Source organism: Oculina patagonica, chromosome 2, assembly GCF_052425735.1.
Source record: "Oculina patagonica isolate OP01 chromosome 2, crgOcupat, whole genome shotgun sequence".
NCBI classification, from domain to species: Eukaryota; Metazoa; Cnidaria; class Anthozoa; order Scleractinia; family Oculinidae; genus Oculina; species Oculina patagonica.
The window spans coordinates 2708513-2779690 of record NC_135759.1 but is presented as its reverse complement, the minus strand read 5'-3'; the positions used below and the strand labels follow the sequence as shown (position 1 = coordinate 2779690).

At 37.8% G+C, this 71178-nt stretch overlaps 5 protein-coding genes across 9 annotated transcripts in view; 1 reads left to right on the top strand and 4 right to left on the bottom strand.

The window, feature by feature from the left end:
• The window catches only part of LOC144642572 (uncharacterized), a 24872-nt gene extending 4695 nt beyond the window's left edge, over positions 1–20177 (bottom strand). Inside the window, 19 exon segments of the mRNA XM_078501553.1 lie at positions 1–764; positions 4667–5178; positions 6015–6762; positions 7238–7377; positions 7469–7520; positions 8046–8150; positions 8337–8451; positions 8863–8961; positions 9352–9428; positions 9817–9855; positions 11257–11315; positions 11496–11581; positions 12302–12425; positions 12617–12716; positions 13153–13250; positions 14346–14433; positions 14516–14599; positions 19218–19321; positions 19950–20177. The exon segment at positions 1–764 is cut by the window's left edge and continues 1841 nt beyond it. Coding sequence (XP_078357679.1) covers positions 1–764; positions 4667–5178; positions 6015–6762; positions 7238–7377; positions 7469–7520; positions 8046–8150; positions 8337–8451; positions 8863–8961; positions 9352–9428; positions 9817–9855; positions 11257–11315; positions 11496–11581; positions 12302–12425; positions 12617–12716; positions 13153–13250; positions 14346–14433; positions 14516–14599; positions 19218–19321; positions 19950–20010 — 3455 coding nt within the window. The 5' untranslated portion in view covers positions 20011–20177.
• Positions 20178–27027: 6850 nt separating this feature from the next.
• LOC144641702 (beta-3 adrenergic receptor-like) lies at positions 27028–30832 on the bottom strand. The gene is made up of 2 exons (XM_078500736.1): positions 30117–30832; positions 27028–27569 (listed from the first exon to the last, which is right to left on the bottom strand). Exons 1-2 carry the CDS (start codon positions 30793–30795, stop codon positions 27232–27234), a joined length of 1017 nt encoding a protein of 338 aa, XP_078356862.1. The 5' UTR covers positions 30796–30832; the 3' UTR covers positions 27028–27231.
• A 6000-nt stretch (positions 30833–36832) lies between these two features.
• LOC144642617 (ras-related and estrogen-regulated growth inhibitor-like) lies at positions 36833–55458 on the top strand. Of its 5 annotated transcripts, XM_078501632.1 has the most exons (6): positions 39950–40045; positions 45279–45455; positions 50472–50611; positions 52498–52554; positions 53257–53330; positions 54209–55458. In XM_078501632.1, exons 3-6 carry the CDS (start codon positions 50527–50529, stop codon positions 54644–54646), a joined length of 654 nt encoding a protein of 217 aa, XP_078357758.1. In that variant the 5' UTR covers positions 39950–40045; positions 45279–45455; positions 50472–50526; the 3' UTR covers positions 54647–55458. The 5 variants fall into 5 exon arrangements, with proteins under 5 accessions (XP_078357760.1, XP_078357759.1, XP_078357758.1 ...); XM_078501634.1 differs by lacking the exons at positions 39950–40045; positions 45279–45455 and adding an exon at positions 36833–36916; XM_078501633.1 differs by lacking the exon at positions 45279–45455 and having other exon boundaries at positions 39946–40045.
• A 3968-nt stretch (positions 55459–59426) lies between these two features.
• Positions 59427–61349, bottom strand: LOC144640667 (adenosine receptor A2b-like). Its single transcript, XM_078499762.1, has 2 exons — positions 60557–61349; positions 59427–59810 (listed from the first exon to the last, which is right to left on the bottom strand). Exons 1-2 carry the CDS (start codon positions 61347–61349, stop codon positions 59431–59433), a joined length of 1173 nt encoding a protein of 390 aa, XP_078355888.1. The 3' UTR covers positions 59427–59430.
• A 5312-nt stretch (positions 61350–66661) lies between these two features.
• Positions 66662–69888, bottom strand: LOC144640659 (uncharacterized). Its single transcript, XM_078499755.1, has 4 exons — positions 69840–69888; positions 68501–68743; positions 67139–67503; positions 66662–66825 (listed from the first exon to the last, which is right to left on the bottom strand). Exons 1-4 carry the CDS (start codon positions 69886–69888, stop codon positions 66667–66669), a joined length of 816 nt encoding a protein of 271 aa, XP_078355881.1. The 3' UTR covers positions 66662–66666.
• Between the last annotated feature and the right edge of the window lie 1290 nt (positions 69889–71178).

Here is a 71178-nt window from a genome sequence, read left to right as displayed (position 1 = left end):
CTCAAAGAATCTAATTCGCTCTTTAGGCTTTCGTTTTCTTGTTGAACTGTGGATAGTTTATGCAATTTTTCTTTGACAATAGCTCCCAAATCGTCTTTGGTTAGTGATCCATCTTGTTTCGGCTTGTTGATGATGTCAATCTTACCATCTGTGACATCAAGTGTCTTGCTAGAGTCAACTTTGTACCGCTGTAGCCCCTTGGCCAGCTCTAGTTTGTCCATCTCAAGCTTAGCGATGACTGTGTTCTGATCATAAAACATTTTCTCTAAGACTCGTTGATCACTCATATGACTTTCTACTTCACCATTCGAAAACACAGTTTCGTCCGCAAATACATCTTCGCCTGAATTTGTTTCCTCTCCGTTCGCCTCTTTAAGCTTAGAATTTGTCAACTCGCTTTCAAAGCTTCGCTTTTCTTCGTCAATCCTTCCTCGAATGTTATCCAGCTCTGATTTCATTTTAGCGTTTTCAAGAACTACAAGGGACCACTCCTCTCCAAGGCGCTGGTTGATGACGGCTCTCAAAGAGGAAATGTCATCTAAGTCGTTTGTTTGCATCGCATAAGCAGCTTTTTCCAGAGAAGAAGGATACTCATCCTGCAAAGAAGACAGAAGACCTTGAAGGATTTCACGGTCTGGAAATTTCACTGAATGATTATCCATAGGCGCATTAGCAGATTCATCTCGCTCTATCATTTCTGTTTGTGTACTCTTGGCGTGCTGCTGGGCTCGCAGATTTTTCTCCTTTTCTTGTTGAAGTTCTTGCTGCAATAAGAAGAAAGGGAAACATACGACCTCAAACATTAATTCATAAAGTGCTTTGTAAGTAGCTTGATTCAGCCTCTTTGTGATCTTGAGAACCGAGAAAACCGCGCACGCGCGTTAACTAGGAGACAGCAAAAGGAAACAACTGGAGGTAAGATGAAAGGGAGAGCGACAAAGTGAGGTCAGGTTTTTTTTTTTTTTCCCCCCCTTTTTTTTCCCCCCCCCTTTTAAATTTTAGCTTATTTAAAAAAAAAAAAAAAATTTTTTTTTATTATTTTTTTAAACATTTAATTTTTCAAAGAGACTAAAAAAAAATCTGTTCCCCGAAGGGAATCGAACCAACGACCTTTCGCACGCCGGTTGCACGCTTTAACAAACGAGCTACAGCGTGACTCTTTGTAACCTACCCTTTTTTTTAAAAAAAACCCAAAAAAAATAAACCTACTTTCAAACTTTTCTTATTTTTTCATATTTCTGTCGTTTGACCGCGGTCGACCTACAGATGTGCTCTCCCAGAGCCTCTCCCCACCCAGGAGCAAAAATCGGTACTGGCCAATTGTTTGGGAAACTAGGGAAAAATGTCGGGCAGTAATGCGTGATACCACTCAGAGGGATGCAGAGCGACAATACTTCTGGCCCTTTACTCAAGTTTCTGTAAGAAGCCTGAGTGAAATAACGCCACTGGACTCTGCAACGTCGTTCCCAGGGCCCTGGAAACGAGGTCGCGGACTCTGAAATACTAAAGTATAAAATGTAGTATATTTTGGGGTCGTCTCCTTCATTTCCTTCCTTTCAATAATTCTTAAAGATGTTAACAGACTTACTAGTTTCGGGACTATCTATAAAACAGATGCAGAACTCACACAACAATTTATTTACAGGCTTTCAAAATAATGAAGTAATATGATTTAATTAAAACAGTTATCAAAAACTGCTAAACGCTCTTTACATTTTTTTAACATCTTTATTTACTTCGCGTCGAGGAGCGCGATTTATTGTTTAATAACTCTGGTAAAAATTTCTTTTTCAAATGACTTCCTAATCAAATAACGTATAATTACTGATCCGCCTAACTAAATGAAACAAGAAAATGAAGGTACGAAAATACGTAAGCAATGTTTATACTTTAGCGAATCAGATGATTATAACTGAGTAGCTGCATAAATTATTCGACTACTCTAAATTTATTGCCTTATATGCTCATAAGTTTAAATTATTATTCGTCAAAAAATAAAAGAGAAATTTTAACCTCGTAACCGAATAAACAGCGACAAATTTGATTTACAGGGCGAAAAATAAAGTACATTCTGTATGCCATGCAGGGTAACAAAAGTTACAAAACGACGTCTTTACTAAATTGTTCACTAGAATTTTTTGTTTATTTTATTTTTGAATTTTTTTATTATTATTTTATATAATTTCCTGCTTTATATTATTTCCTTTCAATACGTAACGGTTTTGTTGAGTTGGGCGTCTTTTTGTATTAAAATGTTGCATAAATAAACACACAAAACACATCAAGTTGCGCAGCTGCGCATGGTCCTGGGTACAAGTCTTTGTGGAGGCGTAGTCGGTGTCTAGTTCTGTGTCTTGTGCTATGTCAAACGTTTCTAAGGTTAGCTCCTGGAAGGTTCTAAAACAACACAGCGTGCTGCTTTGTCTTTGCCATTGAAATTTCAGTTACTTCTCTGCCACTTGCACTAGTCATCAGCGTCTTCTTTTTAATCACAAGAGTCTAAAGTGTACAAGCTTCTGGCAAAAAAGTTAATAAACTAAGCAGAAGAGCTCCGACTGTTGCCGCATATTCAAGCATAAGCAAGGACCAGGTTGTCACACGTCAGCCTGACGTCAGCAGGACACATGGCATATTGCTAAGAAACATCTCCGGGTTCTGGCGAAGACTGGAGGCGAAAATAGGTGAAATGGATCATCTCTTCCAGACCGAAGTCTCTCCATCCTAGTGATAAAAAGCAACGCTTTTTACCACAAAAAAGCTCGTGTAGTGCGTGCAAGGCTGGACTTTGGAGTGTGTGACTTTTCAGTGCAATTAGAAGTGTGCGAACGTAAATTTTTCAACCGAAGACGAGAAGCATGTCTGGGGTCGGGTCTCAAATGTAGGTCCGTAATGCATAATAACCAATAAATCCTCCGATCAGCCTGGATTTTTCTCTTGTATCTGCTTGCGTGTCCTTAGTGTCATCCTTTCCCACAGCCTCCTGGGCGAGCCCTGATAAATTGACAACACTTGGTTGGTTTTAAAGCTTTCCATCATAATCGCTTACTCTCGTGCGACTCTTCGTGTTTCACTTTTGAAGTTCATACACAAAAAGTAAGTTACCAACGAAAGTAGAAGCAGATTATACAGTTGATTAAGAGTCACCTGAGCGTAGGATACATAGTGGCTTTGTCGAGTCGTGTGTTCGTTCTCTGTCCTCATTCTTCCTTCAATCGATAGTCTGATAGTCGTCTTTTGTTATGTTGTGAAACTCCAGTGTTAGCAAGTCATGTTATGTAAGTGTACACAAGGCCGAGTATACAGCACCAGTTGAACGAGTCGTCTTGTGACAAAGTACAGGCAGTCGATGCTTTTGTCGGCTGTTAGTGTCGCTGCTATTTCATTTAGTTTGTCGAATGATGAATGTAACTTTTTCTGTCTCTATATATTGTGTCATGTTAGCATCAGTATAGGAGGTTAGTATATTGCTCCGTTTATTTGCTAAACTGTATTTTATCCAGGAACTTTTTGAAAGCCAAATTTCAAATCAAAGGCCATTGCGAGTAAAAGCGCATTAAACCCATATTTCGTTGTCTTTTCGTTGCTTAATTTTTTACGTAATTGTGTTCGTCTTTAGTTTTCTATTAAGATATCTATCTTTCCCTTTTTTAAAGTTATTTAATGATACATATGAGCTTCTTCGTCTAAATACAGACGAAAGTAACCGTATATATATCGACTGAAATAAAAATAATTGAAATCTGAACTCGGTGTTGTGTAGCAGAATTGTCAAATATTATAAGATTCTTCATTAAACCTTTGCAAATTTATCACACATCTTCACTATTTAGGGACTGGTCAATAAGTACCAGGGGGGGTGGGCCGGAGCAATTGGAAAAGTGGTGGCTCGAAATTAGTGACCCACCCCGTCCTCTGGCTCATACTGACCCACCCCTGATAGGGGGTTGAAAATACTGACCCACCCCCTTTGCTAAAAAATCAAGGGACAATCATTTCTTTATCATCTGTTAGGGGTTGAAGGTTTTTTATTTGACTTCGCTTTGAAGTGTTTCTATGACATTTTCCCTGATGGGCACTGCTTTCCATGCGTCTTTTTCCATTTCTTAACACACAAAAAGGACGAATTTATCACTTCTTTTAATAGTCTTTTTTAAGTTTTCAATATTTTGTGTAATCAGTATGTAATTATAATATTTTTAAGGTTCAATTTTTATAAGAATTAATAAAGAAACTACAACCACTGTCCATCATTATATTTGCAAAGTGTTTCATGGTATTAAGGCCTAAACAAATCTTCAGGTTGGAGAGAAGGTCGGTCAGGGGCATATTTGGACCTTTTGAAATCGCTAGAAATTCATTTAATCTGTTCACATGGAGAATTATCAATTTTATATACTGTATAACTTTTCTTGGAACTATAACAGTTTAAAGTTAGTGAATAAATAAGATGACCTACGTGTAGTTTAAATACGTACCCACCCCTTTTCGAGGGCTCAAAAACTGATGACCCACCCCCTTTCTCTCCGGCCCACCCCCCCCCCCCCCCCTGTACTTATTGACCAGTCCCTTACTTGACATTCTGAAAAAATTTTAATAAGGCGAAGCAATAATGCGCGCCTTGCAAATTAAACATTTACCACTGACCATATAAAGTCACACCACTGACCTTAACAGTTGTTAGCTCGGATTTTAAGTTTTCCTTGTCTTGCTCCGTCGCCTCCAACTCCTCTTGCAGTTTAGCGTTGCTTTCCACCAACGCTGCAACATTTTCCTGCAGTTTTTCGGGTAGGGTGCTGTCAGCTAGCTCTCCGCCCTCCTTCTCAATATTTCGCTCACTATATTCCATGTTGTGAAGCTGAAAGACTGAAGACAGATCATATTCCAGTCTTTCCTTACTTTTCTTTACGTCGCACAACGTGGTTGAAGTCTCGTTCAGTTTCCCGTTTAACTTCTCGGCTTCTTGCTGCAAACTTTGAATTTGTTTTCGCAGTGTTTCATTTTCGTCTTCTAAGACATTCTTCTGTTTTTGGATGTCATGGTAACGCCTGGTAATGTTGTTGTTTTCCAGAACCAACAGCGCGCTCTGCAGCGCCTTGTCTATGATCACGTGACTGTGGCAGTGGTCGAGAAGGGTGAGTGCGTCAGCTGAATGTGACAGCTCTGGATTCTTTTCAGAATCTAAAGACAGAATGACAATTAAAATAATACGTTGGCAACAACGAGGAAACTGCTGAACACTTTAAGACTGTAATTCAACTCTCGTTATGTTAGAGTGACTACAAATAACACATGGCTATGTTTAACGTATTCTTTGGCATTAAAATGTAAAGGATTTTACGTTTACTCCAGCCTCGTCCCCAGTCGTCCCCGGCGAATTTGGATTTGACGTCACCCGTCAAGCTTGTCGGGAAAGTTCGCCTAGGACGCCTCGCGCTATCGCGCTCGGTTTCAGTCCTCCTCCGCTCACTCGCATAGCGCGGTATGGCCTGGGGACGAGGCTGCGTTTACTCGTATCATCTTCGTAATGCCGTCCAAAAAACAGGTCCGCAATTCGTGCTTGTGTCTACTGCGGTTAGTTATTAGTTAGTTGTTATGCTAGAATTTCATCAGTGGTTTCTTGTTTAGGTGACTTTAATTTTAATATTGCATTGCCCTTATAGATTAGTGTCGGCTCCTTTTGTTTTATACAACGGTAAAGGAACAGTCCACTTCTCGAAGCACATGTCTACGTACAGGGCGCAGATTTTTTTTTTTTTTATAAAATTAAAAAAAAAAAAAAAAAAAAAAAAAAAAACAAAAAACAAAAAAATTTAAAACCAAAATAACTACCCAAAATTTTATTAATAATACACATTACGTTAGTGATCATAGAAAATCATCATCCAGGGGATATTGTCTTGATGCGCCAAGAGATTCTCATAACTGACATTAGAACACATATGGCAACTTAGTTAGGAGAATTTATATTATAAGCTTGGAACGTAAGTGAAAAGCTAAGAATTTTACACACTAACCTAGAACTGAGTTTCTTTGCTCCATAAATTCTTGTATCCTTTGGTAAATGCCTTGTCTGGAGTCTGTGGTTTTGTCTTCGTTTTCAAGATCTAGTTCAAATGCTTTCTTTAGGAAACTCAATGCCTCGCCATCAATACAGTTCTTGAGCGAAAGCAGCTTGTCCCTTAGATTGAAATTCCCATCATTGTCACGCAACTTTTCTTCATTCGATGGAGTCAGGTCTTCGTTGCGTGACTCCAATGGAGTTTCGTTACAACGTGACGACGCAACCACCTTATCATCGTCCGTTTTGTTTGTCAAATACAACGAAACGACTTCCGCGTCACGCAACAGTGTTCTTTCGTCCAATAACTCTTCCGATCCAATCAAACTCATTAGACTTCCACAATTCTCCAACAATTTTTCACCTCTGGAATTCATCACATTCAGATAGCTTTTGAACATTTCCAAAAGCAGATCCGAATTTTCCAGAACCTTGCCTCTAGTTGCAGTCCATTGAGCATAGCAATCTTTGAGCTTAAGTTCGTTTTCAGGGAGAGTTAAGCTATCATCGAGAGGAATGTCCTTGAGTGCGTAAAAAAGCTGCATGGAGATGATATCCATTAGCAGTGTGCTTCGTGCTCTAAACATGTCTTCTTGAAGTTTGCATTTCGCCACAGTCATCTCGCCTTGTAGATTGGCTGTGTGCGTCATTTCCTCTTCCAATCGGGAGTTGAGATTTTGGATATCGCTTTGTAAACTTGATTGCTGCAAAAAAAAAAAAAAAGAAAAGCACAAGATGTTTTAACAGTCACAAACTCATGGGAAAACCCAGCAGCAACTGAATAATCTTCGATGATGTCTCCTGGTAAAAGCTCATTCACCTACGTACGAATTTTTGAAAAGTATACCATGGTATTCTGATCAAAACCTGCATAGAAGGTCCTCCCGGAAGTGCCAAAGCAAAACAGACGAATGGGAACACTGAGATGAGCGGAGATGGCATATAACGTCGAGTAAAATGTCGAAAGAAAAAAGGTGTTAGCAAATCTTAGGAACATTTTATTGTAAAATAATTACAATGAAATGAGAAAAATTCTTGTCCTTTCGCGTCCAAAAATTTCGAAGCGGTATAGCAAGATGAATCTTGGATCGTTTTTATTTTACTGTGCTTTCTCATGTTCCTCCGACGTTTCCTAAATGGTATCTCTTATGCCTAGCGTAAATTAATGAACTGATCTACCTCGTTTTCGTAGAGACCCTTCACTGATGCTACAACCTTGTCTGTCTCGGCCATGGCATTTTTTACTGTTGTCTCTGCCTCGTGTTTAAGTCGCTCGATCCTAGTCTCATAAGACTGCTTCAACTCTTCCAAATCTTTCTCTGTGGAAAAAAAAAAAGAAATTTGAGTCTTCTGTTAAATCGTTTCCTCTGACTGGAATATATTCGCATAACCAACTAAATGAAAAAGTACCTCTCATATCCACGATCTTGGTTAAGTCTTCGCTGAGCCTCTTGTAATCAACCTGGAACATGGAAAGTAAAATGAATGATGTTAAATAATGTTTGGGAATGTTCTAGATCGGTGGTAAAGAAGGAAAGCAAAAGAAGCGAAACAGGGCTGTTGATGGGTGCAGTCTGATTTTACAAGGACAAGAAAACAATTAGAGATTAACAGTGGAGGTCTCGGGTTACCATGAGAAAATAAAGATACTTATATTCTAATTCGCTCCCCGCTCAACCGAATATAAAACATTTATCATGTTTTATATTCGGTTGAGCGAATATCTACCCTCCCTTTCCCTAAGCGGCCCCTCCCTCTATCTACAAAAAAAAAAAAAAACAAAAAAAAAATCTACCTGGGACCTCTCTCGGGTAGATAGAGGGAGGGGCCGCTTAGGGAAAGAGACCGTTCCTTTTGTCTATCTCATTCCCAGTCTAGCTTTATCTGATACCCGAGCAAAGGACCTTTACATATTAGAAACATACTAGAGAACAAAACTTAAAACGCAAATTAAACAAACCAAAGGTGTTTTTCAGTTGACTCTCACCTCCACATTGACGTAGGCTGTGTTTGTGATCTTCATTGCTCGCGATCCGAAAAACAACGCGCTTTTCGTCTCACTCACATCACCCATAGTGGGAGATACACACACCTAAAACAATCAAGAATTAAAGTTTGTTAAATCTTGGCATATTCACAGTGCGCCGACTGGGTAACTCCAGTCAAAATTACGATACACACAGGCAATCGATAAAACCAAAATTGTACAGGAACCAAAAAGAATTCGCAATGAACGCATAAGGTAATGATATTAGGTAATCGAATCTTGAATACGTACCACCAAGCTAGTTTTGCAATTTCCACCCAAACTCTCTTGAAGCAGTCTTGTGAGAGTAGAATTCCGAAACGGGACATGAGTCTTCTTCCCTTCGGCTAAAGCTTGGATAACATTCCTAGGGGCAAATAAAAAGGGTGTTATAATACGTATTAGAGTGTCAGAAATGTTGAAAACGAGCGAAGGTTTAATCTCAAAAGGGAATAACGGAGACGGAGTGCACAGCGTCTTCGATTTTTTTTTTTAACAAATTCTCTTTCAAGTCAGCGCCTTTGTGTAAGTAGTGTAATGTAATGCAATGCAATGTAACTTCTTGTTTTGCCTTGCAATTTAAAAAAAAATCTTTCAAGTCACCCGAGAAGTATCCGTTTCTTACAATCAGCACCCTGAAAGTTGTCACGTGAACTCGACGTCATCAACATACGTCACGATGCTTAGCAACGATTGTGATAAAAATAGCGGGCTCATTTTTAAACTAAAACTAGGGCGGGAGAAGGCGCCATGTTGGGCTAGATTAGGAGATTCTTACCCAAGCTCTAGAAGTGATGAGTTAATATGCTGTGCTTCACTAAGTCGTTCTCCTTCTGCATGAGTTTTCTTGAGTCTCTCACTGCCAGCCAAGTCGCACCTGTAATTCGAAAACAAAATATTATTGTTTTGTAAAGTTGTACACAATTCATAACACGGTTAAGGTCTATGTAATTAATGTCCATGTATGAGTACCAAATTAAATGTGCAGCTTTAGCTTTCCCACTTTACAACATAGTCGTGTAACACCTAGCTTCAATGTCACATGTTAAGACCAAGCAAAAGTAAAATTCATACAGTTAACAAGTTTTTCGAAAACAACAATTGTATATGTTCCTGGTACACTTTAATTTAAAAATTGTACTGACATTTTTACAGGCTAAAATTCCAGGGCTTCTCTCAACTCATCAAAGGGCAAAAAAATAATTATATGTAACTGACCGCCTGATTTTATTTTTGGAAAAGAGAATCTATGAATATTGATACTTACAAGTATATTCGTCCTCGAATAAGCACATCATCGTTAAATGCAACCATTTTGGTAAACGAGTCGTCGTCGTCTCCATTCTTAAAAAACAAAAAATCAAATCGACAATAAAAAAGTTAAGCTGACGGCAAAATATGGAATTAAGTTTGAAAAGAGACCATTTTTTTGGTTCAGTTTATCCTTAGCTATCTTTAAATCGTGCAAATATTCATATTTCCGTTGCAATGGACTAGCATCGCCAGCATCTCCGTGCCGGTGCTAATGCTGGTGCTAATTAAATAATAAGCTTGTTTTACTGTAATAACTAAGCTTAAAACACAATCAGTGTAGAAAGGCGAAGGACAATTAAAGACAAAATTCATACCTCTTCTAATTAAATAATAAGCTTGTTTTACTGTATTGTAATAACTAAGCTTAAAACACAATCAGTGTAGAAAGGCGCAGGAAAATTAAAGACAAAATTCATACCTCTTCGGTCACCTCGGCTTCTGAATTTTCTCCTGAATCCTAATTAAATTATTAAAGAAACGTAAAGAAACGTGCGTGAACTTTATTAATAAAAAAAGTCTTGCGATTGGTACCAGGCATTTTTGAAGGTTTCTTTCCCCGGTTTGAAAGATGCAACGAATAGAAATATTGAAAAGGAAAACTTATAAATGCAATCAAACCTGATAGTTTTCATAACTAATGTCTGATGGCAGTATTCGAGCTAGTACCGGATTTGGAAGAAAACACAAACATAACAAGAACAGAAAAAGGAATTGGTAGCCGTTTTGACGATAATGATGACGACGTTTATGACGATGATCATATGACATCTGAATGCGATACATCACTTCTGTTAAAGGGGCAGTGTTACCGTGATTTAGTGCTACTTGAAAATCCAGTGAACTTGGTGTTGGTACTACCGTATTTATTCAATTAAGCGCCCTGGGCGCTTATTAAATTTTTGGACCTTGAGAGTGGGCGCTTATTCGAGGTGGGCGCTTATTCGAGGCTGGGCGCTTATTAAATTTTCACTATTTCTCGCAAGTAGTAAGTTTATTTTACAACAAAACAATGAATAATAATAAAACGTGAAAATATGCCAAAGCAGAATTTTAACTGTTCATTGAAAGTTTCTGTAAAATACTAAGAAAACTCGGTCTTCGGGGAAGTTTCTTAGTAGTACTTAGTCAACTTCAATCTCAATTTCAATATTAATCAAAGTACTCCTCTTGTGCACTTCAGTATTTTTTGAAGGGGTATAGGGGGTGGGCGCTTATAAGAGGCTGGGCGCTTATTAACTTTTCCTGCCTATAGGGTGGGCGCTTATTCGAGGTGGGCGCTTATTAGAGGCTGGGCGCTTATTAACTTTTCCTGCCTATAGGGTGGGCGCTTATTCGAGGTGGGCGCTTATTAGAGGCTGGGCGCTTATTAACTTTTCCTGCCTATAGGGTGGGCGCTTATTCGAGGTGGGCGCTTATTAGAGGCTGGGCGCTTATTAACTTTTCCTGCCTATAGGGTGGGCGCTTATTCGAGGTGGGCGCTTTTTAGAGGCTGGGCGCTTATTAACTTTTCCTGCCTATAGGGTGGGCGCTTATTCGAGGTTGGGCACTTGATCGAATAAATACGGTAATTGGAAATCCAATTACCGCGTCCTGGCAATTCTTGTAAAACGTACTATACTAGTCGTGAAAATTGTAAAAATGTGGTGTGGCTATGGATGGGTAGGATGAAAGTGTCCTTAAGTTTGAAAAACTTGGGCCGACGTTTTCACTAAAGTTTGGCAGTATTTCCTTGGAAGAAATCACATAAAAAACAATTGATTACTGTTTACTGTCAGTGTACCCTCACAGTTGTAGCAAAGTTTACACAAAAACATGGAACACTCCTCATTGTACTGTCCCTTAGGAATTAATTACAAACCTCGCTGGTTTTGCTGCTGCCTGCTACCAGTCCTTCCTTAGGATCGCGTTCACTTGCAGCTACAACAAAGTTAATAGACAAACTTAATCGACTATAAATCTGATTAAAGTCGCGTTCAAAGAATGTCACTCATATTCGCCTTAACTTTATGTATTCTGGCTAGGCAACAATATTTTCCTTGTCACTTATATTCCATATTTTATATTCTTTGTTAACTGATAAACAGAGGCAAGACTTACCATGGCCATTTTTGCTGGCCCCTTCTGTCATTATCTTGTTCTTGTTCAGAGTTCTTTCAATTGTCAACTGGCAAACCGAGTGAGACCTAAGTACAAACACAGTCTACTCATAAAAAAAAAAAAAAAAAAAAAAAATTTTTTGTGGCCAAAAAAAAAAAAAAAAAAAAAAAGGAAAAAGCAAACAAAAAAAGAGGAGGCTCGACCGGTGACCTCCGGATACAACACCACGCCCCTAACCACTCGCCACGCTTGCCTACTCATAAATTAAAATTCACTGATCATGAGTTGTATTCAGTATGTTCAGATTTCCTCGCGGGTTTATCGTTTATCATCTGGAAGTTTTTGCCTTGTGAACACGGCGATGATTAGGCTTAAATTTGGAAGGAATCTGGCGTCAGCAATATCAGTTACTATTATATGGCCAGCCGTTAGCTAGCTATCCGGCTAGACATTCTACTACGTTTAACAAAAAAAGCTGTGCATTTGGCGAGGATCGGAGGGGTTATATGCATTACGTGTTCTTTATGTCTTGCCCCATTCACACCAGCTAAATACGTTTCCTCAGTAAAGCCGTTTAACTTCGTTAAGTTTACAGAAAATCGATCGCCATTAGTTTCAAAAATTGAAATTTAATGAATTAGCGGTGGATCGGACAAAACGTGAACGCCTGAATTCTACACAGCACCCAGAAGTCAATAAAAATATTATTTTGATCCTAAACATCTGTTTAAAAAAATTACTCTGCTTTCGAAGCAAGACTGCAATTTAAATTGAGTCTTATCTAATTATAAAAGTGGATCTCAAACCTGCTCGAATTCCTGTTCATTTTAGTTTCAGCAAAAACGAGCCTTTTCTTTCCCACAGTCAGAAGATTCAATACTTCTGCAGGGCTCCGAACCACGAACTCAGAAAGATTCTCCACATAAACACCTAAGGATTGTAAACCACAACAAATTGTATTAACAAGCAATAAGCTTATAATTTGATGCGCTAATGCCTATGATCTCATTTAAAACATAATTGAAATCATTTCCGACTCAGCTTTATAAAAAAAACATAATCGCAAAATAATCTGAATTAGAAGGGAAGATCATTTTTTTTGAATATGCACAAATACGAACCTTTTATAGGATGTTCTCTCAAGCTCAGTTCAACCTTATTCGTAGAGTTCAACAGGTCGTAAATTTTCTCTTGGTAAATTTGTAAGTATGACATGGTCACCTGCCGAGGAAAATTGATACTGTAAGTTGGACGAAGTCTGACACGCTTAAGTTTAAAATGTTTCCTGGGAAAGTTAACAGAAAATTCGAAAACTGTTGAATTTCCAAAAGCAATCCATTCAATGAAAAATTCTGGAAGCAAGGTTGAATGGTATAGAAATATTTTTTTTTTAAGGAATTCAAACAGGAGTTTTTGGTCGAATAGAAAGCTCCTTTTACCATCACAGTATTCTTTCCACCTGCGAATTGACAAAAGTACTGCCCGTTGTTCAAAGCATGGATAGCGCTATCCACCGGATAAATCACTATCCATTGGATAGAGTAGTTTGTTTTGTCAACACTTATCCGCTGGATAGCAATTTATACCCATCCAAAGGGGGAGGGAGTCAGGTCACCAGGAATGGTCAACTTGATCTGTTTCAATATTATTACCTTACCTTGTAATCATGGTAGTCATCCTGTGTGATTCTCTTGAAGCATCTTTCAATCACGCCGGCTGTTATACCATCCGGTGCCATCAGTGTATGGGTCTTTCCTGAAATGATTGACAGGCGCATGACGTCACACTTAACCTCAGAGCAAACGTTTGACAGAAGGGTCTTAGGAATTCTTTGCATGAGAGTCAGGGCACTTTAAAACAGTCTCAAACAACTAGTATATCTCGATTAAAGCTTCTTATACCATTGCCGTGCAGAAAATTGACAGCTTGCTTTCGTTAATTCGCTATGCAATAAAAAACCTTTAAAAATAATGCCCTTGGTCCGTTATGTGTGCAGATAGATAGCTGCATAGCCCGACACACATAGGCGTACGGGCACCTTCGGTCCTGGGGGGGGGGGGGAGGGGGGGGCGGTGACCTTTTTGCCCGAAAAAAAATGGCATGGGTTGAAAGCCGAATACAGAGGCATGTCAGTAAAATGAAAAATAAAACATGCATTGAAATAGTTGTGTACAAACTTCGTCTGCTTGCTTAAGTTCTTAAATTAATTTCGTGGCGTTATCCGAAGGTGTCAATGCAATGAATCCTTTTTCGGATATCTTTTATTTATTCACTCAACTTCAAGGTCTTGCACTAAATCTACCGTGCGCAAGCGCTCAAGATATGGAAAAGCTGATTGCAACTGATTAAAACTGAGGAGTCACGCAGAATTTGCGAGAAAAAGCGAACATGATTATAGCAATTTGCGTGAGGAAATGAACGCAGATGAATGAGAAATTTGGACTTTTGAACAGCAAAGTTAGGTATTCCTGTTGATGTAATTCGTTTTGAACGTAATGCTGACTAGACTTTTCGGCTTATTTTCTATTTTTTCTTTAGGCTTGTTGCCCGAATTCTAAGCATTTTGCCCGAAAAAATTTGGCACTGGGGGGGGGGGGGCTGCAGCCCCCTTCGCCCCCCCCCCCTCCCCCGCCTCGTACGCCTATGCCGACACACTTTACATGTCTATATGATAAGTTCACGTGCAATAATTTTCTCTGCCTATTACTGCTTGTACAGTTCACAAGCCGCCAAGATTCAGTTGCGGTGCTGTTCAAGACGATTTTATCCACGTTCACAATATCTCGGTGGGTTTACTCTTTTAATCAAACAGATTCCTGTTCTTAACAAAAATATAAGAAGCTGGCGCACCTGATCCTGTCTGTCCGTAGGCCATCAGGGTCCCATTGAAGCCATTTAGAGCGGCATTTACCAGTGGCCTGCTTATTGTACTGCATACCTGAAAAGAGAAATGAAAATACGCTTAGATTGAAGTACCGCTAGAAAAAATTAATTTTAAAACCTTTTTTTAAAAGTGGTACCTCTGGATTTGTGGACTCTTTCGGGAAGACGTGGTCAAAATTAAACGTTTTCTCCCAGCTGTGTTTAGGATCCGAAACATGGATCTGAAAATAAGAGCAAAATGTCAACACCTACAAGCTCAACAACTACAACGATGATTTACTTCATCATGTGTCACGTCCCCTTTCTCGAAAGACACCTCTCGTTTCTCGAATCCCGCACCTCGTTTCTCACGGCAAACCCAATCGAAAATGCTTGATCTTCTTACGACAATTTTACAGATAGAAAAAAATGAACGTGTAACAGGGTGTGTTGGGGACCGGGGAGAGTTCCTAAAAATGAAGGGGATGCTTGTGAGAAGAACCCTACCCTAAATGGTACCAGAATCCCGTTTTATGGGCGTGGCTCAAATTCATTTTGACCCTAAGACATCCCTCGATAACTCCAACGGCGGTCATTTCAGATTTTAGTGTCCTAAAGCTGTACCAGTTTGCAAATATTTCCCCTAAGAGGTGCAACAAAAACCCTGTCATTTTTATAGGGGGACGTCCGCTTCCATGGTTGGGGGATGGTAGATGTCAGAATCTCCCTTCCCCACCAATAGAGTCTGTCACACTAAATCCCTGGGAATCCACATTGACCAACATTTCTCATGGACCAAACATATCAATGAGATTGCTAGGGTTGTTTCCTCTGGTATGAGTGCTCTTAAAAGGCTGCGACCATTCATTTGCGAAGAGACAGCTATTTTGCTATGTAGAGCTCTCATTGAACCGTATTTCAACTATTGCTGTCCTGTGTGGGATGGTCTCAGCAATGAACTAACTGATAAATTACAAAAGGTACAGAATCGCGCCATTAGGATCATTACGAAGTCGGATTTCTATTCTAGTGCTACCGCCCTCCGATCAAAGCTAGGATGGGATACCCTCTATACCAGAAGAAAAAAGCATAAATCGAAACTAATGTTTAAAACTATCACTAACCAAGCCCCAGAGTACTTACAAGACCTACTTAAACCATTCAGCACAGAATATAACCTTAGAGACAAGGCAAATAAGTTAGCTCTGCCTAAGCCCCGTACTGATTTTTTGAAACAAAGTTTCTGTTACAGTGGGGCAAAGTTGTGGAATAGCCTTCCCCACGATGCCAGAGCTGCTAGTTCCTTTAGCCAATTTAAAGACTAATCAATTGCCTGATGTCTCCCTCGTACTCCCACACGGCAAACATGTAAATCAGTTTTTTTTGTGTGTTTTTTAATCCTTGTAACTGATGTCTTTACCGTGTATAAATAAAGTTTATGTATGTATGTTACCGGTATGTATGTTTCCATTGGAGGGGGGAGGGGGTATCAGTATACCACCATGCCCCTCCCCCCCCCCCCCCCCCACCCCCTTGTTACTAAACTTGTATCATGAAGAAACCAGGAATATTGTTATTGCCACTGGATAAGTAATAACTCAATAAAAAGAAACACACGTGCATTACTCAGAATGCTACCCAGCATTCTGTTAGGCTTCCCCAATCAATTTGCTGGTATCCATTTATACCAGCTAGGTTCCCTAAAAATTCAAGCACCCCTGGACTTCAACACAACAGTCAATAGGTTTAAAATTGATTGTCCATTAGTTCAAAACATGTTAATTTTTACAGCACAAACTCCATTATTACAATAAAAGAGAATAAAATGTTTAAATCTTGACCACTAGTAGGCTAGTCAGGGTAGGCGACAGAGCTTAACAAAGTGCCATCCAGTCATCCGGGACAAGCAGTTTTTTTGGCCGGGTAAATAACTTTTCATGTTCACTTACCCAATGAGCAAGTCATCTGCTGACTTGATCTTAAATAAAAAGTAACTAAGACAAGCATGCAACTGCCCAAGGCAAGCATAATTTATTTTAGATCTGCTTGTCCAGAGGGCATTCTCAAGCCTTTTTTGAGGCCTGCAGGGGGCCTGGGCAAGTCACCCGCTTTCTAAAAGTAAACTAAGATACGCATGAAACTGCCCCAAGCAAGCAAAATTTGAGAGCAGGATTTAATTAGTTTTTTTAAGCCCTGGTGTGGCTGGCACTAGAGAATCCATTGGACACAAATTCAAACACAAAAACTTCTCCCGCCTATGTGCAAAACGGCATGTCAACAGCGAGGTCACAGTGGTTTAATGTTACATGTAAGTCCTACCCAACATTTTGCCTCTCCTTCTCTTCCTTACACCCGCCGTTAGTGTTGTGCATAGCTTTATTTTTACATCCATCTTTCAACATTGTCTTGTGACATGCTGTTTGAAATGAGCCAATCAAAACCGATACATACCGATTGGTTTCATGCGAACGAGCACACAAGGTCAGAAAGTCATGCCAGTGGGCTGTGATTGGCGGATTTCAATCCGTGTTGTTTGCTTAGCATGTCGTAAGATGGATGTCGATAGAAAGCCCCTATGCATGTAACACTGAAAGCAGGTTAATTGTACATCCTGACACATTTTCCCATTGTCAAACATCCAACTGGCAACAGGGTCCCCTCTTGTAAGTCAATAGGGACACTGGTTACAGCTGTACTTTGGTGCAGTTCACCCTTAAACATGCAGGGACATGTCACCAGGGCCCAGTTGTTCAAAGGGTGGATAACACTATCCACCGAAAATAAAAATAAATTATAAATTAAAAAAAGGAAAAAAAAAAAAAAAAAAAAAAAAAAGGACAACCCGCCCCGAAACGGGGATCTACAAAAAAAAAAACACACGGGAGAGAGACAATTGTGAGTTCATATTTTCCCGTGAGAGGAGTGAAATGATGTAATCCCTATCCAGTGGATAACTGTCATACAAAACATACTTCGCTATCCACTGGATAGCTATTTATCTGTTGGATAGCATTATCCACCCCATGAAAAACTGGGGCCTGGACTACTAAGAACAGCATAAGTCAGGAATTTATTTGAGTAAGCACAAAGCATAACAAAACTAATTCAGTAACCCAACATTTTTAGCTGTGTATTCCTTTTCAATAGTCTTCCCTTTCCTGTGAATTAAAAATTTATATATTGTGTTGTTCAAAAACATAGCAAATAACAGAAACTTTCAGGTAATACTAAATGTTGCTTGTACAGAACAAATAAGGATAGGTCACCAAACAACATTTTGGAGCTACAGTACACTTTTTTTATGAGAACCATTTTTATAAGAACGTCAAGGCTGAGATTTTCCCCAAAATTAAAGAAATTGTGTGAGCTAAAATAAGAACAAACTCAGGCTCAGCCAAATTTTACGCATTCTTAAATAAAAAAAGTGTATTTCACCCTTTACTTCCTGGTTTGAGTGAATTTACACATCATTTTCATTTCCACTACTTTGCACATGCACACGACCTTAGGAAATTTAAATCTGATTCGCTTGTCTCAAAACTTCTTGCAGGCACATTACAGGGCACAGATGAAAACTCTTTCAAGCCACCTTAACACATTGACTTTACATTGTACTCAAAATCATGAGATAAACAATATCATGGGTGATCTATGCAATATATAGTAATTAAATATCTCTCTGTACTCAAATGTTTAAATAGAGTAAAATATTGGTATTTATGATAAGGCCTTCAATATAAATAACAATATTTTTCAACATAGGCTAATTTAAAATATCAACATCCGCGAACCACTGAATTTTCAATTACTGCATCACGCATTACTCAAATTAATGTTAAAGCAATAAGCTCTAATAAAACACAAGCACAAGATCAGCTCCTTTGCTCGCCCCTGTAACGGGCAGAATTCTTGCCGGTTTCATTAACTTTCACTTCATACAATAGTCCTTCAGGTAGAAGTTTCGATAAGCAATTCCAAATGTAAACAGCGACGTTTTCAGCCGTGGAACAAGTCTCGGCGAAGAAAGGCACGTCGAGATCCAGGTTTTTGTGATCCAAAGGTTCCAAAACGGTACCCATATGCTTTTTTAAGTCCGTCAAATTCATCACCATGCCAGTAATGGGATCCACAGGCCCACAGACAGTTACTTTCACCGTATAATTGTGACCATGGCCATTCTTGTTGTTGCACTTTCCAAATATCTGGCGATTCTGTTCGTCGCTTAATTTCGTGCTGTGTAGCCGATGACTTGCACTAAACGACTCCTTTCGTGTGATGTAAGCTATTGGTAGTGTATCCATCGCCTTCTCCTCCTCGAAATGATTATTTAGAGCCATTTTAAGCGACAAAAATTACAACTATAAATGAAGTGTCGATTCCAACTGCTCGGCTCGTGTCGTGTGACACGCGAGCGTTCAACTGTTTATGGGAAGTACCACTGACCAGAGGCGCCGAAAAACCCGGAAATTTCGGAACGGGAGAAAATGGTACGGAATGGTTCGGAAATTTCAACCTTGTTCTCTGTAATAATTAGTGTTCAGTACCCACTACTGAGGGTCCCCACCCCTAACAATTACCAAGAAAAATGCCCTTGGAATAAAGTTGCGAAAATATCTTGGGAAATTTCCAGAAATTTCCGAAAAATGTTAAATTTACAAAAAGCGAGCCATTCGACCGAAAATTCCGTGATCCGGTAAAGTCACTAGACTAAATATCGGAAATGAAAGCCGGAAATTTTGTCAAGTGAAAGTAGAAAGCGCCGCCGTTTGTGCTGAACGGAAAAAATATATATTTCTACCCCACCCGCCTTCCTGCTTGCTTCATCAAATGATAGTTGAGTAACATTTCAGTTCAACTTACCTGAGAAGACAGCTCCTGTACATTCACTGCTATGGGTTCCTTCCGACTGTTTTCTTGCGGTCGAGGCGGGCGAACTCTGACGAAAACTTTCACCCTTCCAGAATCTGCGACGCACCAAAAAATATTTGCAGTGTCATTTAAAAAATACAGCTTGAATATTTATCTAGTAATATGACATAGTAATACTGTATGTTGTAGTAATATGTTTTGACCTACGTATTATATGATTTACAACTACCATGTTTTTTTAATTAGTTTTGTTTGATGTTAACAACAATATGATGTAACACGATCATCAGTTTATTCGACTCAGAGGGAACTTGAAAATTAGAAAGAACAAATTCATGTTTAACAAACTTTGTTCTTCCATAAACTTCATTCTCTATCCTCAAAATAATATATTTCTAACTGTTTGTTTGGAAATTATATTTAAGCCTACTCTTTTGAAGTCGATGGGACGGATATAAAGTTTATCATAAATATTGATATTTTGATTGCGCTGTTCAATTCTAGCACAGTCGATTTAAAAAAGGCATCTGATGGAAGGAGTATTTAGAACAAAGTCGTACAATATCGAGGGCGGCCGTGGATGTGTCAGCTTTTTTTTAACATTTTATTCGCGATTGTATGCTCCATTTCCAAAGCCTTACTTAGAATCAAACATAAATCTGACTTTAAAGTACATATTAAATCGAACTAAAAAATGTCTTACGGCCAGTGGGGACCTCTTACCTTTTCCAACCTTGATGGTGGAGGTCTTTTCTGCCTGTTTTTCTCCTTTTTGTGGTTTCATTTTATAACAGCTACCAGTCTACAAACGGCATTTAGCCAGTAATTTCTTCATCAATGCGTACACACACGTTCAAACCCTAGAAGCATGTCAGATCATAAGGCGACCTGGAAACCCTATGGAAGGTGAACAAGGCGTAAAAAAGTTAGCGACAACCTTACGATCAGAAGTTCGAAGTTCGTCTGATTCTACCGCCAAGCAAGCTAAAACATGACCAGTTTTGTCGATATTTGATCCCCAACATATCAAAGCGGTGAAAACTACGTATAAGTAGCCTCGACCGCTGATTCAATACTTAAAGTGGACTCCCTAAAGATATTTAACATCCAGGGTTTTTTGCGGTTTTGGATCAGCTGAGCTCAAGTTCTAAGCCCATATCAGTTCCTAGTTTTTGACAAACTGCTCGACAACCCTACACCAGTTGTAAGTCTGAGATCATTTTTGTTTTACTAGTCTCCAACACAAATGTAAATACTTCATTATATTAAAACTGCGTATTTGCTCTTCGCCGAGTGTTAGATCTTGAAGCAAATGCATGGCTTGCAAGTTAATTAAAAAATATTTCAGATCAGCCTTCGATTACCACCGAGTCGCCACTGAGGGAGACAGATCGTTTCGTTAAACCCGGAAAAAGGACAACGTTACGACAGAATAACAATGGTTATATCTTCGCAACCTTGATTCAAAGTAAGTCTCTTCAAAACATCGAACTGAGTTTTAAAGTCAAGCATACAAGTACATGTGATGTTAATAATCACCGAAGGGGGCATAGTTTTAGTAATATTCAAATTAGGACAAAATTATAAGACTATACACTAAACTGAAGAAGGAGACCCCAAGCGGAAATCCGTCTTTCAAATTTTACGCTCTGAAAACTTCACATTTCTCGAAAACAAGGCCGGATTTACCCGCGATTTAGTCATTATGCTATGGGTTTTTTTTTCTGAAAGAGCAGGTATATTTATCAATTTGATGGCACCCTGAAGTTAGGTACCTCAAATAACAAGCAAAATAATATAACAAATAAAACAGGAACACAAAATTAAATTGCACTTTAACTCGTGTACATAATTGGACGTTTGGTTAGAACGTCATTGGTCGGTACAGACTATTAAATAGTATAGAAAACTACTCAACATTTGTGTATTCAGTGCTTGAGTGGAATATTCGTGCACGCAGAACTTTCAAAATGTACCAGAAATGGCAACGCACTTTCGGTACTATTTCAACTCTGGTGATAATTTTTAGCTGTGTCACTTAATTACGTAAAACTGGCTAACGTAGAACAAATTAAGAATATCACACTCTACAATATCGTGCCAGCCTCGTTTTTTTAATTGTACAGATACTAGACATTGAATTAACAAACCTACAGAGGAAGTGACAATTCCGGAACAATCTTTTTGGCGAAATGTTGAATTATATCTTCTCATAAATATCGATTTTAAAACGCTCTTTCTTTAAATGCCTTCGGTCCAACAGAGATAATTACAAAAATTAACCAACAAAAAAAATTTTTTTCGTGTTCTCTGACGCTCCACCCCAAAGAAACTAAATGAGATTTAAAATTGTTTAGGTTGCAAGTGAACTAACCTGTTGTGAAATAACTAGTAGATGCCAGTTAAGCAGTAAATACCTTTACTTCATTGCCTCAGCAAACTATTTTTAACAGCCATATACCCGCTTTCTAGTCACAAAAGTGTGTTGAAATCAGCCATAAGGTGTAAACGCACAACAGGAATTGAAAACACATCTCAACATTTTTTAAGTTGAAATACGCTTGTTGATGGCGTAATTGCATGCTCAAACCCAATGGCTAAGTAAAGCTGCGGTAACGTCAATTACAAATATAACTCGCTTAAAGCTGCATTACAATTCATGAGTAATAGGTGGGCGAACTAGTACTCTAGCATGTGAGCTTTCATTAAGCCATTTTAACGAATATTTTACTACCAGCTTCCTATATAAAATTGTTTGTTTTCTCAATGATTCATATTACAGCATTAAAATCGTATCCTACTGATGAAGAGCATTCCAGAATTTAAAATATATATTGAAATTATCGTGTTAACGTGCCGTGGTATATATTAAGCAGGTGTATCAAAATGTTTTCTGATTGGTCGAGAGATCTCAGACGCGACGGGCAGTTGGCGGGAAGACAAACAAAGAAACTCTGCTTGTTTTAGAAAATGGCGCGAAAATTGGATGCCAAACTGCTTTAATGTCGTGGATCGCGATGTGTAAGAATACGCCGGAATGCGTTTGGTAACACGCTCTAAAACCACAAAGAAATCACTAACTTAAATGGACTGTGTCACAGATTTTAGCCAAATTTAGTCATAGAATTCGGTGAAATATAAAAAAAAACCTCTTAAAACAGTGAAGGAACATTTCAATAACAACGCAAATACAAAAGAAGGAACGGATAGCCAAAAGTGACGAAGATTGAAACGGATTGCGAGATGGTTTTTTGAAATATTGTTCGGCTGAACAGTTTTCAAAGTTAATCTCGTTTGCTTGTAACTTAAAATTATAATGCCCGAGAGACACATTTGGTTGCAAGAAGGTATGGTTTTGTCATTTAGATCCCTAGAAGTAATTTCTTTGCAAACGTTAAGTTTCATAGCAAGTATTTGGTAAAACGTAATGAAATAAACTTAACTCTGCAATATTGCTTACATATATCCTCGGCAAAAATTAGTTATGCGCTTAACTGGTTTCTAAGCAGTAACCAGCTACCATTCAAATAGGAAGGAAACATGACCCACCTACAATGCCATGCTGAAGTCGCCACCCAAATACTTCCCGCTGTGCTTACCAGCTAAATAAAGGGATTGTCTAAGATCAACGACAGGTCTGCGCCAAACAATTTAAGCATTTTGCGTTGTAACGCTAACTACTAGATATTGCTTTTCTGAGAGTATTTAATATCTGTTTGCTTTTAAATGCTGGTATCAAAGGCCGTATTCAAATTGACTGAGAGCGTCATTAAAATGCCCTGACGATTACATTATAGATTATAATAAATTCAATTCTGCCCTCTTAAAAAAAGCTGTCTGTCGAAATATGTTAAATTCAAACATTTCTAGCTTAAATCATGATGTCCACATTGTAAGTTTACGCTACAAAATAGGTCGAACTAATTCAGTTGACAGCGTACAAATAAAAACTGAACTGAAGTTCTTTTAAATGGAATCGTTTAGTTACTTTTATTACTAACTTTAATACTCGTCCATTGTTTCTAAAACAGTTTTTCTATTGTTGCATTATTTTAAAAGATAACAAAACACGAACTGATCATTTGCCTAACCCGCCCAAGTCATGTGATTTTTATAAAGAGAAAATGTTCATTCTTCAGTTATCAGTCGCTTCAAGCAATTAGGTCATGAAACGTGGTCTGTAAAAAGTAAATTAACGTACTTTTTTAAATTTGAAACAATTTCCAGTGATTTTCTACTGATTCAGTTTATTTTCGTACATCGCTACTTGTATTAAAAGCGCAAACTAATCATTTGTTTTCAAGCATTTGTGAAGTGGTCGGGCGTGACTACCCCATGCAAAACACCGCCGCCAAATGAACTTTAGTTCTTCAACGAAAGAAGTTTTCTTGTTAAACAAAAAGCAGTATTGTCTTGTTTTGAAACTATTTTAACCTCTTTACCGATTACATGGAACTTAAAGAAAAAATGGGCGAACGGTCACAAATTTGTCAGATACAAGTCATTTGAGCGGGGCAAAGTATTTAAGGTAATCAATCTTAACATCAGTGAATTCCAGATTAGTTGTATTTGTCGAGGCCTTTACCTAAAACAGCTATGCACTTGATTTTATCATCCCTGAAAATATATTGTTCATAGGTAACCTTCTTCAGCATAGATTGAAAAACCTGTTGAATTACGCTTTTCTTTAGTGTCCGAGTGTTTATAACAATTAATTCAGTTCCGATGAAATAATCTCACCAAGTTTCTGTTAGATTTATAACACTTGTTTAACTATTTACAGTGTCCTCGATTAGCACAGCAGTGCTAAATACAGTCAACTCCCTCTATAAAAGACACTTTCTGGACCACCATTTGTTGTCCGTAACTAGAGAAAGTCCGTAGTAGCGAGAGTTATTTTCAGTTATTCTTATTCGTCGGGACTTCAACTCCTGTCCGTAATAACGGGGTGTCCGTAATAGCGAGGTGTCCGCAAGGCGAGAGTTGACTGTACATTGACACTTTTAAAACAAGTGTTTTATTTACTTATTTTATTAACCCTTACTTCCGTGTCCTCGAAGAGAGGTATTTTAAAAACAGATGTTGCTCCGTAAGGCGTGAAATGTCCTTTGGAACGACGGTACAAAGATATGTAAGGCTAGATTTTAGAACATTGATATTAATTTGCACAGTTAAAACATTGTTTCAAAAAATATATACTAATTCAAAAAACTTTCATCGTGTTTGTCAAACCATTACCGCTGAGTATCACAATATAAAGTCAAACGGTTTTTTTGTCCAGACTGACGTTTTAATTTCTCAATTGAAATTGTGCAATAGAGTGAAACGCCCTTAATTGTTCCGGCCACCAAAATCTGTCCAATTTACCAGGTGGCCGCATTATAAAATGTTGTCTGATTGAGGCAAGGACTGAATAATAATTTGCTTGGGCCAAAACGAGTGACCGAAATATTAAGGTGGTCGTGGAACCAGATCTTATGTAGAACGAACAGTTTACAAATATTAGTGCGCCGAAAAGCAAACAAATAACGTGGGACGAAATCTCAGTGCTTCCAAAATACATATCTGCGCTTTTCCCCTTTTTTTCTTTTTTTGTTTAACTAGCCACAAAATGTCGGAAAATCATATTAACTAGTCGATAAAAACAGTGATTGAACAACCTTTAGACAAAAAATTAGACGTTCATTTTTAGCTTAGATTGTTTCTCAAGATGAATATCTAATGCCTCGCATTTTTTGAAAAATTTCCAATATTAAAAAAATAAATTATTTTTTTTAAAAAAAAAAATATTTTATTTATTTTCTTTGTGAGAATAAAAATTTTAAATTTAATTTCAATTCAAAAAAAATAATTTTAGTGTGCATTTCAGATTACGAGATAAATAAAATTTATATATAAACATTCGAAGACGACAAATATGATAAATTCACTTCACTTTTAACATTCATTCATCTTAATTAAACTACTGGAATGCATGACTGTTTACTGCGATGTTCATAACAAAGACATTATTTGCTGTTTCAAATTTCTTTTGAACAAATTCTTATTTGTTTTAGAAGTAACTTATTTATTTCTCTCTTCAAGACAAAGTAAATCCAATTGAGCATTGTAAATTATATTTCACCGTCTGATATAGCTCGTTAGCTAACAGGATGTTGCAGCTTCATTGTTTTAAACATCTGCTGCGTTTCCTGAATTTTTAGTTTTGATCAGGAAACGTAAACAAAACAAGGCAAATTAAACAATTAAAGCGACAAGAAGCCTCATACAGACAACTACATGTACTTTATCAACATTAAGCAATAAACATGTCAAAGCGAACAATTAAACGTGAATTTTAACAACAATGTTTGCCGGTTCTTTGTCCATCCATTTTGTATATTCGTCCAGGCGTTCCCTAGGAAAAAACCTGCTAATCCAGGGCTTCGCAGGTAGAAATACATGCTAAATCTGTTGATATGCCAAACCGGTTGAAGCGGAATGATATACTTAGAGCAAATTTTCCACTTTACCGTTTTTTAACGCGCTTTTAATTTAGTCGAAAAATAAAATTTTGCGCAGTTCTTAAGCTCCGTGGCCGCAGACATATAAATTGTTTAACCATAGAAATGAAAGTGCAATTCGACAATGACCCATAAAGTTAGACGTGCGATTTATAAACCGAGACATTAGCTAATAACACCTACCTATCGTAACAGACTTTCAAAACATAGGCCAACGTTATTTGCCCAAACGGAAATACACTCCGATTTTTCTGTTTAGAGCGCTAAAACTCTTTCCAGGTCATATCTTCTCAAATTTCATCCCATAAGCTTCTCTTGTTGCATTTTTTGGAGTTGTGTTTTTAGAGTTTTCGTAGTCACCCGTATCGGCAGGTGGCTAAACCGACCAAAACTTAGTCAACAAGTGGTTTATTCCTGCTCGCATATCCCCACCGCGCATAGCCGCAAATACTGGGACCGAGTAATGACGTTATGGCAACGCCTCTGACAATACTCAGGTGGTATTCAACTGTTCTCTTATTTATAAAAACACTTGTGTACCTGTTACATAGCAGCGACGCTTTTCCACCCGTATAAACACAAAACTTAATAACGTGTTTGACTCGTTAATTTTACCAGAGTTCCTACGCAAACAATTTTGATTTTGCAGTGTCTGATTCCACCGTCCTGAACTGAAGTATTCCATTAATTCTTCCAGTTTATTGTCGTATATTTCTTTTATGTGAGACCTGCGTCTTTGGTGCTAGTTAAAGGATATGTCTTCTAGCGAAAGATTTCCAGTTATCCTCATAAACCATCTCTTTAAATTTGTAAATCCATCATACTTTAAGCTTCAAGGCCCAGTATTAGGGCAACATTTTCTTTCACCTTATCTCGTTACATTGTTGTATGCTAGTTGTAAAGGCCCGGTAATACGAGCAACATTTTTGTTCAACTTGTCTCGCAACATTGTCGCATTGCAAGTTGAACGAGTTGTTGCCCGTATTACTACCGCGCGCTTAACTTGTCTCGCAACAAATAACCCCCCCAAAAAAAAAAAGGGAAAAAAAAAAAAAAAAAAAAAAAAAAAAAAAAAAAAAAAAAAAAAAAAAAATTTTTTTCAAATAATAAAAATTTTCTAAACTCTAAACACTTTCTTGCACCTTTTCCCTTATTTTTAAAATTACAGTTTCTTGTGTTTATAAAATTACAAAGAGTTGAAAACGACTCTTGATTTCGTGTAAGTCCTACTTTTTACCTAGTTTGTTTTCATTGTCTTAGTTACAGCTGCATGGCAATTTGCCACAGAAAGAATTTTTGTAAAATTTTTGACACGCAGAGTGCATGAACGTCAAACTTACAAATTAACAGGAAAGTCATGCCTCAAAGCGACCTTGCGTTTGTATGTCATGAGCTGGGCTACTCCGCGCTTCCCATTTTCAGAAACTTAAACTACAAACTCTTCCAGCGATCGCGACTACATAGCCATGCGTGTAATCTCGTGATTGTACGCGTGATCAAAGTTAAACAGCACCGTTACTGATATATACTCCTTGAACGTTCGGACAACTTGTTATATCCCTCACGGACAGTTCTGATACATCGTATCCTCTTCTTCCCTGGAATCGAGGATGATCTCTTGCGCACGGTCGAGGAAGTCTGGGTAACAGCCTCTTGTAAGCCAATCGGAAGTCACGATTCAGGTAACCGTAGAGGACTGGGTTGATGGCGGAATTGCTGTAAATTATGGTGGAAAAAACCAGCACTACTACTGGAGTTATGAAATCTTTGAAGAATGCGCTCAACACGATTGCGATCATGAACGGAATCCAGCACAGATAGAACACGCCGACCACAATGCCTAGAAATAAAATTAGATATCAAACAGTGAGAATCATATATACATGTATATGATCGCTAAAACTGCTCAGTGAAAGTTTTTCTTTTTTGGCATACAGTTACGTTTTATATAAGAAAGAGAATAAGGTGGCTCTGATTGCTACTAAAAATATACACAAAATATTCGAGTTGAAAAAAAACGCCATTTTAAAGTACTTAAAACTTCACCTAAAATTTTAAATTAATAGAGCATGAAAAGTAAAAATCTGAGACAACGTTTAACGTTTTTTAGACCAATATATGTAGATCAAATTCCACATAAAAGTTTAGTCTCTCGGGTAAATGTTTTCTCAAATAAACCTAACTTTGTGCAACATCATAATTCAAACAAAATGCTGACGTTGCTAAATATTGTCTATATGATCAAAACAAAATCCAAAATTACAATCTTTATTCAATAAGCTTTCAGAAAATATATTCTTTATTGGGGTTACCTTTGATGGTTTGCACACAATTTCACTGGCAACGCCAATTTCCTTCCGTGATACCTTTATGCTGTACCGTGACAGTATGTCAAAGGTCTAAAGTATTACAAGTCACCTTAAAGTTAAATAACCTTACACGCAAATATCTGCGCCAACCCCCCCCCCCCTCCCCCCCAACCCCACCCCCTCCCTCCCCTCCCTCTTTCCTCGAAACGGTGCTGAATTAGCCATGTAAGGACTGAAATCTCACGGACAGCACGATCGAATTAAAATTACCCCTAAGTGCTCAGTTCTTCCTTCTTACTCACCACAAACGTCCACTGATCTATAGCGTGAGGCGGAAGACTTACCGTATTTGTTGCATGCAATATCTTTCATATAATTTATGTACAACAAATTTGTATTGCGTGCCTAGTGTAGCTCTAATTAAAACCAATTTATCGATTAAAACGAATGGCTTCAGGCTATATTGCATGTTAACTAATTTACAACCATAGGAAAGCTAAACAATGGATAAGCAAATGCTTCGCGTTGTTTCTCAATACACAATGCAGTTATGCAAGAAATGGGCCTATCAGTTGATTTATTATCGACTAACAAAATAGTTTTTTACACTTAAATTTCCGTATATTACTTCCCCTTTAAGTTCTGTCTTGTGAAAGACATAAAATTAACTTGTTTTCTTATGTACTATACCAAAATCGACAGGATTTCTTTATAATAATTTTTTAACAAAAAATCCCGCTATGAAACCGTTTTTTATCCATTCACAATTACTAATCTGCTTTCTTCGCCAGATAAAACCTAATTCCCAGGATAGTAGTTAAAATCGCAACCACAAATTAACAAATTATCTTAAATTCTGCATTTTGCTCAACAACAAACGTTATAAGCATTAACATTGCAATAAAAATTCTCTAGTCTATGAGAAAGTTAAAGCAAGTTCAATTGACTAGTAAATTTATCATTTTACTAATATCGGCGATTAAAAATGTTTAATTTACATCGTTGTCGCCCAATTCAAACTTTTACCTCAATGAAAGTATTTAAGTTCCAATCGTTGATTAGCCTTTTTGTTAAGCTTACGAAAAAGGTGTCAATTAGGAGTTGAACAAGCGGGCAGTTTTGGGCAGGTGTATTCAGAAATAAGCATTATACTATGTTAAAAATATACTCATTTAAACAGTAATATCTTTTCTTCAATGGCTTCAAAGAAAAAAATTATTTTTCCAAACTCTCATAAGCAGTCGGTATTTCTTTTTTTTACCATTTTTTGTGTTTTTAGAGGGAGGGGGATTGTATTTGTTGACTATGGAGTATGGAAAACAAAGTTGCATGGCCGACTCGAAACTCATATCTGTGTGAATAGGGAAGGAGATCTATATAATTAAAGCCTAGCGCCTATTCAAGGCCTTATTGAATACATTTGTCGGCTGCTTTGAATTCTGACTGAATAAAATGCGGTGTAACAGTTAATAAGCTGGAAATTTGCGAACGCATTAGGTAGCTTAGTACGAACCACTTAATTCTGGTCAATAAAGCCCCGCATATAAACAGTAGACACAAAACATTGCAATTGTAGACTCTGAAAGTATATAAATAAATCAAATAGCGACAAATAAAGGATTTGGATACCTAATGTAGACTCGTTTGTTTTTAATAAAGCCATTGCAAGTTTGTCGACCGGTAAAAAATAACTAACGTCTTAATGTCTGAAAAATATTAAAGCGAATTACCAGCTAGATCACAAGAAAATGTATCAGCTTTCGACCTTCGACCAGCTTAATACGAGAAGTATCATTTATTTTTTTTATTTCTCTGAGAAATTTCTTACGTTTTAATTTTTTAAATGATTTTTTGTAAATGGTTTAATCGTGCAGGCTGTAAATTGAAAGGCCAGTATAAACCGCCACCGGGTTTAATAATTTCAAGAACAGAAAGTACCATAATTAATTTGGAATAAACAAGCTTAACTACCACTGGGGAATTTCTCTATCTCAAGCAGTTAAACCTGCCCATATTTTGTTCAAAAACGTTTTCAAAAGAGATGTAAATTTCTAAATGAATTTCCAAGGAAAACTCACCAATAGTTTTTGCGGCCTTGGACTCCTTTAAGACTGATGCAATATCTTCTTCTCCTGCCGGTTGCACCTGCAAAGATTTCAGACGGTTTCTCAGCTTTTTTGCAGCGCGGTAAATTCTCTGGTAGGCGAACGTAATAAACAAAGTTGGAATTAAGACAACAGTAGCAGAGAAAAATGTCAGATATTCCGGGCTCATCGTGTCCGCAAAACGGCAAACTTTATGCTGGCTGTTTCGTTCTTGAGCTGCAGTGCTTTTCAAGGCGACAAACGGCAGAAACGACATCACAAACGCAACAGTCCATACAAGAATTATTGCGTAAAAATTTCGTCGCGAGGTGATTTTACTTGTGTAAGTGAGAGGATGAATTATCGCAAAATATCGCTCGATTGTAACAATCAGGAGATTCAGAACCGAAGCGGATAAACTGAGCAATGTAAGACTCAGGGAAAATTGACACCAGTGAATATTTCTTGACCAGTGAAAGGCTCGCACTTCGATTATTCTTACAGGAAGAACAACACATCCGACAAGAAGATCTGCAAGCGCTAAAGAGACCAGGGAATAGTTCGTCACTTTTCGTAGAGCTCGCGTCGAGTAAACGGCCACTATCACCAAAAGATTATCTGAGGTAATTAGAACGCTTAGTGTAAGATACAGAAACGTTATTAGAGGGACCATAGCCGCGGTTTTGTTTTCTGCATGTGGCAGTGTTAGAGCGGAAAGTTTGTCTTGTTTATTCTGTGGCAGATTGAGTGTGAGGGTTTTAAAGTACTTTAGCAAACAGCAATATCAACATTGATTGGTTAATTTGCTGTCTTCCTGTTTTGCCTGAATTAAAATGTTTTTTTCGCGGCGCTTCATTGGTTCTCTTGAAGATCTACATAAATAATCATTAAAGGTGAAGAAAGTCTCTTCATTTTTAAAGACATTGAAAATTCCCTTCTTTTGTTTCGGGTTTTTTGGAGTATCTTTATTCACACCTAATTTATTGAATCCATCCGTTCCGTAAAAAGTTACACGCAACGTTTTTCTCAATTTGTTTCCGTATTTACATGTAAATAAATTCTACGGTGTAGAATCCATTCAACTTTCCGAATTTCGTGTAAGAAAGGGATCTTTTCAAGTCCGCTTTAGTTGTATCTTTCGGTTTTCTATTTATTCTCTTTTCATTTGTCTATTCTTTTCAATTTAGTGTGAAACAGGCTCTCGTCGCTTTAGCCTGCAAGCGCAGACATATTTCCGGCCGGCTGTCGTTCGCGTTTATACGACAGCCGGAAATACGTCTGCGTTCGCAGGCTGCCAGGCTCTCCTTGTGTTATACCGCGAGATCACGTTCACGTTTTCCGTGTTACTTTAAACCAGCACGAAACTCGGCGAATGCACCGTAATATAACAACAGTCACACAGTGTTCATAGGGATTTTTTAGAATATCTCCATTCACACCTAATTTATTTGAGTCATAGATCCGTTCCGTAAAGGGACCGGCATTTTTTCATTTGTTGCCTTTTTTTTATAAATTTCCTCAAAATTGTTTAAATGGATTGTTACAATTCGATTTAACTTCGGTTCCTTGATTTCATGTAAGAAAGGAATCTGTTTAAGTCCCCTTCAGTTGTTTCTTTCGGGTTTTCTATTTATTCTGTTTTCTTTTGTCTAGTCTTTTCAATTTAGTGTGAAACAGGCTCTTGGCTTCAACCTGCAAACGCAGACATATTTCCGGCCGCCTGTCGTTCACGTTTCTACGACAGCGGGAAATACGTCTGCGTTCGCAGGCTGCCGGGCTCTCCTTGGGTTATACCGCGAGATCACGTTCACGCGTATCGTTTTGCTTTAAATCGGCACGAAACTCGGCGAACACACCGTAATATTAACAACACTCACACCGTGTTCATAAGAATTGTTTTAATTTAGAGTATTTCCATTTACTCCTGATTTATTTAATTCATAGATCCGTTCCGTAAAGGAACATTTTTTTTTCAACTTGTTGCCTTTTTTTATAAATTTTCTCTTGTTTAAATGGATTGTTTCAATTCGATTTAACTTCGGTTTCTTGATTTCGTGTAAAAGGGATCTGTTTAAGTCCCCTTCAATTGTTTCTTTCGGGATTTCTATTTATTCTGTTTTCTTTTGTCTAGTCTTTTCAATTAAGTGTGAAACAGGCTCTCCTTGTGATATACCGCGAGATCACGTTAACGTTTATCGTAGTGCTTAAAAGCGGCAGGAAACTCGCCGAACACACCGTAAAATAACAGTAACAGTCACACAGTGTTCTAAGGCTTTTTTTTAAGTATATCCATTTACACCTGATTTATTTGATTCATAGATCCGTTTCGCAACACAATATTTTTCTCATTTTGTTGCCTTATTTAAATGGATTCTTTCAATTCGATTTAACTTCGGTTCCTAGATTTCGTGTAAGAAGGGGATCTGTTTAAGTCCTTTTCAGTTGTTTCTTTCGGTTTCTTTAATTTATTCCCTTTTTTTTGTCTAGTCTTTTCAATTTAGTGTGAGACAGGCTCTTGGCTTCAACCTGCAAACGCAGACATATTTCCGACCGGCTGTCGTTCGCGTTTCTACGACAGCTGGATATACGTCTGCGTTCGCAGGCTGCCGGGCTCTCCTTGGGTTATACCGCGAGATCACGTTCACGCGTATCGTTTTGCTTTAAATCGGTACGAAACTCGGCGAACACACCGTAATATTAACAACACTCACACCGCGTTCATAAGAATTTTTTTAATTTAGAGTATTTCCATTTACTCCTGATTTATTTGATTCATAGATCCGTTCCGTAAAGGATTTTTCATTTCTTTTTTTTTAATTTGTTGCCTTTTTTATAAATTTTCTCTTGTTTAAATGGATTGTTTCAATTCGATTTAACTTCGGTTTCTTGATTTCATGTAAAAGGGATCTGTTTAAGTCCCCTTCAATTGTTTTTTTCGGTGTTTTAATTTATTTTGTTTTCTTTTGTTTATTCTTTTCAATTTAGCTTAAAACAGGCTGTTCTTGTGTTATACCGCGAGATCACGTTAACGTTTATCGTAGTGCTTAAAAGCGGAACGAAACTCGCCGAACACACCGTAATATAACAACAGTACAGTAACAGTCACACAGTGTTCTAAGGCCATTTACACCTAGTTTATTTGATTCCTAGATCCGTTTCGCACACAAAATTTTTTCTCATTTTGTTGCCGTATTTAAATGGATTCTTTCAATTCGATTTAACTTCGGTTCCTAGATTTCGTGTAAGAAAGGGATCTGTTTAAGTCCTTTTTAGTTGTTTCTTTCGGTTTTTAAATTAATTTTGTTTTTCTTTTGTCTGGAAACAGGCTCTTGGCTTCAACCTGCGAACGCAGACATATTTCCGGCCGGCTGTCGTTCGCGTTTCTACGACAGCCGGAAATACGTCTGCGTTCGCAGGCTGCCGGGCTCTCCTTGGGTTATACCGCGAGATCACGTTCACGCGTATCGTTTGCTTTAAATCGGCACGAAACTCGGCGAACACACCGTAATATTTTAGCGACCTTCAGATTTGACTACGAGTACGAGATCGAGTACGAGTACGACTTTGGAATTTCGACACAATTATATCCCCCAAACTATAACTCTTCCCTGTTGCTGACTAACACAAATAAACGTTAGGGATAAGATTGGTGTGTTAAGTGATTATAAGAGGCACACGAATTTGGTTTGAAAACTCGTACTCGTACTCAATCTCGTACTCGTAGTCCAATCTGAAGGCCGCTTAAAATTAACAACACTCACACCGTGTTCATAAGAATTTTTTTAAATTAGAGTATTTCCATTTACTCCTGATTTATTTAATTCATAGATCCGTTCCGTAAAGGAACTTTTTTTTTCAATTTGTTGCCTTTTTTATAAATTTTCTCTTGTTTAAATAGATTGTTTCAATTCGCTTTAACTTCGGTTTCTTGATTTCGTGTTAAAGGGATCTGTTTAAGTCCCCTTCAATTGTTTCTTTCGGGGTTTTAATTTATTCTGTTTTCTTTTGTTTAGTCTTTTCAATTTAGCTTGAAACAGGCTGTTCTTGAGTTATACCGCGAGATCACGTTAACGTTTATCGTAATGCTTTAGAGCGGCAGGAAACTCGCCGAACACACCGTAATATAACAACAGTACAGTAACAGTCACACAGTGTTCTAAGGCTTTTTTAAAGTATCTCCATTTACACCTGATTTATTTGATTCATAGATCCGTTTCGCAACACAATATTTTTCTCATTTTGTTGCCTTATTTGGATTCCTTCAATTCGATTTAACTTCGGTTGTTTCTTTCGGTTTTCTATTTTTTTTTCTGTTTTCTCTTGTCTAGTCTTTCCAATTGAGCGTGAAACAGGCTCTCCTTGTGTCATACCGCGACATCGCGTTCACGATCATCGTGCTTTTCAAATTTACCGTACCCAAATTCGCAAGTAGCCAATCAGAAGCGCGATCTACTGTCCTGATATCCTACGATATCAAGTCACTGACCTGATATGCCCCCATATCACGGTCACTTTGAAGTAAAGTAGTGTTACCGAGCGATGAATTGAAAAGAGGTTTTGCCAATAAAACAGAACTTCGTAATTGAAATTTAGCTGGTGTTAAGCGATAGTAAAAGGAGAAAAACTTTCCCGCCAAAACTAAACTTGAGCGCGCTCGCCAATTGCGCGATGTTTGCCGACGAGTACTGAAACATTCAAGTTGGAAGTTCCACATTTTTCGCTAAATTTTGATTTTGGAAATTTAGAGAATGAAACTCCAAACAAACGAGTGGAACAAAAGGAAGAAGAGGAACTTGATAAAAGTGTTGAAGACCAAAAAGGTATCAACACAAGCAGGTCAACACAATTTGCACTACGTACCTGGCAAGCATGGCTTCAACAAAGCGTTAAATATAACCGGATTTTTGGCTGAATTTGGGTACGGTTAATACCTAATCGTACCTTTTTGGTACGCTTCGGCGGCATATCAGGCTAGTTTGGTCGAGCCATGGTTCGTATTTTGGCGAGACTGCAGTCTAGCCAAAATACGAACCATGGCTCGACCAAACTCGCCTGATATTCCGCCGAAGCGTACCAAAAAGGTACGATTAGGTATAAAAACCGGCACGATACTCTCCGTTTATAATGTTATATCAACAATACACGAATTCGCTATAGCATTTATTACAGGTTATAAAGACATGCAAAAAGTGTGCCGCGTTTGAGATATACCGCCTGGACGGTCTGCCGGAAAAAGCAGCAAAGGTGCAAAATGTAAATACATCAGGCAATATACCGGCTTGAATAAATTCTGCAGGCAGAATTTCGACTTCGGGCAGCGGACAGTATGCCGCGAAAATGTGAGCAGAGATCGCGAGTAGAATTCAGAAAATCGGTAACACAAAAGATAGGTGAATAATGTTCAAAAACATCAAAACTAATCAAAAATACCTTCGCGCCTACGAACCCGCTCAGGACAGAGACTAATCTCAGAATATATAACCAAATCCACTGGTATCGCACGAAATTCTTTTACTACAATTTTATTGCACACATAAATGAAGTGAGTGAATGTCTACAGACTTAATTACAATTTTGCTATAGACAATGAAAGTGTTCTTAGTCAGCTGAACCGACGGAGCAGAATTCAAGAAGAATATCAATTATCGTTGCCGCAGCAGAATTTTGAGCAGAAAACACGATCTTTACAAGCATTGCCGTCAGGAATATCTATCAGGCAAAGTGCATTCCAGTGAAAATTTGGTGTAAAAGGCAGTTCACTGACATTAAGGAACGTAATAATATAAAATATGTAATAACTCTGCAATAAGCATATGAGAGATGAAGAGAAACAGCTCAGCTAACCTCGTTTCTGAGTGACCTCGACCTCGTTTCATGAATGTCACGTGACAAAGTTGACCGAAATTGCCATTTTCATACGCACAAATCCATCGTTCTTCCGGTTACGTATAGCTGGAGATATTCCGCGAGATTTCGCAGGATAACTGTGAAGTACCCACCCTCCTAGCCGGGGCTCGTGTTTTGTGAATTTCGCCCGTTTTCTTAATTTTTCATCGTGTTTTATGACACCATAGTAGTCCGGATTAATCGCATGATGTTTGAAAATACTCAGTGTTTGTAAAAGGTGCTTAAACTCCTTAATATTCTAGCAGGGATTGAGAAAGAGCAAATAAAAACACTCTAAAACCTTCTCCGAGAGATCGAACGTTTCTGATTATGCTGATATGGTAAAACTTCCCGCATTTGAACTCAAAAAAAGTAGTTTGTCTTAACTTAAACGAATATATATTTGCGCAAAACTGGCATGTGTTAAAATGAGAAAACAATAAAAAGTTTAAGGTTACTTTTATAAGGTGGTTGTGTTTATTACTTTAAATTCTTCTTTGATCATACATGGCTTAAATCTGTCATTGACAGCTAAAGTTCTCTAAACAGAGTCAGATTAATTTTGGCTTATTATTTTTTTGCTTGGCCTATAGTTTTTTTTTAATTTGTTACATGAGCGATTTAAGGATTAAAAAGGATTTTGCGACGAACACTAACGAGATTAATGCCATTGACATCTACGGCCAGCCAATTTAATAACGGATCAAGGTCGTAATTGCAAAAAATTTAGCTCATAACAGTAACTAGAGAATAAAGGACTGGTTCATGAGTTTTTACAAATCATTCCTGACGCGACAATTCTCAAGGAAGAAAGACCACTGCAATACAACTTTAATAGATTGATTGCAGGAGAGGCGCTAAGCAATACAGTGCATTCTTAATCTACTACGAGTTTTACTCCAAATGAAGTAAGTCTTTTAATTTTTATGGGTATGGGTTAAAAAGCCTTCTTTACCTATTTATGCTTTTTTCAGTTTGTTTAGTCAGTAAATTGGTATTCCGTTTTTAAGTTCCACGGAAATGATCATTTCGCTCACTGTCAGTTTTAATACTTGCTGGTCATTTCGATGTTATCGGCAACTAACGTTATGCAGTGTTGTGTTTAAGAGTTAAATTACTTAGTCGTGATGACGGTAGACTAAATCACAGTATTCGATTTGTCACAATTTCACCAGCAGTGAATTGGATTAAAGTTATCTCATTAACGGAATCTAGATTAAGAGAACCACTTGACTCGATCTTGTAAAACAGAACTTGGCAAATGCAGATGGCAAGCCAGGATTGAAAGAGATTACACTGAAAATGACAAACAAAGTTGAAAGTGGGAGGTTTACTTTTGTCTGGCTCGAATTGCTTTGAAATTTCGAGATAATTCTTGTAACAAAACTATCTATCTAAAATAAATGAGTACCCAAGAAATTCACATCTTAACGTATGCCTCTTAACTTTCTTTGGTGAAAATTCATTGAAGGTGTTTGCAAGCCAAAGAAACTTCGCGCATAAAACGAGATCCTCTTTAAGCTATACGGTTTTTGTGAAATGGCGTAACTAATGATACTTTAAGTCTAATGTGATACACTTTTAATTTCTCCTTACAATACATTGCCAAGAAGACATGTGATAAGAATAAACAAAATCATCAATCCTGGTTTGCCCCAGGATGGGGGTGGGGGGCAACCCACGGGAGTTTGACTTAGCGTAGCTCCACCTGGGTAGGGATTTAGACATCCACAACAGTCCCCTCGGTGAAAAATTTTACGCAGTCCCCATCTCGGAAAGTGGAGAGGCCCTGGCTAAGGACGGGAATTTGACTCTCAATGGAGATCCAAGAGTGGGGAAATTGACATTTGAAAGCCTGAAAATGTCAAATTCCCCTGGGGTTGTCTGCACCCCCATCCTGGTACAAACCATTGATAGGCGCATAAATCTGTTGTCTGAACACCAAATTCTCGACTAAGTATCAGACGATATTCCGCGCGCCGGATTTCACAGGGTCTGACTGTAAAGCATATATGACTGCTTTTTGTTTTATGCTACAAGCTGCTAGCAAAAAAAAATTGTGGATCATTATATACACAAAATGTTACCAAAACTGACAACTAATATGGCAAATGGCCGAACATTACGTTATAACTTCAACAGTCACTTCAAAGAGATGCTTTCGATTAGTCTCCGCCTGGTCAGCCAGTTCAGTCGGGCGGGTGATAATTTGATTTTCCACGGTTTATGTAGTTCCATAATTTTGCTCGAAGGCATTTCTCAAAGGAAAGCCTTCGATTGATCTCCGCCTAGTCCAGTTCAGTTGGGTGGGTGGACGCTAATTTGATTATCTACGGTGTATATAGATGTTACGAAGGCTTTTTCCATATTTCTCCTGATTTCTGCTTTTTACAACTTTGCAGATAAATAGGCCAACCATTCAAATAGTAAACACAAGCGAGGCAAATCAATGCATTTCAAACCATTTTGCTACAAGTTTACCCAAAATTGACAATAAGGCATAACAAATAAAAGGTTTCTTCTAACATAAAGTAGCTTTCTTTTGTATAGTGTGTGAAAAACGCAAATCGGCGAAACTTATTCGTTAGCGGCCATCTTTGCGGTCCGCTGCAAAATTCGGACACTTTAGAGAACCAATCATAGAGCTTTATTTCATCAATTATTGATCAGTTCGCCAGTGTAATTTATCAGTTTATAATCTTCTTATCAACATGCGATATGTCCAGCTACAGACCAAACCCTTACGGCTGTTTAGATATAGCACTTAGCAAGAGAGAAAACACGCAACCACAAAGAAACGACTTGAGCTAAACAAGAATGTCCTGATACAAATTTCATGATTAACAATAAACGGTTGTTTAAAGATTGTGCAATAAAACAAAGCCTGTGTTAAGGATAAAGGAGAGTTAAGAAAAAAAGCCTGGTGCAATTAAGCAAATTAGGTTTTAATTAGTAACACAGGTGAAAATTGTATTTCAACAAGCATCATTTTCAGGGCTTTAGCGTGCACGCGAGCCGATAATTTCGAAGCTGTTTTGTTAATGAATCCCACTTTAAAAAGGTTTTATATTTTAGATCATTAATGCAAGGATCTAAGTAGTCTCGAAAATTGACTAAAGAATCTAAGGTTGAGACAGAATTGTTTGATACAACCTGATCACTGAATGTCAGAGGGCAATTCAGTTTGTTCATATTATTGGAGGGAAATGTTACATGTAAAATGTGTATGGCTCTACATGTTACATAACACAATGTCTAGATTTTAACTATAAAACCTGTGCAAACTTTGTATGCCAGCTAAACACAAGCTGTACACTTAACAAAAAGAGTAGCCCTGATATAAAGCTGTCATCAGGCAATTTAACAAACCAATCACAATTTTCTTTGCAAAAAATGCACTTACGATTTACAAAACGCTCTCACGAGATGCTGTTATCATCTGGCAAAAAGCTTAATGGTCTTGACATAGATTAAATTAAGGGAAATCCTTTACGGATGCAGCGAAAGTAAATAAACCTGTTGCCAGAACGCTTCGGGTTTCTATTTTTATTGCAGCTTCCACCCATGTCTGAAATACTTTTTGCATTTATAGAAGGGTAAACGTATATGAAATGTGTACAAGGGTCAATGTAAAGTACACAAATGACAGAAAAGCTAACATAATGCTTACTGTATAAATAACAACTTTTACTTAAAAATCTGAAGCTTGCTTCTCTTAAACGTTCTATGTTCCCGCATTGTCGTGAAATAGGACAACTTTTTCTTAAGCTGCCAGAAGTTTAAGGTCAGATCTCACTTAGGCGAGATCGCGTGAGGCAGAATTGAACGTTTCATTGCTGTCATCAACAATTAGGAATAAGATGCGATTACTCGACTTAATCCGGAAGAACCCTTAAAGATTTAGTTCCTGTCTCGAACGAAGTCTTTCATTCTCGCTGTCGAAACTGTGCAGGCAAAATTGCAAGAAGTCTTAAAATCGTACACGCTGTTAACATCGAGCAAGACAGATTGATATCGACTGCTGCCTTCATTCGCAAGTAAGTCCTTTGAAGTAACTCAAACACATGGTAAAATCTATTGCAATGAGCTAAGAACTACGCTAAGAGCCCTATTATCTTAGACACTTCAGATTGGAGATTCAAACACAGTAACTCTTAAGCTAAGAACGATAGCACTTAAAATCTTTCAAACTAGACACCATAAATAGTAATATAAGGATCCGTTCATAAGAACCCAATTCAAGTCGATCGAGCGCAAACTTCATCAAATTTCAACTGGCTTTTTTAGTCTTCGTAGTTTCCTAAAATATATTTCTTGACCACATATTGTTTCAGTTGCGTATTGCATTTCAATTTCTCCTAACATGAAAAATGTAGTTATCAATTGGGAAATGCAAGCACAAAGCGCCAAGCAGATTAATATTTCTTTAAGGGCACTGTGCTAAACAATTTTGAAAGACAATTGCCGTTTATTGCGTTAGGCAAAAAAGCGAACAACAAAAACGAGGTTAAAATAACAATTCTGTCCTAACACCTGACTGGGAGCCACACGATATTTATATATATCCGATATATTCAAGTGACCCTTATTCGGTTTATTCCGGCGTGGTTCTGATCCGCTTTCTTTTTTTCCGTTTAGCTGTGTGTCAGGAAAAGTATTTTGGTAGAGAGAACGAGGTTTTTTTCATGCAGTTTTGTCTTAATATTCCTCACAATCGGGAACCTCGATTTTTAATAGCCGTTTCTTACAAATTGCAGATTCCTAATTCGACGTCGTTCATTTTGTTAAATTTATGCCTTTCTTTCTTTTTTTGAAATGGTTCTCGATGCTTTGCTTTGAGTAGTACATGTCAGTTTTTCCTTAATTAATGATTGATAAGAATTTAATTGAATTTTAATTAAATTTATTTCACTGTTTCCATCAATCTCTTTTCACCGGATACTCATTGAAATTCACATTCCATTCAGCTCTTGCGGCAACCGACTATCAATTTACCAATTCATAATTAAATCCGCAAATTCTAATAGTTATTTTTGGATCAATCTTTCGGTAGCGATTTTATTTAAAGCTGCAGATTGACTTCTGTCAACGAAACTTACTCGTTCAATGGCCATGCCATTTTCCAATGCCATCGCCGAGAAAAATTGCATTCTTTGAACTGCCTAGCACAAAATACATACATTTCTCTGTTCCCCCACAATGAAAAGCAATGATGCTTTATTTGTCAGTTGTCGCATTCAAGAATCTTTCATTCAACTGCACTCACTGTTTTAATTTCAATTTAATTTCGATTCTTTTATAGCAATTTCCGCTACAGACTGCCCTCTTTAGTCAAGGTTCAAGCTAGCTCGCCTATCGTAAATTAAGTTTCATAATATATTATTCGGCTTATTTGATATGCATCTTCATTTTTTGCCGCGGAAATCTTTAATTTAATGTCGAATTCATAGTGAACAAATTGATTAATGGTTACCTTAAAGTAAAATTGACTAATCTTAGATTAAACAGCACAGGCGTTAATGCAATGAAAAGTGTCGAATCTTTAGTGACTGACCGATTAAATGTAAGGACAAACTAACCTAACGGTTTAGTTCAAAGCCAGTGAAGTATTCCGACTTTATTCAAGAAATCAACACTGAATTTAGCCGTTTCAGTTAACCCACCACATTTGTTTGCAGTTAGCTGTCATTTTGCACAACTGATGGATACCAAGTTAAGGGGGCGCGTTGCCATAGTTACAACAGCGTATCGCCTAGTTGCCGTCTCTCAAATAACTGTTATCTAAATGTCTGGAAAGTTGATTTTGTCTGTCAATGGCTAGCGTCTGTTGGGCTGTGGGAAAAAAAGATTAATATTGCCAAATTCAATAGAAAAGATTCAAATCTTTCAAAATCAATGCTTCAGCTTTTGTTCTTACGGATGCATCAGATTGATTGCAAATTTTAAAGTGTGATTTAGACTTTCTGTCGCCAGCTTAGTCTCAATTGATCGTCTCATATGTAAAAGGTGAATATTCTGTTCAAGTTGTCTTGATGTTTCTCTTCAATAGCTAATTTCGGTTATCGTATTAGCATTTTAGGCTTCCCACTACATGAGCCCAAGCTAACAATCTTCGCTGATCCCGGGCACGAGTTTTGTGTTGAAACTCGATGTTCCCAAAAGGCCTACAAGACATTTATTGTTCTGAGTCCAAAACTACCTTCACACTAAGTAAATCAAAGAAAACCTCCAAATAAATTTCACCAAGGTAGAAGAAAATATCTGAAGCAAAAATAAACCGAAAGGATTCAAGACGGTTAAGATTAAAGATGTTTACGAACGATAACTTGAAAAATGTAAGTACTGCCTTTTAAGATGCGTGGTCCGTATCATCCCGAACTAGGTACGGCTTGACTTTATTTGATTCATACGGGTGATATATTTAGTACCTATTTAAATTAATTCATCTGAAGCAAGCTCTGTCCTTTCCCTTTTTATGGTTGATTTAATTGCAACTCTTGAATCAGACCATGCTTATCTCAGTATGGCTGAGATAATTGTCTAGATATCTAAAGAATGTATTTTATATTTCTTTTTTTCAAAGTTTATGAAGTGTATAGAGCTGGAATCTTCAAGTTGAACAGTTAAATTCGATACAGTGTGGTGTAAAGCTGATAGCTATGAGTTTTTTATATTTTGTTTTTTTTATTCCATATTATTTTATATTTTACAAAATGGTGTGTTTTGGGATTTTATTAAAAAAACTACCCAAAAGACAACCAATCCTAATATCTACACTTCGCATAACATTATAAGATCAATACGATACCGCAAACTCTGAGTAGCTCAGGTACCACTGAGGGCCTCCCGAGGGGGATCAATGATATTCTCCCCCCTTGCTCTCAGGGAATAATCATGCCTTTTTCGGCGCCATGATTCACAACCGTTTATTCAGGGATTGTTGCGTCTCCTGATCTCTAAATGTCTATAATTAAAATTCCGCCTCTTTTTCCTAAAATTAGATAACTTTATTCCCCCTTTCCCTTTATCTTCTGTTACGCTCTCCCTCATCCCCGTGTGATCATGTTCCCTGTTTCCTGTTCCCGTGCCCCGTTCTCTAAAACTAAATCCCCCACCGGGCGCCGTCCCCCCTTCCCATACCAGTTGAGGGAATCCCCCTGGTTTCCCTTTTCCATGGCAATTCCTCGGTTTTCCTTCTTTCTCAAGCTGGCTATCTGTTTCCCCTCTGTTTCTCACAGTACCCAAACGTGAATCGTTGTCCAGTGTGAAAATAGGCCCTCTTTTTCGAAAATAAACGGCAAATCTCCCCTAAAGTCTCACCTTGTTCTACTTCAATTGAGTGCTTAAAATATCAATGTTATTTGTTGTATGAATACAAACGAAAAAGCAAAAATGCGTTTTAACGACAAAACGGTAAAATTCGCAGTTTCTCACAACAGCTAAATAGTTTTTGCTCACCATGAGTATCGGGGGCCCCCCCGTTGATATAAAAAACCCCACAAAAAACAAACATTAAAAAAAAAAAAAAAACAAAAATTCCAAACCTGATTGCAGACCGGATATTTACCGAGGTTTGCCCATGGTTTGCAAAAAACCCAAAATCTTCAAAAAGTTGGCAATAGTAACAAAACTACAAATATAGTTTCTAAAACATTATACCTCCAAATCGGATCTAAAACCATACCCTTTGGCGCTGCACATGCCACTAAAGCTAACATAAAGGAGTACCCCCACCCTACCCCCTCTCCCCGGGAGAGGGCGGTCGTCACTGTACCTTCAAGATAACGTTTGATGAAAAATTACTGTTTCTTAGTCAAAAGATGCCGCGTGATTATGCGTTATCAGTGCAAGTGATTGATATGAAGACCCTAACCTATTGCTCCAGGCTTCAGCGCAGTCTAAAATAAGAAAGTCTAAAACGGTTATAAAAATTAAAAACATTTCTGTCAATACGAAAACCTGGAGCATATTCAAAAACTGTATACATTCCATGCGAATGTAAGTCATCACAGTATAGAAATAATTTGCTCTTGTTGCAATCCACATGCATATTATGTAAACTGCTCTTAATGAAGGTCAAAATAAAAAGGAGCTAAACATTATGTATACAATTTTTAACTGTAGAATTTCTCGCAACTAGTAATAACAATTGTATTGAGCATAGAAGATTAATACGCTGACCCCGGGGGGGGGGGCACTCCCAGGGCTTAACGGGGACGTGCGGCCCGTAGGGTTGGTTGTCGCTTCACCTCTCTTTGTCTTAAACGGGGTATCTTTGCATGGACCAATGTCAAAAGATGGCTTATATGCCTGCAGAGGTGTACGCAAGTTCCTTCTTTCGTTTGCTGCTTACATTGATTTCGGCTTCTTAGCTTATTCACGATCACATCCAGTGCGGTACTTTTATGTCTTGCGGGGTATCAAAAATTGCCATTCTGTCTTAAACAGGGTAGGAAATCAGAAGTTCGTGTCTAACAGGGTCAGGGTTTAGAGGCCGGGCCGCACCTCCCTACCCGAAATTATGTCGAGTACCCCCCCCCCCCCCCCCCCGGACGCTGACATTAGATCTTACGGGGTTCAAGATCATCTGCAGTAAAATTAGAGAGCTATTTATAAAAAGTTGGAAGGAGTTATTTTGAGTTTAACCAACGTTAACTAAGCCGATGAGACTTTAAGAGTATTTCGTGGATTTTCAGTTGAAAGATACAAAGCTTCCAGAGACATGAAGCAGGCGTAAGATAAGAATTAAATTCTCATTTCATGTACATGTGTTTACAGCAATTTTAGCAAACATTGATTTAATGATTTTCTTTATTTGTCTTTTATCTTGTGAATTATGTGATTTTGGCCTGATCGACACAGTAAAAATATACTTAATTTTCCCAAACAGTGTTATTAAAAAATGTACTCTAAGACAGTTAGGAAAACTGAGAGCTGACGCATTTCAGAATCCGTACCCATGTAATACCAGCCGTAATTTTATTTTCTGTTATAAAATTTGCACCAAACAGTCACACTGTAAAAACTCATACAAAAATTAATCGCGTGAAACGCTAGAGTTATTTTTAATTACATAAAAAAGAGTCATAAATAAAACCCAACTTAAGTCCAAAGGCATGTGATTTATTTTTGGCGCGATCTTGATAACCATCTGTGTGACTATCTATACATTGGAATTTTTTTCCGTTCCTTATTAGTCAAGGTTTTAGGCCAAACTTCTAGCACATTGAATATTGAAGGTTCATTGTTCTTTCACATCTTTCTGCGTAGGAGGTTTTCGGTGATTTGGCATCTTTACGCCGTCTTAAAGCTCCTGCCAGCTTTAAGAGAGGTTCTCCACTTTGGATCTGTCGCGCAATTTATTCTGGTTAACTCCATTGCAGCCTTTGAACAGGATTTTACTCTTGTTTTCGTCCTTGGTGGTCGCCAAAATATCGCCGATAGCAAGTAAGATTTCACATGATTAGTTTACTAAGATTGTTTGTATTATTTCTCTATTTCTCGTTCAACTTCAGTCGCCCATATATTCAAAAGTTCCCTGTCTTTACAACGCAAACTGACTATCAACGGTTAAAACGAAGACATTTCTGGTCTGCGAGCGATATTTAAGTTAGGTAGAGGGCCACTAGTTCATCAGTGTTTACTGTCAAAGAGAGCATGTGTTACCCTCCAAAAGAAGTTGCTTACATGCTTACTCACTAAAGAAAGCGGTCTGCTTAAAGGCAAGTTAACCACATAAACGATTCGTAAGCATTTTGTTTCAGTAAAGAGAATATCAAAACAATGTCTGTACCAATTGCTCTATTGACTTCTATTTTATCTTAAGCTTACTTGTGCTGCTAATACAATTGATCAGTTTGTTTTGTTTTATAATTTTATTGTTATTGTGAAGTGATTATATGTAAAGTGTCTCTGACTCGTTATAACTCTCAAAGATCATTGACTAAATACACATCTAAATTCTTTAAACTACCATTGGGAGAGATGTACTCCGATCAGTGGGGGAAAAGTGGTCGTAATATGTCTTATAACAAGCGAAATTTAATTGCAGATAAAATTGTGCTGTTTGTACGTTCAAAACAATCCATTAAAATAAGAACAATTCTGGCCGCTAAATCGCATGCATTCTAGTAAGAAATGAAATTCTTCAGTTTTTCAGGGCAGGCAAGATAGTGAACGTAAAATTTTGCCAGTTTTGCTATTTGCAGAAAATTTAATTAACTTTATATATGTTAACTCTATTTCTTTACGAGGCTTCGTAATATGGCTGATATCATATTTGTAGAGTTGTTCTTGCATGCCGTATTCAGGACCATGAAATATTTTTTCCGGGGGGGGGGGGGGATAGGCCCGTTATATTGGGGGGGGGGGGGGGGGGGGGGGGGGAAAAAAAAAGAAAATATAGAAAAAAGAGAGAGAAAAATTTTTTTTTTTTTAAAAAAATTAAAAAAAAAAAAATTTTAAAAAAAAAAAAAAAAATACACCCCTTAAAATCAAAAAATTCCCAACCAAAACCAATATTTTATGTACGGAGAAAAAAATAAATTTTGCCATATATGGGCAGCGCGCGCATTTGTTGAATAATAAGGACTGTTATTGTGCATGGCTAGCGGCTAATCACATCCGAGAATTTAGAATAAATTGTGTAGAATACATGATGATGCATGTTCAACTATTCGCTCAGCTTGTTCGCAGAGGAAGCTATGATCGCTTTCTATTTGGTAGTGATACTACGTTTAAAATAAGGTCGCCTGCCCGATTGTTTGTTTGACCGATCATCTCCCACGGCCACGTGCGCAGAGCTGGAGAATTCTGAAAAGCTGTCATACAACGTTAATCTGCAACAGCCGGATTTTCTCAAACAGGAGTGGAACTGTGTTAAATCACTGAGAAAGAAACTTCTAGGCTTACCAGCTGAGTAGCGCATGAAGTTCAGTAGAATCTCGATTCAATTCTCGAATCTCCAAAGGAAATGAAAATTGGTTCGAAAATTCGGTGAGTTGGAGATATCGGGGATAAAACTAGGCTTTGGTGGTGCTAGCATATTTGGCATATTGGAGCTGCTATGTGCGGCACTGCCACGGCATTAGCACTTTTGGCGTTCAGGTCTGATTAGGTGTGTTCTCGGCTCAGTGTTGTTGTCGGGGGCATTCGGCTCGGTGGGCGCTATGTGCTGACGGCCGGACTGCCATAAAACACAAAATTAACAGTTATTTGAAATCATTGTGTCGTTATTGCGCACCTCTATGTCAGATCTGCGTCATTTTGTGGCATATTTGGATCAGGCATACTTTGGGAATCTGCATTTTTGCATATTGGCAAAATTTTGGCACTGCTAGTGCGTAATATGCCATTTTTAGGGCACATCTACCAAAGCCTAGATAAAACTGCAGGTCACTGCAGACGAGTGTTTGACTGAGTGAAGAAGATCTAACGGAAACGACCAGGGGTGAAAAACGACTTTTGCTTCGAGTTGGGAGTTTCGAGAAAATCGACGATTCGAGAACACTGCACTTGCACTGTTTCTTATTTGTTTGACCAGGCCATGTCGCTGCTGACTAAAGCATGCAGATAAACTGATAAAAATTATTGTCAGCCCTCCTTTCAGGCAGTAACACGAGAGAACAAAACAAAGTTATATTTGACTCGTTTTCGTTTTTCCCGAGAGTGAAATTGAACAGTGTTCAACGCACGCCCTACTGTACTTACGGCCATGGCCATCTGCTATCGCTGGATTTTGTGAGACGGACATCTCGCCAAGAGAGTTTTGCTGTGCATATGGGAATGAAACTCAGTGCTCATGTGGAGGCCTGTCAAAAAAAAAAAAAAAAAAAAGTAAGTTTTTTTTTTTTTTTATATTAAAAAAAAAAAAAAAAAAAAAAAAAAAAAAAAAATTTAAAAAAAAAAAAAATTCTCCTTTTTAAAAAAAAATATTTTTTTTATATTATTTTTATACTTTTTTTTTGCCCCCCCCTATCTAAAAACCAAAAAAAAATAATTTCAAAAAAAAAAAATTAAAAATTTCCAACCCTTTAAATACTCCCCATTTTTTCATTTTCTTCATTCCCCAATTCTGGCAACCCTCCTTTTATTGATATTTTCGATTTTATCTCACATGTATATTTTAGAAGCATTTCGGTTTGTTTTTCAACTTTTTTTGTTTCATTTTAATGCTTCATGCATATCCTTTGCTACTGCCATATTGACATTTTCTTATCATTCTTTAAAATAATTATGATTTATGGCTAATTAAATACTTCTCAGTATCAAAGGAGAGACAATCAGAAATAGGACTCTGTGAGGTATTAATTATATGACAGTATCCCTAGATTTACCAAATAAAAGACACATTTTTTTACTTCTTAACTTAACGGAAGCGGAAGAAGGCATGAATTATGTATCATATTCACTTGATCACGCAGAAGTCCTTTATCAGTCACCACTCAACGCATTAAGCATTCCTACTATAACATGAAAGGTTACGGCATGTACGTATCGTATAGCAAGTTATGAGCTTTGTCAGCTTTCTATAGCTAGACACTTAAAAAGTCACAAAATTGGTAACTGAAACCCCTAAAATAGGCTTGAACTAAGAAGATTCCTTAATGATAAAACAGAAAGGAGCTTTTGGGATGAACAATAACCAGGCAAACTCGCAATATCAAAACGTAACAATTGCCAATTTTTGCATGAAGTTGCCCTCGGAGCGATTCTGATATGCCATTTGTTTAAGGTACACACTAATGGCCTCAATCGTGAAAAAGCATATTTTTAGCGCGCGAGATTCTTAAAATAGTATCCAAAGCAAGCTGTAGTTTAAATTTCGCCAAATGTTCAGTCTGTTTCGTTTATTTCCCAGACGGTCATTATTAACTGCACTTCGCAAGCTGAGAAAAGGGTGCAACTGATTAAGTCTACATTCGATTTCACTAAAATTGAAATCAATACTTATCTGCGCGACACATTGACTGAATTTCCCGAACTAATGCCTTATTGTTGTTCCACTAATACTTACTTTCACAATCTAATCTATTTTACCCTCAAGGGAAAATAAACAAATTAGCGGTTTTGCTTATAGTCGATTTTTCTTAACATGCTGCTTAAGTAGATCTGACTGATTGGAAATTGTATTATAAAGAGAGAACGGAAAAAAGTTAATTGCGGCTCTATGAAAAGGGCGGTTCTGATACAAAATTGTGAATTGTGATCGATTGATGCTGGACGAACAACGATAACATTGATTTCAATGTCGTATTTTTCTTCCTACTTCTGTTTTTGCGTTTCGTTTTTCGCCGTTTTATGACGGGCAACGATTTAAAAAGTAAGCTGCGATTTAGAGCGGTACTATCTGCGAGCAAAGTTTAACTTGCAGAGTTTTATACAGCCAGTTCGCAAGAGTTCAACCAGTTCAACCAACCGAAACAGAATGATTGCTTTTCCATTTGTGATGATCATCTGTGGTGTTTGCGTCCTACCGCTAATTGTTATCTTTATCTTGATGAATGGGCGAGCTATTAAACTAAAGTGACACTGTCTAAACGCTAAAGAGGCTTGAAAAGTTAACTCACAAGAAAAAACTTTCCGTGTTGCTATTCTAAGCACATCTTTGTTTGATCAAGTGCTCTGAAATTGACTTTGTCCAAGCCCGTAACTGCGCAATTTAATACACTGAAATTAACTCCAATCTTGTATTCGCGCGCGACAAACATTCTTTTACGCAATTTGAGGTCTTCGATTTGTCTCGGTTGGCGCTCTGAGCCAATCACAGTCCTAGAATCGTTTCAAACAGATGACAAGCTATTTCCATACAAATGTTTTCAGAGAACGTCAAAGTGTTTAATTTGCCGCAGCATTAAACCTTCGTAGAAGCGGAATCGATTCGCCTGCTGACTTTCGTTCGTAAGAAGAACAGTGTAGATATTGCTTGTCCGTTAAAAGGCAACTTGCAAACAAAGGTACATACCATTTCGTTTGGGATATAGATCTGTAAATTCTTGTCTTAAGTTATATTTATTTCCAAAGTTCCTAATTACCTTAAGTTGATGGCATAGCATGTTTACAATACAAAGTATTTTGCGGTCATCGGTAAAAACACAATGACCTAAGAATGATTGCAAAAATAATTTATAAGTTAGAAAGCTCTCGAAACCTCTTCGGGTTCTTACTCTAGGAAAAATCTCTTAACTGGCTCGCGCGAAGGCAATCAGCATTTACTAATGTTGAGTAGTAAAATAGCCTAGACGATAAGCTTCACTGCAATTCCAAGGGTCCTCTCGAAACTTAAGCAGCAATAAAGATCTTTAACAGGACGGAACTGACATTTAATATATGCCGTACGAGCTAAACTTCCCCTCGTTGCTTTTCCTAATCCGATTTTTACAATTTAACCACATCTTTTTCCGCTAAACATTGATTATCATTGCCGTGGGTTAAATTCTCATTTCCGTTTGTGTTTTACAACAGGAACCCAAGGCTATCCTGATATTACCCGTTGATAACAAACTGGAAAAACCTGAATATGCGTAAGAGAAAAACAAGTCACCAGCCTAACTTCAAAGCTGCTCGAGCTGTTGTTTTGGGACAGGATGGAGTTGGCAAATCAGGTATATAAGCGGTTACTTGAGTTATCTACACCTAGCGATCATGCAATACTGGAGTTTATCACATGGCAAGAATAGCAGTGCCATTATCTTATCAGCAAGTCAGACATATTTTTCCGAGCTCCATTTCGATTTATTACTATAAAAAGCAATAAACACTCGAAATTTCAAGTGTTTCGGATCTCTTTTGTGGAGCTCGCGACAGACAAGCTCCAATTAACAAAATGGAATTGCGTGTGACTTACACATGAGTCGCCAAAATAAAATTTGTGTCTGGGTGCTTTACATATTGTGGTTTATTTGTTAATTGATTTAAGTTCAACCGTGTCAGGTAAGTTATCCCTTTTATAAACACTGTACTACTATACTTTTTGCATCTGTAATCATGGGATTTGATATCACACATCCTGTACGATTTATCGCCAATTCACATGGGTCCGCTTAGCGTGCAGGCATCATGATGCTTAAGCAACGATTTCGTTTTGTTCAAGGAGCAAAAACGCCTTATAAGTAATTGTTTGAAACTAACAAAATAGCCAAGTGTAAGCATGAGTAAAGAAACTACAAGAATACATTGAAATAAGTGTTTACTAAATTCTAGTTCAATTCAAAACACCGATGCAAGAACTTAAAAACTAACTTATTGGATACCAGCCGAAAGGCTCATTTCGCCGGCCAGTTTTAAAAGAAAAACACAAGACGCTAATTATAAATTGTAAAAGGCGCCTTAATCAGTTTAAATTCTTTTATCCTCTAGCAGTTTTTTTTGCATAACACTCAAGACACAATAATACATTCCTGAGAGTCTGTCAGGATATTAACAAAGATAAAAAGATAACAATCCGTAATTGTTTTCATTTCTCTTAGTTAATTAACATTTGCTTTTGTTTCTTAATTGCCTCAAGAAAATATCGCCATGTAAATTTGCAGATAATAATAATGACAAATACAGAGATTCAAAGGGCACTTCGTAGGCCTTTCTCGATTATGCTAGTAAAACTGGCATTTAATGCTACTAGAAATTCTCACATAAAGCCAAAAAAATGCTAAAATAATGACTGATTTCTTTAAAAAATGCCACTCGAATTCCAAAGAATGCTTTGTTTTATTTCAAATGAAACGTACGAACTCTTACTTTATATGCTCATATCAACAACAGGTGATACTTAATAATTGTTTGTTTATAAAAATAAAATAAAAATAAAAAAGTAATTTAAATTTTTTAAAAATAAAAAATAAAAAAAACACACACGCAAGTAACACAACACAAGTACACAAGTAACACAACGCACAAACAGTCGAAACAGACAGAAAACAATCAAATTAAGTAATCAAAATTGTGAAACTTTGCGATTATTTATTCTTCTGAGTTCTGAGTGCTGAAATCTGGATCACAGTCATGAAAAATGACAGAAAATGCTAGCAATTCTTTTTCAAGAAAAAACGAAAAAAAATGCTTGTTTTCCCAAAAAATGCCGAAAAAAATGCTAGCATAATCGAGAAAGGCCTAGCACTTCGTCAAAAACATACGTTTATGAGCAAAAGCATCAGACTACATCAATTGTTTGCGCAATTAACACATTTTTGCACATAGTCCATCGCGACGACTAAGAGGCATTCTTTAAAAAAATAGCTCAAACATAAAGGCTTTTATAAAGTCACCGGAGAGCTAAAATAATCTAGAAAGCTGTCCAAATAACCAGCCGTTTTTTTTTTTCTTTATTCTATTTTCCACTGCTTTTTTAAGAAACATCTACAGGTGATTTCGCAACATTCAGCTGCGCAAATAAAGTTCTGAATCAACTTGTCTTTGTTGTTATATTTATTTATATATTTATTTATGCTTTTATTTATTTACTTTTGTTTGTTTGTTTGTTTGTTTGTTACAGCGCTTATCGTCCGCTTCCTTACACGAAGATTTATTACGGAGTATGACCAAACACTTGGTATGTAATGTCTATATATGCTGTTAATTGTTTTCTCCCGCATCCGGGACACCATTTTTGCTGGAGAAGAACTTATCACGTGACTTGCCTTAAAATTGTTTAGATCGTGTTGCTTAGCAACTGCTTGTTTGAAAACGGCTTTAGATCGCATTTCTTAGCAACTGCTTGTACGATAACCGCTGGCTCGATAAATTTTCGAAGCTAACACCAGGACCCTCCCTCCTTCCCCGCCCTCCTCTTGACTAAGACTTTGTCAAATATCTGTTATAAAGATCAAAGTCTAGCACGTGTTCATTGCAATCAGCTGATCCATCCAAACGGCTTAAAAGTTAAAAGTAGTTTTCGGAAACAAACCATTTCCGTTCAAACGGAAATTGTTGAAAGTTTATCTTTATCACACAAATACAGATTTCCTAAGGTTAATATTAGCTTAAGTTATTTCGCGCTTTTAAATGTTTAGGAATTAAAAAGAACGAAAGAACCGTCGAGAAACTTTCCAAAATAGTAAGGAAAAACTATTTTGCATTCTGTTCTCAAGTGTTTTTAGTTTTCTATATAAATCTTTCTAAAGAAAAGCAAATACGGCGAAGAGATAATGTTTGGATTGTTTGGGGTTCACCTGTATTTAAACGGATATCAAAATATTGTTAACCAAATTATTTTGCACCATTTAGCTAACATAGCTTTGTCTTTTAACATCAGAATCCACGTGGAGACATCACATGGAAGTGGACAGCGAATACATTTACGTTGATCTTATGGATACTGCTGGAGAGGTAAACATAAGCGTTGCCATGACAACCGTTTTATTAAAACTTGTTCATATGCAGACGGATGTATAAAGTTAATGTTTATTAGCAAATAAATGTAAACTTTTTTTAACACGACGCGGGGTATTTGCATTGAGGAAACGAGTAAACATGTCGAAAGCTCGAACCGCTAGTGACTTTTTTTGGTTAATCTACAAGTTCTAAGTTGTTCACACAAAAATTGGCACGCAGAATTTGCTACTGAAGCTGCTTGAGTTCTCTTGCTAGGCAATACCTACTGAAAATGATAATGTTTATTAAAGTATAAAACATGGTATTTTCCTCTTAATATGCTTAAAATAGAGAAGTGAAACAATATGAAACAATATTACACCTTTTAGCCAATCATAACGCGCACGGCATTCAAGTTATATTTCAAATCACATGCTGATACCTTATTGTCACATATTTCGCGGGACTTAATTTTGGCGATTCTCACATACAATTTTGAAAAAATAGCGAAATTAAAGACCCGCGAAAATTTATTTTAAACACTTTTTATTGTTTTTTTTTTTTATGTTTTAAACTTTTTTTGCCAATTCGCGGAATTTTAGTCCCGCGAATTAAGCCCGTTCCATTTTCGCGAAAGTTCCCGCGAAAATAAGTAGCAATAAGGTATAACATGGCTTTTTAACCAATCAGAGCACGCACTACGGACACCTCCCATAAGCGGACACCTTTTCTGATCCCAAGGGGGTCCAGACTGTACTCTGGATGGAATCATCACGTTTACATTTACTCATTGGATGCTACTAAAATTTTTCGGAGCCTCGCAAAGGTTATGAAATAAATTTCTAATTGTTTAATTAAATTGTTATGTTAAACAATTTTTTTCTTCTTCGCAGAATTCAGAAGCAAAGCTGGATATTTGCTTGGCTCGCGGCGACATTTTTCTTGTTCTGTACTCAATTACTGACCGCTCAAGTTTCGACGAAGCTGCTCGTATAGGAAGACACATCAGGGACCGGAAAACCAACGGAAATTCTGTGATGGTAATTCTTATTGGGACAAAGAGAGACTTGGAGCACTTTCGAGAAGTCGACGAAACGGAGGGTAGTGACTTATCACAAGAACTTGAATGTCCTTTTTACGAAATTTCTGTTTCTTCGAGCGACGGTTACAAGGAAGTATCGGACATGTTGTATGGGTCTTTAAGGCAGTATTTAAGAAACGAAAAAAATGGAACTATCGATAAAAGAAATCAACCTTCTTCGCTGTCAAAGATGAAGGAAGGGCTGATCAAAAGAACTGGGTCTTTTCGGAGGAAATCAGTGTCGTTTTAACTGTAAGTGCGTGCGTCTTGACAGACTGAAGGGCTACCAGGAGTTGCAATAGTTTTCTCGCTTGCCTAGAAGTGCACAAAACGTGAGATCTGCTTCCAGAGGAAACTTTTACGAGAAGAATAAGTTATCATGTGTTTTATACACGTTCAACGCACTTAGAATAGCTTCTACAACAATTCAAATCTGTTAAATCGTGGTAAACGCGTGTAGAATTTTAAAGAAGATGGAAAATTTCCGTGAAACGTTCTGCGATAAATATGGTTCAAAGTAACGCAGTTTCCCACAAGCCTTATTTCGTCGCTAGTCTTACATATTTAGAACTGTTGTGCTACCGTCACGCACCCCTTTACCAGTTAGAGTTGCATGATTCACACGATTGCGTGACTCAGATCAAGTGACTAGCCATATAGTGTCACACACGTCAAATCACGCGAAGTTTGTACTGGTAACTAATTCAGATATAAGACTGAGCCCGATTACAATACATCAAAAGATAAGAAAACGTTACGAAAATTTATTGCACGAAATATGGAAGAGTAGAATAAACTCTATATCGTTTAAACAGCGAATAGTACTTGAAAACTAAAGATTTAAACATATCTGATTTGAAATCTCTTGATGAAAGCGAAACTAAGCCCCACCTCACTTGCCGTTTGTAGACTGATACCGAATCTTACTAGAAAGACACCTACAAATCCACGTAGAAGTAACAAAGGAGTAGATAAAGAAATAAAATACTTATTTTCAATAACTGAGAGTTAGCTATGTAAAAATATTAAAACTGAAAAAAATTAATAAAACTACACTATTGAACGTTGTGCTGCCAACTGAGTGAACTTAAGCAAAGCAAAGGCGTTTCAAATCCATGATAAAGATCAGACACCCCATTTTCGGTGTACGGGTACGGATAAATTACCGGTAATCGTACTCGTACTCGCAAACAAATACCAGCAATTTTTAATTTTATTTTATTTTTCTTACAACTTAAACCAACACACTCGTGTAGTTTTGATCCGTTCCGAGCTTTTTATTTTAAATCAAATCGACTTTGTTTAACGAGGGCTGCACCTAACAACTTGTGACTGAAAAACCTGTGGTTCTCGAAATCCTGATCAAATTGGATTGATTTCTTAAGATGTACTTATGCTTTTTAACTTTGTAATAACTCTTGCTCGACATAGTTCAGATTATAGTCCATCTTTTTTTCCCAACAAAACCGACACAAGTCACGTCACTTAGTCGAGTCACTTTTCAAGTCACTTTTCGTCATACCTACACACGTGGTGTCCATGTTAAGGGCCGAGTATTTTTTTTCACGTTATGACCTGTGTCAACCGAAGGTTTCCTCCTATAAAAATTCTCATTGAACAGGATTTTATATGAAATGGTTCCGTTAAATCAGTTCGTAGAGCAGGTGGCACTGGTATTTTGGTTATGCACTTCCATTCATTCTTTTCAGGATCGTAGCATTCAACTTCTCCCCTTCCTCCCCAGTTACACCACAAATCGTCCACTACATAAACTTTGTCATCAACACAAACGATGCTTCCATAAGGTGAACTCTTTGATGTTGCTATAAATTGCCATTCATTTGTCTTTTCGTTGTACACTTCACAAGTAAATTCAGGATAAGAACCACGAGTAATGAAAATTTTCTCGCGTAAGGCGATTCCAGAAGCATAAAATCTTGCTTCTCGTAGGTTCAGAGCCAGTTTGTCCCACTTTCTGTTGCTGAGTTCATATCTGTCGACATCGGTCAGAACCTTGTTCGCTCCTCGAATGGCGCCACCAATGAAATAAATAAAATTAACTTTTGCAACAATGCAAATACCTATCCTTAAACCTAAATGAAATGATGTTATGTCTTCCCAGGAGTTCGATTCGGGTTTGTACTTTGTGATGTACAAGATGTGATCCACAAGGAGAAAATTTGACACTCGCTCGGGCCCCCTGCAAGAATGCAAAGAGACACAATCAGGGCAAGATATTTCATTTTCTGATTCCAGAGCGTAAATTCCATCTTCATTGTTATCACTGACAAAAATTTGCTGTAAATCTCTTTTTCCTTTGTACGGTACGTCCGTCCATCGATCGAAGAATGAATCATAGCGTAATAGTTTATAGTCACGCTTTTAAGGTGGCTCGATTTAGTTTTTTCTGGGCCATACCAACAATTTGCAATTGGCCTTTAAACGATCTTCCCTGACTCGGATCGATATGAAAATTACACCATATATTGGTTTTAGATTGAAATTTGATTTAATATACTTTTTAAGGTAATCGATATTTCCATGGCAACGGTAAACAGAAAATCGCCAAATGAGTAAATCCTGATTTTTGCGTGAATCAGATTTACCGCTAAAAAACTAATATCAGCATCTTAAACTATGATGTACTGCAAATAAAATATTCAAGAATTAAAAGATTCTGTATGTTTGATTTCGAATAAATCGCAAAAATGTTTCAAATCGTAGTTTTTGCACAGCGATATTAAATGAGCCGAGGCACAAACACTACCTAGAAGAAGTAATCTCAAAAAACGGCAAAATGTGTATTAAACTTATCTTTCGACGTCGTGAAAGTTTTGTTGAGTTTCCACAGCGCAATGCCGAGAATTTGTTTTTTTCCTGCGACCACTCGTATTGTTATTTTTAAATAAGTTTATAGTTTTAAACGTTTTTTGAAAAATCTATAAAACGGCTCGATAGATTTTCTTTAGACTTTCAGCACGCGTACTTGATTATGTAAACTATTTTATCGCAAAGTTTTATTATCATTGATTCACTGGAACGTTTTCAAATTAAACGATAAAGGAGGCTTATATTAGAGCATTGAAATTGTAAACAAACGTCTTTGGCTGCGCGCGGATAGAATGGATGGAAGCTAAGATGGAAATGGATTGCAAATGAAAAATTAAGGCTTAATTTTTCAAAAGTTTTACACGTGTCTTCAAAAAATCGATATTTTCCGGAAATTAATCTTATATCTTCCTTTAGTTATTCAAAGATTGTGCCTTGCATGGGTAAAGTGTAAAGTTGCCTATCACTAATTTCAGAACACTTTAGAACAAAAATCTGCGAAATCACTGTGACATAGCTCCGTTAAGGCGGGGGTAAATGATATAAGAGTAGTTGCACGTTTAAAGAAGGAAAGGAGAAAGAAAATTGTTTTTTAAAACGCCACTAGATATTTGACCCCCACGCAAGACCTTGGTGTCCATCTTCTAATTTTCAACTTCAAATTCTAATTTTAAAATCACACTAAATCTTTAACCCCTTGCCTACCAAGGACGTATATATACGTCCTCTCTATTGTCACGCAACGACCGAGGACGTATATATACGTCCTCAACCAAAGGACATCGCTGAAAGCCTGGTTGTTCACGATGCCTTGAATATTTCATCCCTGGTTGTTGAGAAAGGTCTGGCACTACTTGTGAAACACCGCTGACCCAATAAAATTGCTTTTCCCTCGGACAATTTACAAAATGGCGGCTCGCGTGCGTGAAGGCAGAATGGACACGGATGAAGCTATTGCTGAAAGTTTTGTCGATTGCGACTCTGATATAAGCGATTTAAGTCACAGCGAATTTAAGCCAAGTGATTCTGAAGAGTCTGAACAAAAAGAAGAAGAAGGTGGCGAAGAAGAAGCCTCGATCGATCGAAGGAATTGAACCTCCAAATGCACGTGGTCAAGGAATTCGCCAGGGAGCTGTAAGAGTCAACCGTACAATAAGAGAATGAGGAAAAGCCAGAGGAATTCATTTTAAATGTTTTATCTAGGTGTTCTTTAATATTTTAACTGAAAAGATGCCATTACTTAGCCAAATGTAGAATCTCATTAAAAATTCAATATGGCCGCCGGTTGCTTAGTGTGTTTTGCTCTGGTAGGCAAGGGGTTAATAATTTTTTATTTCTTCAAATTTTATTACAGTGGAACCCCGATGTGCTAAGGGGGCAGTAACATTATATCGTTATATCGAGGAATCGTTATATCGGGGTTCCGTCCCATACATTTTACTTTTGCCGGGACATAACATATTCATCGTTATATCGGGAGTATCGTAATATCGAAGATCGTTATATCGGCGTTCCACTGTACTCCTTTAAGAAAAACTATCTCCTGACAATAATCACCCAAAATTCACCAAAAAAATCACAAAGCACTACAAAACATAGATTTGTGAAATGAGCAGAGAGTTTTTCGATTGCTTGAGATGCTAGCACATTTTGATAATTTTAAAGTGCATCAGTTTTTGAGTTCGATGGCCTTTTGATAGCCTGTACGAACACTGTAAGCTCAAACCATTTTTAAAGAAATAGAGAAGCCAAGAAAAGATACGAATTTGGGTTTCATTTCTAAAACAGTGAACTTTTTCCCTGCAACATACTACCAAAAACATTTTGGAGCTTTCTGAGCTCCAAAATGTATAGAATAGAAGACATTCAGAAAGAAATGACAACCGACAGTTTAAAGGAAACAATCTACTGTAAAATTCCGGTTATAAGCCCTGGGCTTATACAACTTCGTAAGGGGTTTTGTGTGAGATTATAAGCGGAGGGGTTTATATCTGGGAGGGTTTATAAGCGGGTAAAAAAAAAACGTTTTATCCGGCAGAGGGGGGCTTATAATCGGATGCATTTGTTTGTTTTTTTCTAGGCAGATGGGCCTATAACCGGGGGGCTTACAAGCGGGGGCGCGGGCGGGGGCTTATAACCGGAATTTTACGGTAATCAATAATTCTCTCTTAGTTATTGGCAAAGAATATGATCAACGATTTTGTCCTACGAGATGTCGTTAAGGCATGAACCTGGACGAAAATTCTGTGATACAGTTTCTAACTGTGTGGCAGGGATTGTAGCAGTGACAGTTGCGTTTTTTTCAAAGACCTTTCTCATGATAGTGACCTGGGTCACGGTCGCATCGTCAGAGAGGCACCTGGGTCGAGTGGGATGGAAAAGTCTTTTGACCAATCGCTTGTACGTGTTCTTGAATTCTTGATTAAGGCATCCATAAACCAGCGGATTGATTGCGGAGTTAGAGTATACTATGCAAGACACGATGGCTGTAAATAGATACGATACAGCTTCCTGCTTGAAGATTGTCACAAGGATATCAGCAAAGAATGGGACCCAGCACAAATAAAACAAGCCTATGACGATGGCTGCAAGAAAACGGCAATAATGTAAAATTAAGACGATGTATTACAATATTAGCTACAACATATATACAGTGCCCCTCCGTTATATCAAACCATTCTCAATAAAAAAATATAGTGTTAATGTTACTGGAAGACACAAAGAGGTTTTAGGAATTTAATTTCAGTCGAAAAATCCGATAGTACTCATGGTTTCGTCTTTCGAAATTTCTCCCGGAACTCATACATGCTTTAAGGAGGCACATTCAACTTCATGTAATATTTATTCTGCATAACAATCTTCTCTCTGACGCACGCTCTATAGGCGTAGACTATAAACATGCTTTCATGGGGCTTATCTGCAGGGACGTTAGCAGCTGTTATGAAGGGTCAATTTCGACTTTTTTGTTGTGGTATTTTAATACATCTGGGATTCGTTTACATGCATGTTTTTATCCACTGAATAATTCCAGACAAGTTTGTACGTGACTTCATTATGCCAAGAGGTCTTGTAATACGCAGGGAAACCAAAAATACCCGTTAAAAAATTATCAGATAAATTCTAAACCTAAGCCCCAAACCTCAACCTGCATAGATCCCGTCTCTTCAACCACGCAGATAAATACTGATTATACATAAAGGCTATAGAAGTGTCAAGCGGAACCTGAGTTTAAATCATAACGGTTCTTCTCAATTCTAAATCCTAGGCCAGTGCATCTCAATTTATAGCGTGACGCAACTAAACAGTAACGTTTTATTATTCAAAATCATACCTATCGTCCTAGCAGCCTTTGAATCCCGTATGAAAATAATCTGCTTCGAACTCTGTTTCCGCACAGTCGCCTGCTCTGAGCCTTCTACGTCATAAACCTGTAACGAAGCAATTCGTCTCTCCTGACTACGAGCGAGAAGAAAGATCTTAAAGTACGCCACAGTTATAAGCATTGTGGGCATGACGCAAATAAAAACAAAGTACAGCACCAAATAAGTTTCTTCCAAAACGTCTGCGAAGCGGCATAGGTGCTGAGGGCGAGAGATTTCCACGGACTTCGTCCCGGCGCCAAACAGCGGCACGAGAGAAACTGTCAGTGCAGTGATCCAAACGGCGGCGATTGTAAGGTAGATTCTGCTAAGTGTTATAAAGCTCTTGTACTTCAAAGAATAGGAAATCGCCAGAAATCTGTCCATGGTTACCGCCAGGAGATTTAGCAAGGAGGCGCTCAAACTGAGTAAAGTCAGACATATCGTCATTTTACACCACACGAATTGTCTCGTGTATTCAATAGAGAAGAGTTCCAGTGTTCGGGCCGGAATAAGGAATACTCCCACCATCAAATCAGACAGTGATAAAGATAAAATCAGGATGTATTCGGGACTGCGTAGGCGAGAGTTGGTTCGGATTGACGCTAGTACTAGAAGATTGGCTAGGATTATTGCAAGAGCCAGTATGATGAAAAGCACTATGTTTACAATCACCTCAGGCTTAAGATCAAATAAAGGATTCCAGCTATCCGCAGATAAGCTTGTAGCATTTGTTATGTTGGATTTAGTAGTGTTTAGATGCATTGTTTTTGAGTCCACCGGTTTACAGATCTGGTTGAACTGCCCTTCCTTGACACCGTGACAACGTTATTAAAGTCACGCAATATGTCACATCAGAAGTCACGCCACGCAGTAGTGATCTGTTAAGCAAACAGTCTGGAATTGGAAGCTCTTATCTTGTATATCTCCGCCTGCTCCAGGTCTCAGATTGATCAGTTTGTCTTTAGTTCAGGAGTGGAAGACGTTGCAAAGTACATCTTTTTCTGTACAAAAAGTAATATTTCAAACAAATTCCCCGAATGTTAGTGAGGTAATCACTTTTTGTGTTTTGCTGCAGCCGCAATGGCTGCAAGCAAAACACATTGAGAGCTGAAGTTTGTGCCGTAAGGTACGTAAGGTGTAAGTGCCGTAACAGAGGAGAAATCTGAACTACCGATGTCAATCAAATCCATGAACAAACAAAATCGAAACCAATGAACCGTAGCGCTGATCGCATTCGAAGTTACGGGCCAAAGTATTCGAACGCAAACCACGTTGGACACGTTGGAAAACAGAAAACCGATTTAAAAGTATATCGCATTGGGAAAGAAAACAAACTGTGGCGCGACCACTCCAGTTTTATGAGAAAATTATTCTGCAGTTTTCATCATTTACGAAAAGAGCGAAGACTTGGAACCTCGCCGAAGGTCATAAATATTTTCTCCAAAGGACCGGTTAGTGCACAGTTTGTAAACTTTCGCTTTGAAAATAAACTTACCCTCACCTTGTCTACACTGTCTACAGCATACTAGTACTGTATTAACTCTGAACTTCATATTTTAAAATAAAATGTATGAACGTGTAACTTGTCACGCAAAGACAGCTGGTGGTAGGCTGCACCGCTAATTGTAGCTGTATTCGAGCTATATAAAAGACAGCTAGAAACGAATTAATACTAGTAACATCACAATGGGAAAGAAACTTATTCAGTGGTTCACACCGTCGAAAACAAAGAAATATTAAAGGAAGTTCTCATTCACCAGATTCACTGCATCAGATGCAACATTCGTCAGTTCGTGTTTAAATGCGTGGCGACCAGTTTGTTTACTAGTTATTAAAAAATAATACGGTCTTCATTTAATAAACAGTTCATCCTTAAATTTCAGCTTTTCTACGACTGACAGGTAGGTACTATAGTATAAGCCCCGCTAAAATAGCTGGAAAGGGAAAGTTTTTTGAAAAATGAATTTTTGACTGCCACGCTGGCGCCACATGTTTATTTTGTGAAGATTAATTAAACGCCGTGAAAAATAGAATTTGATGTCCAGCGAGCCACTGCATCTTCGGCTACGCAGTCCTCAGTGAATCCTCCAACTTCACAAATTTCTAAAACTTTAAGAAAACGAACTTTCGCAGAATCAACAATTGGTCCTTATCGATCTTCCGATCTTGTTGTGAAGACACTGAAATTCGACGAGTGTTCATGCGTGAAGGGATGACTGACGAATGATAATAATTATTTGTAAACTTTCGCTTTCAAAATGAACTTTGCGTTACGTTCAACGCCGTCTTTCTGTTGTTGTACGCCGGTGCGCGTGCGATTATTTATAATTTCTGAATTTTGATCAGTAAAATTATCAGGATTGAATTAACACAAAGTGACTACAATATAGTGCAATTATTAACCTGCACACAAGTGACAGACAATAAAAGACGTTGGATTTCAATCTCGACTCACTTGTCTTTCATCAACATGTTCCCTAAGACTTTGCTCTAGCAGCAAAACACATGGACCCATTGGGGCCCTATTTTTTAAGAAGATGCAGTCTTCTTTTTGATAAACTTATAATATTTTCGACTTCATGAAGAAATAAGCAGCAACCCTCTTTTGCAAGAAAAACAGAAAAGAACCTGAATCTGAAACATTTATGTGCACATAAACAACATGGGTAGAAACAGCTGAAATTTTAAACCTAAAAAATACGGGCAATTAAACCACCCAGTAACCTCACTGGAAACAAACCAAAAAAATAAGCACACGAATGAAGCGAGATTAATTTTTTCAACGCTCGATTTTATTTTTAGGTTTAGAAAATTAACTGTCTCTCCCCATACAAATCGTTATATTTCAACTGTTCACGCGTAACTCGATGTGTCACATGGTACAAACGCTTATCAAGTTTGGATACCTATAGAGAGGAAAAGAGGTTTTTTCCTTCCGCAAGAACGCGAGCAAATTTGGTGCAAACGTTTCAAAATCACTTGCAGTGCAATACCATAAAACCGTGCCGTTCAGTATTACACAAAATACAAACTGTAGTTAGAAGGGTTTATGTCACACATGGTCAGAAATCAGTTTTAAAATTGTCGTAGAAATGTTTTCTAATGCAAGGAAGTGTTTACAAGTGTTTTTATACTTACCTTAGGAGCGAAGTGCTTTAGTGTGTACGTATGTAGCCGGTAGCGTGCGAGTCAGTTCAACTCACGTGCCAAGTCATATAAAATCCTTGAAGCTCAGGCGAGGCGTGCAGCCCGTGCCAGACCATGACGCACGACCCGCGTAAACAACATCAGCCACGCGTTTTGCATTAAACGGGATTTGTCATTCAATTTCCTCTTATCTCGGCGGTGTTTTTTAATTAAACAAATAACGTTGGTTTTAAAAGATACCGACGGATGATAGCGTTCAATTGAAATGTTTTTTCCTGATCTGTGCACACCGCGTAAACTGGCGTTAGATTCAAATTAAGATTAAACTGATTTACCAGGCTAAGAGATAGGTGTTTTGTTATTTTTTTATCTATAAGCTTTTGCATTCCCCTTAAACTCGTTCTCAAATCAGGCATCAAAGAAATCGTACACTCCCTCAAAAAGCTGCAATATTTTTTTTATTATTATTACTGCTTTATCTATCTCGAGTGGTCATTTGAAAGAAAAAACTCAGTGAATTGTGAATTGAAAACACTAAGTGATTTGTTGACGCGAACTTGATAACGAAAATGAATTTCTTTTTTATAGATTATCTGACAAATCATCTAAAAAATTAAGAACGTGTAACCTCCGACCACAAAAGAAAGTTCTTTTATATATAAAAAAATAAATGTGTTTCAGTTGGTTTGCATTTAGATTTTGATCTACAAATAAAACACATTTTGCAATTTATAAACTTTGTTTTTTTTTTTTCAAATTTGTTCTATGGAGAAAATCGTCCTGAAAATCGATAAAGCATTATTCGCAATTTTAAACTTAATCATATATTGAAAGGGTATTTCAGCTTCCCCGAAACGTGGATTCACTGATTCATTGATTATTTTATATAAAGCGCTACCTTTTTCAAACTGTTTAGATGCTTTCTGTTAACTTTGAATTTGACTTTTACTTTTATTTTATAGAAGATTTACACAAAGTCGGTGTCTTTTTCCTTTGCATCCGTATTTGAGAAAATATAGTTTCTGTGGATAAACCCTATTTTAATGAAATTTTAAGTCCACGGACTTGTGCAAAGCAATGAATAATCTAGTAATCAGTTACTTGGCTTAAAAAACACGTTTTAATATAAATCCACTGGGCGCAAACCAAGGCCGATGTCCAACGAATTCAATTCTTCTCGGATAAGGACGATAAACCGTAGGCCCCGTCTCCTGCATCTTCAGTGTTATAATCAGCAGGGGACGTTAAAGAACCCACACACTCATCGCAAAGAGTAGGGCATGAAGTTCCCGGTGTTGTGGTCTGTTCTATTCCATGGGTTGGGTGGTGGGGTGAGATCATACACATGGACGGATAGCGGCTGCCATAGGCGCCTTATATGCTGATGTCCGGTCTCATCCCATAGATTCGAATTGTGAAGCGCATTGATCACGAGCTTTGTAAATGCGCTATATAAGCACCCAAATCATCATCATCATCATCATCAAAATAACAACTGACCTTCTTTAATCGGGCAGATTTTCATGAGCAGATAAACGCACCGTTATATCGATTAACTTAATTTAGGTTAATGGATAAGAGAGCTGTGTCGTAAAACGACAAATAAACACCCTCAACTATTTTTGCTGTTCAACAACTGCTGGAATCTAAAGGGAAGTTGGAACACTTTGGAGTTAGTCTAAATTAGACTATGCAGGTATTAATTAAATTAACCTGAAAACTGTTCAACTCTTTGAGCCTCACGTTTCAGGGATTATTTTTTTATTATTTATCAGTTGAATGAACTGATAAGCTGTTGTTTCCTGATTTTGTTATTCATGTCTCAATTAAAAAAAAAGGCTAGGCTGCAAAAATATGGCTTGTAGCCATTCAAGTGTCTGTCCGAATAAAATTCTCAGTTTCGTTTATTTCTTCGTTTGTGCTCATGCATTCAGTTTTTCGGTTATTCGTGAGTTTATTGGTAATTTCTTTTTGTCCAATTCGTGCAAAAGATGAAATCAAATCTTTCACTACAATCAGATTGTTCCACCTTGACCGGCGTTTGTTCGCGTTCGTTCGTTCGTTCGTTCGTTCGTTCGTTCGTTCGTTCGTTCGTTTCTTCGTTCGTTCGTTCGTTCGTTCGTTCGTTCGTTCGTTCGTTCGTTCGTTCGTTCGTTCGTTCGTTCGTTCGTTCGTTCGTTCGTTCGTTCGTTCGTTCGTTCCTTCGTTCGTTCGTTCGTTCGTTCGGTCGGTCGGTCGGTCGGTCGGTCGGTCGGTCGTTCTTCCATTTGATGGTGTATTCTTTTCATGAACGAGGCCAGCAAAATAAAAAACTTAAACCGTCTGATTATCCATTCAGTCGGGGGAATATTAAAGTGCCAGTTTTGGCAAAACTTCGTTGAAGCACTCGAAGAATTTCCGAATTATTTCATCCAATCAAAAACCAGCGCGAGCGCTCACGAGTACTCCGAAAGCCGTCGCGAGAATAAATACGTCATGTTACTTAGCAACTTCGTGGACGAAAACTGCTTGCTCAGTCACTTTTGGAGAAGTGATGTCGCCATCAACTGGCACTTGTTTCCCCGACTGCATTTTTTCATCTCTTACAAGAAAACACTGTAATCTTTAACAATCATTCCATGAGCGCGCGTTGGATATGAGATGGTAGCTAACCAACGAGTCGGCTAGCTCCGAGTTGGCTATAACCATATATCTCATATCCAAAAAGCGCAAGTGGAATAATTGTTTTACTAAAAACGCCCACAGAATTGCAATATTTGAGCTCTGCGGCTGTTCTCGCTGACGCACACACCAACCATATGTGTGGTCCACGGTATATGAGCTCATATATAGTGGTATTTAAACCAATCAAAACTCAGGAATTGCAATTATACCATGGTAAAAGAAGATTCAGGCAGACACAGATCATATAACGTGATTTTAATTAATGTTTTTAGTCTTCATTTTCCTTATTTCCTTCCGTAATCTCTTCCTTGTTTCCAGATCCAGCGACAGCGTTCTTGTTTTCCGTCTCAGACGGCAGTGTGAGTCCATTCCTTTGGCAGGGGCATGGTTCGGGGCAGGGGTCCGGACAGCTACCAGGATAAGGAACCTAGTAAAGAATACATAATTATAACCGATTAATTTTATAGCTGGTTATTTCTAATCACTGCTTTATACACACAAGCTCTTTCATATTACAAGTCGTAGTTAGTCTTTGTGGAGCAAATAGTCGCCAATCTGCTTTTGCGCAACTCTGTCACTTCAGCATCACTTCGGCATTACTGTTTATCTAAGCTTTCCTTTGCATTGTGTAAAGTAGCCTGCGTGGCTTTTCCCTCTTTCTCTACCTCTTCCCAACTCCCCCTCCCTCCCCTTTCGACGCCTGCTACGCAGGCTATGTGTAAAGAAACAATCAAGTTTACCAAGTAAGTGGTCGCGGGTGCTTGGTAAGGATAATACAATGGAGCAGGAGCTGGTACAGAGACCGGAGCGGGAACTGGTGCTGGAGCTGGAACGGGGTCTGGTGCGGGATGGACTACAGAGGATGGATAATAAGGATTGTAATAATGCTGCCCAGGTTTACACGGGCAGGGCCAATAACAGGGGCTTGGGCACTTATAGTAAGCATAGGCTGCGTCCCTGTAAGCAAGGTGCCAGCCAATCCTTGTGTCTGTGAAAGGCGCGCTGACGGGTGGGGGACTGGGAGCCGGGGGAGCGTTCCTCTTAGCTTCATCGCAGTTTAGTTGCTTGTATTCTACGTTTGCATCGTGAAGATCCTTTTCTGTGTCTGAAAACAAAATAAAATAACAGCATAAAACTATGTACAAGCTACTTAGAGATCACTAAGTAGGGTCACTTTAATGTCCGATTCATGGTAGTTGTATAATTGTATTCATCAAACAATGCGCTAGACTTAGCAACGATGAATACAACTACCATGAGTGAGTGTCGAATGTAATTTACGTTTGGTTTGTTTGTGCATTACTACGCTTAGTGATCGGTTTAAAAATCTCACACCATTTCCTCAGTCAATCAAAACTAAAACCAAAACCAATCGTCTCTCGCTCGCGCACGTTTTCCCGTGCTTCATGCTGGCCAGCATGTATTTGTTTCGCGTTTTGATTGGTTTACTGGATGGTCTATGTCCTTCGTGATTGACAAAAGTAATTACTTTGCTTTTGGTTTTACGACACTCTATATTACTCTAGAACCGCGGATAACGGCCGTTTCATAGACCCGCAGTTTAGCAAACTTTGGCATACTCAGTAAACAAATTTTGTTAAACGAACTTTACTTTGAGCCCGAAGAATCAATTCCTATTTCCTGTCTGTTTGACAATTTATTGATAATTTAAAGAGAAATTGAATGTTCATCGCTTTTGAAACCACAGGTAACCAAAGCGTACTATGAGAGTTTGTATGGATGTACTAAGAAGGCTTGTATGGATTTGAAATAAAGTTGAGAAAAATATCCCTTTTTACCGGTGAAAAGTTATAATGAAACTTTAAACCTTACCTGGTGTCACGTTTTTGTATTTCTAGTGCTTTAGAAAGTCGTACGCGCGATTTTCGTCTTAACCGTCTGTTGTGACACCAGGTAAGGTTTAAAGTTTCATTATAACTTTTCACCGGTAAAAAAAGATATTTTTCTCAACTTTATTTTAAATCCATACAAGCTCTTATAGTACATCCATACAAACTCTCATAGTACGCTTTGGTTACCTGTGTTGAAACTTACATAGCGCGCGTTAAGCGTGTTATTTTAATTTAATCGTTTTGGAATACCTGGTATCATCATTCCATTGTCATACACACACCAACACTTGGAACGAGAATACGCCTCACACTGATACTCCCGGTAACTTCCGTCCAGGTTACAAACCGGTTTAGTCCAGTCAGGCTGGTTTATCCGGTGCCGCATCTCACACGCAGACTCTGGTCTTGAGTAACATGGAATGCTATAACCGTCACATCCCGCAGGGTAACTCACATACTGACGGCGCTGATCAGCATGGTTTATTGGATGACCTTGCATGGAAAGAACAGGAAAATAGTTGTAGTTTTAGCCACTGATAATTTTTTGTAAGAATTCAAAGGAAAGTTTCATCTTGAAAAATAGACATCTCTTTTTCCCCGCTCCAGTCTCCATGTCGAAAATTTAATATTGATGACGTAGCCCCACATTTATCCGTGAAGCGTCTCTGAATGGTTGTTGCTCAGTTTTGAATTTCGCGCCCAAGAAACAACCAATGAGAATTCTGGGGTTGAATTCTCAGAATGAGCGCGATTATTGAAGTTGTAAGCTAAGACTCAGTAGAAAAGCACGCCTGTGTGGTAATTATATTAAACGGTTACCCTTTTCAGTACAGATTAAGTGTAACTGTTGAACGTTTAATTTGAAGAAAATTGTATGTTGAATGAAAATGTGATCTAGATCAAACTTAGGAAACCAGCGAGGCGGCTAAACGGCCAAACCTGCTCATCCAAACATAATGTTGGATGAAAATGCATGATCGTTTCGCGGGGGCTATAGAGCCACTCGTTTCAGGAGGAAACTCGTTCAAGCGCGCGCGTGCGTTCCGAATGATTGGAATTTCGCAAACCATTCTTTGAAAATCGTTTTTCGCAAGAAATTCTTGGAGGGTAATTTTCTCACATTAAACTTAATTAGAAACCCATAAGGGTTGACTTAATATATTCTGGCTTTTGTTTGTTTTTTTCTTAAAAAAAAATGGTCGCTTAAACCCTTGAAATTCTTCCTCCATTAAGTCCTGTGGTTAAAGGCAGTTAAGACTTATAATTATTGAAACGCTTCGATTTAAATTTAAGTTTTTTGCCTTATATTTCAAGTCTGAGGATGAAAATCAGGCCAACAGATCGATCGAGGCATGTGAATTAGCCTTAAGATAAACATACTTTGCGAAACGTAGACAAACCAGTCATGGCTGGCAGAGTAATGAACAAATAGAGACGTTTTATACCTTTTAGAAATAAAATCTAACCAGAATAACTTATGAATGTTGCGAGGGAGGAAGTGTCATCACACCGGCTGAAAATCTCCTCTATCCCCTAATAAAGAATAACAACATTTTATCTATTATATTGTTACTCGTCTTAGACATACCTATTACTCCACAGAAGAGAACAGCGAGAAAAACGACCGTCTGCTCCATTCCTTTATATTGAAAAACAAAACAGACTAAAACATTAACGCAATTTTTTTTCAAGTAAAACGAGCGACTGACACAAGAGTGCACTTACATCTAATAACAACTGGTCATTTCAAACACTTTTTGAACAATTGAAGTGTGAGTGTTTTTATCACAAGGAGTAACTTTTCACCTTTCTATATTTGTGCTGGTACGCACCAGCAAATTTTATCACCTAAATGGAAAGATTTCTCTGAGGTCTTTAATTCCATCCTTTTAATTCCCATCTGAAATGGTAATTTTCCCTACAACACCATAACATCACGTTTTATATTTAATTTTTAGTTAATTTTTGCTCTTAATAAAAAATAACTAGTTTCAGTACAAGTTTTCTTGCGTTTCAAATGATTATACCTGTTAAGCAATACAACAAGTCGCAGCTATTGTAGTAAAATCTTCCAAAACGAAGGGAATTGAGGAAGATAGACTTTTCTAACACAGCATTGAGGAGGGATCGCCCCAAGTAAGGTAATCCAGATTCCGGAATCCAAGAAATTTTTGCTTGTGGAATCCGGAATCCCGGGCTTTGGAATCCAGAATCCAGCTCTAGGAATCCGGAATTCTGCCAACTATTGCAATCCGGAATCCAAGATGCTAAAATTCACTCCAAATCGGCTTGATATAAAACGTATCGACATATCGGGTGTCGGAATTCAACGTTTTGGCCAAACGTAAATTAGTAGAAAGTCGCTTCATACGGCCCAGGAACATGTTAGGGAAGGAAAGGAAACTGTGAACCTATTGTGAATCAACGTGAAATTTTGAGACAACTTTATTCAAAAATTTGACATTTTTCCCCGGATTTTTTGAGCTGATAGATCTTACATGTAAAACCTTCAAGAGGCTTTATAACAGCTATCTCTCACATCGCTACCAACGAGTCAAACTGGGAAACAGTTTTTCATCGTGGAATGTCGTTCGTAGTGGTGTACCCCAGGGGTCAATATTAGGACCGCTTCTTTTTAATATTTTTATGAACGATATGGCCTATGCTATAAACGAGAGCAGCTTACTAAGCTTTGCAGACGACACCAATCTACATGCCTCAAACGAATGTCCCCGCGCAGTTGAAAACATGATTAACCAAGATCTGTTCAATGCCAGCTCTTGGTTCAAACAAAACGGTATGATCGCCAACCCGACAAAATATAACGCCATGGTGTTAGGAAATGCTAGTCAGTGTGACATCAAGATCGAATGTGAGGGTAAAGAAATTCCAGTATCCAAGGAGATAAAATTACTGGGCATAACTTT

Coding starts and splice junctions, on each gene's coding strand:
- LOC144640667 (XM_078499762.1), bottom strand. CDS start 61,349: ATGCATCTAAACACTACTAAATCCAACATAACAAATGCTACAAGCTTA. Junction 59,811..60,556: donor AAAGGCTGCTAGGACGATAG/GTATGATTTTGA, acceptor GTTTTCTTGCAG/CCATCGTCATAGGCTTGTTT.
- LOC144640659 (XM_078499755.1), bottom strand. CDS start 69,888: ATGGAGCAGACGGTCGTTTTTCTCGCTGTTCTCTTCTGTGGAGTAATA. Junction 67,504..68,500: donor CAATGGAATGATGATACCAG/GTATTCCAAAAC, acceptor TTTTGTTTTCAG/ACACAGAAAAGGATCTTCAC. Junction 66,826..67,138: donor CACCCGCGACCACTTACTTG/GTAAACTTGATT, acceptor ATTCTTTACTAG/GTTCCTTATCCTGGTAGCTG.
- LOC144641702 (XM_078500736.1), bottom strand. CDS start 30,795: ATGGTCCCTCTAATAACGTTTCTGTATCTTACACTAAGCGTTCTAATT. Junction 27,570..30,116: donor CAAGGCCGCAAAAACTATTG/GTGAGTTTTCCT, acceptor TTTTATTTCTAG/GCATTGTGGTCGGCGTGTTC.
- LOC144642617 (XM_078501634.1), top strand. CDS start 50,527: ATGCGTAAGAGAAAAACAAGTCACCAGCCTAACTTCAAAGCTGCTCGA. Junction 50,612..52,497: donor GGATGGAGTTGGCAAATCAG/GTATATAAGCGG, acceptor TGTTTGTTACAG/CGCTTATCGTCCGCTTCCTT. Junction 53,331..54,208: donor TTATGGATACTGCTGGAGAG/GTAAACATAAGC, acceptor TCTTCTTCGCAG/AATTCAGAAGCAAAGCTGGA.